This window comes from Phaseolus vulgaris, chromosome 4 (assembly GCF_051622355.1).
Source record: "Phaseolus vulgaris cultivar YP4 chromosome 4, ASM5162235v1, whole genome shotgun sequence".
NCBI classification, from domain to species: domain Eukaryota; kingdom Viridiplantae; phylum Streptophyta; class Magnoliopsida; order Fabales; family Fabaceae; genus Phaseolus; species Phaseolus vulgaris.
In genome coordinates, this window is record NC_143501.1 from 41,809,094 (window position 1) to 41,881,182 (window position 72,089).

At 30.2% G+C, this 72,089-nt stretch overlaps 1 protein-coding gene and 1 pseudogene across 1 annotated transcript; one reads left to right on the top strand and one right to left on the bottom strand.

The window, feature by feature from the left end:
• The first annotated feature begins 23,109 nt into the window (after positions 1 to 23,109).
• LOC150028080 (uncharacterized) lies at positions 23,110 to 24,192 on the top strand (annotated as a pseudogene).
• A 5,101-nt stretch (positions 24,193 to 29,293) lies between these two features.
• LOC137836506 (cytokinin hydroxylase) lies at positions 29,294 to 33,703 on the bottom strand. The gene is made up of 4 exons (XM_068645183.2): positions 33,168 to 33,703; positions 32,676 to 32,905; positions 31,349 to 31,960; positions 29,294 to 30,172 (listed from the first exon to the last, which is right to left on the bottom strand). The coding sequence occupies exons 1-4, from the start codon at positions 33,445 to 33,447 to the stop codon at positions 29,744 to 29,746; spliced, it is 1,551 nt and encodes a 516-aa protein (XP_068501284.2). The 5' UTR covers positions 33,448 to 33,703; the 3' UTR covers positions 29,294 to 29,743.
• Between the last annotated feature and the right edge of the window lie 38,386 nt (positions 33,704 to 72,089).

Sequence of the window (72,089 nt, forward strand, 5' to 3'; positions counted from 1 at the left end):
ATTAATTTTTAAGATTATAAGGTTTAAAAAAATTTATTCTTTATATTTATATTACTATTAGTTATGCATATGTGTATCTAGTTCTTTTGCTAATAAAAATTAAAATTACAATTAAAAAGATATAAAAATGATTATTATAATTAAAAATTATTATAGAGAAAATAGTTACAAAATAATTATTTTTTATTTTGTGTATAGTTATAATTACAAAATATCTCAAAATAATTATTATTTATTGTAGGTAGTCTTTTCTTGTAAACATCAAAATTAATAAAGGTAGGATAAATAGTTGGTATGACAAGTATTAAGAAAAAATATCACATACAAAAACTTTAATTTGGTAATTTCTTTTTAACTTGAATAGTGATGGGGTAATTAAACATGTGTTTGATATTTAATAATCGTGATATATGTTTAACGTTAGTATGCATAACCTTGAAAGGAATTTTTTGTTCTTTATTTTTTCTTTGTAAATTTAAAATATTTAATGGTTCTTTTAATATTTATTGCATATTAAGGTAAATTTTTCCTTTAATAAATACATGTAGTAAAGAGCAAACATAATTAATAGAGCTAAATTTTTTTATTATATTAAAATAAAATATATCAATATTTATTATTTACTCAATAAGTTATATTGATAAGAGAGAAAAAATGGAAAAAATTGACGTACTAAAAAGACGGTTAAGAGAGCCATTACTGAAATCTCTTTAATAATGATAGATTCTTAATATTGTTTTATTTATTTTCTTATTAATATTATTTATATTTATCTTTGTTATAGTTTTTTTATCCGTATAATAATAATAATAATAATAATAATAATAATAATAATAATATTATTATTATTATTATAATTATTATTATCTACTATTTCAATAAAGAAAACGGAGGAGGAGATTGGAATTTTCGTAATTCATTATGTTATGATTATATTATTTACTAATAAGTTAACTTTAAATTTTATTTTCTTTACAACTGAAGTTTTTATTTTTATTTTTTATAAAAATTAAAATTATTTAGATATATAATCTCAAATCCATTATATATTTATGTTTCATGTTACAATAAACTAAAGAATTATTTAATATATAATTATAATTTTCAATGTAACACGTCAAAAAATTAATAGAAAATATAATAAATATCATTTTAATTTTTAAACAATGCAAAGTATAATTTGAATTTATTTATAAAATTAATATAAAAGTTATTCTATACTTGCATAAAAATTTATATTTTTTGTTATCAGCACTCACATTTGTGGTCTATGTTCAGAGTTGACTATGACTAATCAGAAACTGGTCTATGGCTTCACTGGTTATAATTGAGTATGCATATTAAAATGGTGAGTGGGGTCTAAAAACAATAGGCTTCACGTTATGCAAGCTTTGTAGATAGAACTCACCGAAATGATAATTTTTTTTTTTTTAATGTAATAGACACTGATATAACGCGGATACAAATACATAGATACGTAAATTTTTTTAAAATGTAGGACATGAGACACGGATATATATTATATAATTATGAATTATATAAATTGACAATAAAGATATATATGCACAAGTATGCTCCAGATTATTTTTTAGAGCAGAAAGATGTTTTTCATGATTGGTTCACAAGAATTTGTTTCTTATTTCTATAATCATAATAACAATTTATATAATAAAGTTTAAATTTTGAAAAAATTAATGTACTTTTTCTTTTTAAAATTGTGTTAGAATCGTAATAGAATTGTCAGAAATCTAACAAATACTTTTTGAATTAGACACTTCATGGAATACACATCTTACATGTGTCATATGAGTGTCAGTGTCCGATACGAGTATCGGATACCAACACGTCATTTAAGAGGAGTGTCCAAACTTCATATCCCATTAAACTAACATATTGTTGTAGAATGGTCCTACAAATTCACTATAAGACTCCAAATTAAAGGGTGGAAGATTGATAAAGTAAGAATAAGAAGGAATAATACTCAAAATAATATGGTTAAACTGAAGTTAAATCTAGATGCAAAATAATAGTTTAATTGAAGTCAATAAACTTCAATTTATAAATAAACTTCCATTTATATATATAGCTATGAGAAAATTTATCATGTATAATGTAATTTAAAATTTATATCATATGTCTAAATATATAAAAAAAATATTTGAATAACTCGTTATTAAACTGAAACGTGATGAAAGTGACTATTCCAAACAACACTAGTTTTAATACTAACCTACAATGAACTCTCACTCAACTCATTTTTAAATCGTGAAAAAAGTGATCTACAACTAAGTTAATTTAACTATCGTTACAAGTTCTTATATATAATACACATAAACAATGTCTCTTGTTATTGATGTAAAATATCATTAAGGTGACTACTTTATAACACACTAGTTTCACTAGATACTAAGAGATACTAGAAGACACATATCTTCTATTGATCAATCAAGTGAAGTTAAACACTTTAGGAACCTAGACAAAGTTTTTGAACCAATATATATATATATATATATATATATATATATAAATTATAATAGAATTAATGTGATATAAGTTAAAAGAGGACTTACAAAATTAATAGTAATTAAAGAAGTTTAAGTTCACCTCCAAAAAACTTGGAGTTATATTACTCATATACCACTAATTAAAATATTATTCATAACTCAATCACAATTCATATGACTATAATCAAAACACATTCCACCATCTAATATATTATTTCATCTATAAATCAATACATATGGATCTAAGTATGAAATGAATATAAAATAGGGAACTCAACTAACACATTCTAAAAGACTTGTATTAAATATGTTCTATCATAGATTAACATTTGATTTATTCTAAGCAATTCAAGTATGCAAACCTCAACTTTCTAAGTTTGGGTAAGTTTGAAGTATCAAATATACACATGCATGTGTTCCATATATGTATTAGTTTCTCACTACCTAAGTTATTTAAATATTGAGTAAGTTAGGATATCTCTATTAAACATAAGTGTTCATACTTAATACATACATTCAAACAATGATTCACCTACCATTCCTTAGTCTCTAACTCAATTAAATTCATATCATATATGTATATCATTTATAAGCATTCCCATAATAATCTCAACTAATACAATGTCACTATAAACCATAACATCTCATTATAACGTTGAATATAAGGAAAATAGGTCATGGGAGCCTCATCACTCATGTTATGTAATGTAACATACTAGAAATTATAAAATAATATATTTTTTTTTCAATACAATGTTTAATGTTAGTATTAAATAATCTGGATGATTTCCTATATAAAATTTAAATTTAAATCAATAATATAGATGAAATGATTTTGTCTGGAAAGTTACATTTGATTCGCTAGTTAATGAACTATAAATAAATATTATGGTTAAATGGACATTTGCGTTCTTGAAAGAGAAGAAAAGCAAGTCCAAACAAAGAAGAAAATGTTGTAGTAAGAAAGATGAAACTCTAATATTCAAATATCTATATAAGAAAAATAGATATTTATCTTTATATATATATATATATATTTCAAGCTAATCTTTTCTTTATTAATGAAGTGTCTCCAATATAATATTTTTTTTTATCAGCAATAAAAAATAAATAAATGGGAATCACTTCAGGGGTGGTCCAACCCTTATACATAAATAGCTAGCACCTTACCAACCTCCAACCAAGGAACACCTTCCTACTTAAATAAGGAACAACCAAAGCTACTCAAGAAAGCATTAAACAACCAGCTTCATACAATCCACTGGGTTCAAAACCCAGTTGGGGTACGTAAAGGAATTACAACAGGACTTTGCAAAAATCCAAGACCAAACATTTACCTGTACCAGTGCAAATACCTCGATCGCATCTACCACGCCCCTGTCGAAGGTCACCGAGTTCCTATGTCTCCAAATTCCACTCACAACACCAACCCAAATCGCCCCCCCAAACGTCATTAACCACATCAGAAGCCGAACACAACCTGAATTGTTGGAAGTTTACACCAAATGATCCTTATGAATAACAAACGACACTCCAAACCACTCAAAACAAAGACACCACACCCGTCAGGTAAACTCGCAGACGGAAAACAGATGACAGGACGACTCTTCCACCTTCTCACACAAACCACACACCAGATTCTCTACCACCACCCCTCGCTTTTCCAAATTTACCCTAGTAGCAATTTTATTCTCCATAAGCGGAAGGCAAAGCTTTGCACCTCCACAACTTACTATATGTATCACGTAAATTATTTATATGTTATTTGTTCTTGCCTCCTTTCATTTTTCTTGTCCTTATTTCTCTTAATAAAAATGATAGAAACCTACTTGAATATTACTATACAACATTTCCATAAGTTGGATCGTTTTCACTGTAATGAAGGCTACTTTCTCAGGACTTCAGTGAAATATATGTAACACCCCAAGATTTATAATACATTATATTTCAAATACAATGTATTAAATTATATAATTTTTGAATAATTAAAATATTTTGTTATTTTTAAGAAGCAAGATAGAAACAAAATTAAAAAGAATGAGAGGAAGTATAAGAGAGTGAGAAACAAAAAAAATAGAGGTAAATAGATTATAGAAAATTAAAAAGAAAACATTAATTATTAGCAAAATTCTAGTGCCTGACCTACGGTCACTAAGGTGAGAAATGTGATATCTATCATCTTAATTATATATTTTATAATTATCTTTACTCATGTCATATTTCTAACTCATTATATTTATTTATTTTGTGATTATTTTTTTTTACGAGATGTTTCTAATATCATTTTATTTATTTATTTATTTATTAATCTTAGAAATATTAGTGAACTATAAGCTCACCTTATTTATTTATCTAATTACTTATATTCATATTTTTCGAGTGAATTGTCTCTAATATCATTTTATTTAATAATTATCATTGTTTAGTTGGGTGTTTCAAACCCATCTTATTTAATCATAGAAAAATAAGTATAGAAAAATAAGCTAAACTTTTTGAAACGTTAATAATATTATTAACAAAATAAAGATTTGATGACTATTATGAGTGAACTTTAAGCCTAACTCAACCCCATGAAACCGGTTCATAAGGTTGAGGTTTGTACCCATTTATATATTATGATAAAACCGGCTCATAAGGTTGAGGTTTGCACCTATTTATAAATTATGAAATGTCCTTATCTCTAGGATAGGCTCGAAATGGCTCTGATACCATATTACAAAGTGAACTTTAAGCCTAACTCAACCCCATAAAACCAGCTCAATAAGGTGAGGTCTGCACCCATTTATATATTATGAAATGTCCTTATCTCTAGTCGATGTGAGATCTCCAACAATGACATTGTAGTGTGAAATTTCACATCGGATATTCAAATGAGTAAATATTACCTAAGATGAAATAATCTTGTTTTATTTTGTTAATCATGATAAAAACTCATTTATCCTAACTAGCCTCAATACAATTTATTAAAATTTTTAATATAAAAATAAAATATATTGATGAAATTGCAAAGGTGATATGTACATTTATTGTTTTGTTTTTAATATTAGATTAATGGAACTATTAATTTAAATAGATGGAAGTATCAAACTTTCCAAATCCACAATTATTTCAATAGTTTATTTGGATACTAGTTGAAATACGGAATGACCAATATTGATCACTTTTTATCTATTACTCACTGTCAATGTCAATCCTTTAGTCGATATGTTTCCGTTAGCAATATAAATATATTAGCAATAATAATGAGAAAATATGTATGTGTACATGAAAATATATATATAAGTGGGTGCAAACCTCATCCCATGACTTAGGCTTAAAGTCCACTTCGTAAAGTGACTAAAAATCTTCACTGTTATAACTTTTTTTAGAAGAATCTCCATTGTGTTCTTACACAGGTTGGTTCAAAGTGAAGGATAATAACCTAAAATACATAGAATCTATGTAGTTTTCTTTATATTAATAATAGAAAGTAGTTTAAATACCAATATTATTTTTATTTATAAAATAGTATATAATTTAATTAATATAGTAATTAATTATTTTTTATCTTTAAAAATAATTTGTATTTAATATGATTTTTTAGTAGTATTATAATATATGTGTGGAACACTTTATTTATGTGGTTTTTTGACATTTGCTTTCCCTGAACTCTTTGTTCACATTCATTCCATCACAATGTAATAAGAAATAATGGTAAAAACATAGCTGGGTCAAAGCCAGAAGTTTGGCTTAATCACGAAGAGAAAAACTTGACCTACTAAAGAAAATTAAAATCTCACATATTTATAACATGCACAAAATTTTATTTACAATTAATATTTTTATGAATAAAATGTATAATTATATGTAGTGTAAAAGTGAGTTGAGAAACAAATTAAATGTATAATTATATATATATATATATTTATTTTATTTTTTTTCGGCAATATAATTATATATAATGTGGATGCTTACATTGTAGAGTTTGAATAGTGATGAGAGATTTAGCAAGAAAGTGGCTGGTTTTCTGTTTCCAGTGTGCCAATGGTAGCTTTCTTTCTTCAACATCACAATTTTTTGGAACACTTTAACTGTTTAGATTACAACTGTGATTGCTCTATAATTATAAAAATCTAACATACCCTAAACAATACATATTTAATATATGTTTTATGAACTCACTCTTTATTAGTATATCATATATATAGTACTATGCTATAACCTCTAATAAAAAATAGTGATCAGTGTGAAATTTTTCATATTATAAAGTGTACAGAAAGTCATAGTAATATAATATTTGTAAAAAAGAGTACTGTAGATTCCATTACTCAATATTAATGGTCGTTGAAGTAGATGTAAAAAATATGGTAAAATAATAGGGGTGTGTATAAATATGTATATTTAAGTACTGATATCATTAAAATAATATTTGAAATAATTTATATGTCTATATTAAAAGAAATTATTAAATAACAACTATTTTTGTTTGTTAATGTATATCAATTGAAACTACATCTGGTAAGGTAAAATACAAGGTAGGATCTTAATAGTTATATGAGTAAAACTGTTTTTATGTGTATTATGGAATTTGGATTTCTTTTTCTTTTTTGTATTTAGTTTAGCTCTTAACTCTATGAATGTTAAGATTTATGTATATAGTGTTTTTATGGGATATACTCTAACATTTTTTAGTATATATGGAGTGTTGAGAAATTGAAATGTTTGGATCTCCTAAAATATTCCATTTAATTTATTTATTTTTGATAAAAAAATAGAAATTAATTTTAAAAAAAGTAATTAATTATTATATTAACTAAATTATTAAATATCAATTTAAAAATTATTTATTAATAATAAAATTATTTTAAATTTTAATATTTTTTAGTTTCTAAAATAATATTTAATTAAATTAATAAATTAATTAATTATTTTTTATCTTTAAAATTATTTTATATATATATATATATATATATATATATCATACATACTAGGGTTCTTTAATAGGGTATGAGACTGAACCTGTATATACATATGTTCCCGTTTTCATATTCACTTCTGCTTTAGTTTATTAAAATATTTTTAATTTAGTTAGTACTTGATTTTAAAATTTGTAATTAAAATTATTTATTTATTTTTTACATTAAATTCTTATTAATATTATATTCATATAAATTTCATAGCTATTGAATATTGAAAATGAACATATATTTTTTCTTTAAAGATGAACATTCAAACTTATAAGGTCGGTTATTATTCTAATAAGGACAATAAGATGATTATGACATAATTTGATGAAAAAGAGAGGTAGTGAAGATGCGTATATTCCCTTTAATATGAATAAATTGGTGGAAAATTATTTATTTCGGTGGGTTTACTTCTCTATATAACGATTTCCTTGCTTGATTTTTATGAATTTTAATAAATTTAAACTGATAATTTTTTTTTTTGAAAAATAATATTAGAAAAAGGTATTATTAGGATTTATTTTGTGCATGCATAGCTAAAAACATTGATTTTCACTTAGAATTATTTTATAGATTATGATAAAGAATATACATTAATTCTCTCGAATGGGAACATGCAAGAGGTGACAGAAAATGATCTGATAAAAAGAAATATAGTTTTAAAAAATAATAATTTATGTTTGATGATGATGATGTGGGAAAACAGTTTAATTCTGCTATAATTCAAAAATCGAATTTGTTTTACACGCAGGTTGACTTTTTCGTGATATTTTTTTAGCCACTAAAAAAATAAAAAGGTTTAATAGGGATACACGAAAATAAAATAAACACGGAAATAAACCTTCCTTTTTTTATATTTTACACTTATCTTAAAGTCATGTTTTTCTGTAACCATTTTTCTATTATATACATCATTTTATTTTTGCTATGATATTCTAAAATTAGTCAATCTATCTTTTTATAATTTATAATATAATATTTATCTTCTAAACTTGAAGTTGTATGGTTTACTTTTTCTTATATATTTATGTTGCTATCATAAACTTATTTTGAATATTAGTTTAATATTTTAAAAATTGAATTAGTATTTCACTATATAAAAAATTAATTTTAGTTAAACATGTCAAAGTATATTATATATAATATATTTTTAACTTTTGAATATAGATTAGGTCAAGGATCCATCATAACCCAAGTATTGCACCATTAACATAGTATCCCAATTAAATTAATGTATAAATCAGTTTTCAAAATTATATCCATTTAGAGATTTAAACATCAAATTTTGAAAATATTTGTAAGTACAAAACTTGTCTTTTTTTTTTCTACGTTTCTCATGAAGTTTCTGAGGACGGCACCTAAACTTTTCACGTGTATTCTGAAAATGTTGAAACCAAGTTTGCACGATAATCACAATTATGATTTAGTTTCAATAATTTTGCCTCTGAAAGAACCCTAGCAAGTCAGATGCCGCAAACAATGAACATATGTATGAGATTCAGCTAAACTTTTTGGTCCAATTTTTATGTTTTTTTTTCTTAATTTTATAATTAAGAAGAGACAGAAACATAGTTGACAGAAGATAGTTAAAACAATATTTTTTGTTGAAAAACAAAGTTGACAAAACAGTATGAAAATGTCAGTATGCAGAAAATGTTTATTATTTTTAAAAATTCAAATAAAATATTTGCATATTCTAACTTAAGATTGTTTTGAGATTCCCAGACAAAATAAGTCTTTAGGAAAACTGGAGGTAAAGACAGTCTGACTTTTTTAAAGAAAAAAAGAGATTGAAACCTATTATTTGTAACAAGTGTTCTGAGGTCTAATTCATATTGTTTTACTTCACTTTTAAGTTTATTTTATATTAAAAATTTAAACCTATGATAATATTTTTAATATCAATTAATAAATAATTTTTTTTATTTGATGTATGAAAATTTTTATTATTTATTTTAATAGTTGTTTAAAACAAAATTAAATACTTATAATACATTTTTTGTCAATATATTTAAATTTAAAAGGTGAAATTATTTTGTCCAAACGTTTGAACCTAAGTACTTTTGTAAACCAATTTCACATTATAATACACAACGAAGAATATATTTAATTTTAAAAATAATTACCTATAAATGTTATAAGAAATCATTAATTTATTAATAAATTTGAGTTCGTCGGTAATTTTTAAATTATCTAACAGAATTTACCGACAGATATAAAAAATAAAAAATGTTATAATATTTGTCTCTATCGGTTGATAAAATTAGTCAATAATTAAGTATGAATTAATATTCATTTATAATATTCGTCGCTAGCTAAACGTAAATACTATTCTTAAACAAATTTTATAATACTAATATAATTATAATAATAATAATATTAATTAAATTAATAATAATAATAATCAAAATAATTATGAAAATAGAAATAATATTAAAAATAAATATGATCAGTATTTTAATAACAATATTAATATTTTTCTTAATATTATAATAATAATTTTTTATAAAAGTTATAATAAATTTATTTTTTATTAATATATATTTAAATAAAAATATGAAATTAATAATAATATTAATAGTAATAATAATTGTAATTATTGTAATATTAATAATAAAATGAATATTAATAATGTTAGTAATAATAATATTATTATTAATAATTATTATAATATAATAAGAATAATAATTATTATTATTATTATAATATAATAAGAAAACTAATTATTATTATTATAATATAATAAAAATAATAATAATAATAATAATAATCACTAAATTGTTCTTTAATACAGATTTTTCATGTATAATGATATTTCATATTTGATTTGAATTAAAAAAATAAAAATAAAATAAAATATAAATATGTAATGTTTTAATTTTAGGATATGATTATTTTTTAGAACTTTTTTTTTATTTAATAAAAGGTGTTTTGTAAAACTGAGTTTTGAAAACTGTTTTCGAAAACTAATACTTTCTGTTTTCATCTATAAGAAAAACAAAATACATTTTATTATCAAATGTCAATAAATTTCAGTTATTGGTACTCCATTTAATGATTTGTTCAACTAAAATGCTCCATTTTAAATTAATATAGTACATTATCATTTACACTCTTTTTTTATGAGATTAATAATAAGAGTATTTTAGAAATAATATTAGAAGATTAGTAAAATACAAGGAAGGGTATTAGAAAAAAATATCTCTTCTTTTGAATTTTTAAAAATAAAAAACTAAAATATTTCAATGTTGGTTTGATATTCTACCTTCAATTTCTATTATTCATGTTATCCCTTTAACTTTTATTTCTCCTCCCCTGCTTCTACACACTAAAAATCAGTTTTTGAACCACAATCGGGCACATTATTATTAATATTTTATCCAAGCATATTAAAAAGGAAATTTTTTTAGAAAAATAAAGAAAATAATAACCTTTTGAACAAATTAAAATTTGAAATATTTTTTTTGATAAAATATATTTATATAGAGAAATATTCAATTTCCAATTTAATTTTTGTAACAGCGTAATATAAAAAGGGTTGAGAAGCTCCCACCGCGATTTTTTTCCTTTTTCTTCTTTCTCTCTTAATCTCTCTTTTCTCTTTTCATTTTTCACTTTATACCTCATCTATTTTAAAATATGATCATACCACGTTGTAGTTGAGAAATTAAGGAACATTTCTATCTGATCAGATTTTCAAATAGAGTAAGTTCATTTTTGCTTTAAAGATCCTTTATTCTCTTTTTTTCTTAGGATTTAGTCATCAATCTTAGTTAGGTTAGTTGAGAAGAGTAATCCTCTCAACTTATTCGACTATATACTGAATTTTTTGTTATCTTTGGATAACTTTTCTTAGGCCCTTAAATCTTGAAGCTTATCCAAATTGGAGGATAAAATTCTAGAGGTTGCTTGGAAAACAAACAATTAAGGTACGAGAAGCTAACTTTAATTTTTAATAGCACCCTAGGTTAGAAGATCTGGATGTGGAGGGGACGTGGTCACAATATTCACTTTCTCTTCCAGGGATGTTGTGTGTTTATATATTGTGTTGTTTGTTTATATATTATTTAAACTTGTAGAAATATTAGATTTTGCTGGTTTAGTATTTAACTGTTTTTTTTTATGTGTTAAATAGACTTTTGAATATTGTGGATCGCGTTTTGAATGATACTGTATGATGAAAATGGTATGAAATTGAATCGTACATTTGGGATAATGTATGAACTGATATTTGTTTGTGTATTACGTATTGATGCCTATGTGGTAACAGAGATCTCCGAGCTTCACTGATGATCTAAGTCACATAGACTAAGATACCAGATGGTGAGAAGTTGTTATGGAACTTCATGCACCCCGTGACATATGAGATGCACAACTTCAGTTGTATTGAAGTTACCCTGATCATGTCTCTGGTAGGACTTACTTAATATGGGTCTTCCGGAAGACGTTATTTGTTATTATGTTGTTGAATATCTTGAATGTGTAGATCCATGTGAGATTTGTGTGATTGTTTTAAGTTGGGATTTGAAGAAGATTGAATAATTGAGAAATTAATCATGTAATTTGGCTTTCTCTTTGTGTATATTATGAAATTTTATTTTCACTAGCATATCCTTGCTTTTCTTACTGTGTTGTGAACTGCGATCACTGTACTATGTACACGAGCAAATTATCATACAGGTGTTGGAGGTTCCAAAGAGCTTTAGGATGTTCTTTTGAACCGTATATTGTAAATATTTGTATCTCTATAAGTCCTAATTATGTATTAGAATGTTTTGAAAACCTATTTGTTGTTTTCCTCCTCCACTACAGAGGTGCTTCTCCTCTTCCTCCACCACGGAGCTACTTCAGTTGCTCTGCTACGGACCTGCTTATAAATGTAATGTCTTGTTCATTACGTTCCCGCTTTCTCTTCCACAAAACATACTTTTGGTTTTCTTCCTCCACCACAGAGGTGCTTCTGCTGCTCCGCCACAAACTGTTTCTGTTGTTCCACCACAAACTGTTTCTGCTGCTCCGCCAAGAACCTACTTATAATTGAAAAAAATTTAATGTTTTTTTCTTTGTCTTGTTCGTTACTTTCCCGCTTTCTCTTCCACAAAATCTACTATTTTTTCACCTCCTCAACCACAAAGCTGCTTCTCCTCCTCTGCCACGAGGCTGCTTTTGCTGCTTCGCGCAAACTACATTTGCTGCTACGCAACAGACTGCTTTTGTTGCTCTGTTGATTGCTTTTGATCCTCTACAGCGACCTGCTTTTTCTCCTCTGCAACAACCTGCTTCTGCTCCTCCACCACGGAATGCTTCTGCTCCACCGCTGCAGAATGCTTCTCCTGCTTCAACGCAAACTTGCTTCTGTTTTCGCCACGAACCTGGTTTTGCTGCTCTGTTACGAATCTGCTTATAATTGTAAGTCTTTTTTTTATGTTTTTTCTTTGTCTTGTTCGTTACTTTTCCGCTTTCCCTTTCACTAACACTTTTCTTTTTGTTTTCAACCTCGACCACAGAGGTGCTTCTCCTCCTCACCCCAGAGCTACTTCTGTTGCTCCGTCACAGACTGCTTTTGCTGCTCCGCTAGGACCTGCTTATATTTGTAAGTCTTCTAATGATTTTCTGTTTCATTCGTTTCTTTCCCCTTTTCTCTTCCAAAAACTTATTTATGGTTTTCCTCCTCCATCACAGAACTGCTTCCGCTGCTCCGTCGTGGACTGCTTTTGCTGCTCTATTGTGGACTACTTCTGGTGCTCCGTCGCATACTGCTTTTGCTTCTCTGTCACAAACTTCCTATGTTGCTTCGTTGCGTACTGCTTATGTTGCTCTGCCACGTACTGCTTAAGCTGCCCCGCCGCAGACTGCTTTTGCTGCTCCGCCGCATACTGCTTCTGCTGCTCCGCCATAAACCTGCTACTGTGTATCCGCCACGGACTTGCTTATAATTGTAAGTCTTTTATTTTTTTTTCTTAGTCTTGTTCGTTATTTTACACTATCTCTTTCACAAAATAATTTTGATTTTCCTCCTCCATCACAGAGGTGCTTCTCCTCCTCCACTACAATGTTACTTCTGTTGCTCCGCCATGGACTTGCTTTTGTTTGTTCGCCATGGACTTGCTTCTGTTTCTCCGCCATGAACTGTTTCTGCTACTCTACCACAAATTTTTTCTGTTGCTCTGCCACTGACTGTTTCTGCTGTTCTGCCACTGACTGTTTCTGCTGTTTTGCCACAGACTTCTTTTGCTGCTTTGCCACGACAAATCTGTTTCTGCTACTCCGCCACGAACGACTTCTGTTGTTCTGCCACGGACGTGTTTCTGCAATTTTGCCAAAAACCTGTTTCTGTTGTTCCACCACGAACCTACTTTGGTGTTCTGTCACAAACCTTTTTCTGCTACTCTGCCCTGGACCTGCTTCTGCTGCTCTGCCACGGACTTGCTTATAATTGAAAGTCTTTTAATGTTTTTTTGTCTTGTTCGTTACTTTATCGCTTTCTCTTCCACAAAACCTATTTCTTGTTTTCCTCCTCCACCATAGAGCTACTTCTCCTACTCCACCATGGAACTACTTCTGCTGCTTCACCACGGGGTTGCTTTTGATGCTTCACTTGCTTTTGCTGATTCATCACAGATTGCTTCTGCTGCTCCGCCACGAACTCCTTTTTCTGCTCCGCGGACTGCTTCTGCTGCTCTACACGGATTGCTTCTGTTGCTCTGCACGGATTGCTTCTGTTGCTCTCTTACAGACCTGTTTATGTGTCTCTGTCATGGACCTGCTTATTTTCATTATGAATTCACTATCATAAAACTATTTTATTTTAACTTTTCCAAATATTTATTTTAAAATATCTAGGAAATACTCCACACTTTTTCAAACTTGAGTGATTTAAAAACATAATTATAAGTCTTTTAAAGTTTTTTTCTTTATCTTTTCGTTACTCTCCTGCTTTCTCTTCCACAAAACCTATTTCTGATTTTCCTCCTCCACCACAGAGGTGTTTCTCCTCCTCCGCCACGGAGCTGCTTCTGCTTCGTTGAACGGACTCCTTCTGCTGCTCCGCCATGAACTTCTTTTGCTGTTCTGCCACAGACTTCTTCTGTTGTTCCTCCACGTACTGCCTCTACTAATCTGCCATGTACTGCGTCTACTGCTCCTCCAAAAACTGCTCTGCTGCTCCGCTGCTTCTAATTGTAAGTCTTTTAATATTTTTTTTGTCTTGTCCGTTAGTTTCCGCTTTCTCTTCCACAAAACCTATTTCTGAATTTCCTCCTCCATCACGGAGCTGCTTCTGCTGCTCCGTCGCGACTTGCTTCTATTGCTCTGATGCAAACTATTTCTGCTACTTTGTCGCGGACGGCTTTTGCTTCTCCGCCACGAACTGCTTCTACTACTCCGCCACGGACCTACTTATGTTGCTCCACCGTGGAATCACTTTTCTACAAAGGTAATTGGTTTGTTTTTTCTCTTCTCAGTAAATTTTATTATTATTCAGTGAGAGAAACACACTCGTTGACGTTTTCTCTCTCACACGCTCCAATATATGGTCCACCACCATTGTTCTCTTCGACGAACGCAACACCACTGTCATCACCATTGATTTTGCTCTTTTTTTCATTATCCTTTCTCCGTTTCCTTTTTCGATTTCTACTGTAGGCGTTGAATTTTCTGAGATGCTTGTGTCGTGTTCAGATTTGAACAATTGCTATTGCTATTTGACCATGTACATGTTGCTGTTTTCTGTACCTATTTTTTTTCAAGTCCAGATTATTAATAGTGTATTGTCTTATCTCCTAATTATGAGAGCTCATTTTCTCATATTCATGTATTAACGAGAAACAATTCATTTTAAAACTATGAAGAGTTGTTTGGTTCTAGCACAATTTTAAAACTGTAATGGTTGTCGTTGGGCTGACAACTTATAGGGTATATTTTGCAAGGAAGAACGTGTCTGGTTGAAAGACAGGTTTTGTGAGTGGATACCTTTATGCGAACAATCTTTTCTAAGATTTTTCATTGTGGGTCCAAAAGTATAACAATGATAATATCATGTTGACACATTGCATAAACGACACCTTTAATTTGTGATTAAAGTTTATCTAAATTAAGAATTGATGTGTTTGTTTGATCAGCTTATTTAGCCTCATGGTTATATTTAAATTGTTGTTGTTGTTGCTTATATGTTATGGTTGTTAATTCCGTTGTTTTAGTGTCATACAATTCCTTGCTGAATAAGTGCTTTAGTGAGGTAGCATCATGTTCATTGTGTTTTTTTTCTCATCTATTTGAAATCCATGATTGTCCTATTTAGCTTCTGTTATAGCACAAACTAATCATGATTTTGAATTTACTTTGAATCTTTCTGACAACAAATTTATTAGGAAGTAGTTGTCAAAGAATTTGGTATACCCATCTAGTATCAACGTTTTTGGTTATGGGCAAAGCGCCAAAACAACACATACAGGCCAAATAGAGCACTACCACCTCAGGAAAAAGCACAATCAATAAGTAGAAAGGACTTCTAGTGTTATTTTTGTCAATAGTCGGTTGGCTACCATGTTTTTATTAGTTTAATGTTAAGTATATTAACTTCATTTATAGGCTTAGTAGATTGTGAATTTGAAGACTGATCTCTTTGTTTTCTTCAATGCTTGTTTAGGATACTCCAAATGTGCATCAACGTGTCTAATGTTTGCAAACATGAAATGTAGATATATTTTGGAGGTCTGATAATATATAATAAGAAAGACTTTTAGTTATTAATTAATAGTGTGCAATAGGTGTGGAGTGACCTTACAGTGCTATAGGACTTTTGTGGTGTACTATTTTTAAGCTTTGTTGGTAGCAGCTGCTTTCTTGGCAAGTTGTCAATAAAGTAGCTCTTACCTTGGTAGGGAATCTTTCCCCTTTACTGACTTGTTTTCTGAGTTATAGAATTAATTTGTTTGTTGTTCAGTTTTTAATACTTTTGTAATTTGGGTTGCTTTTGTTTTCCCAAACAATTACGGGTTTATGGTAGGATCCAAAAAACACCATGTGACTTCTATTCTATTTCCAACTACTGCCTTAGCTCCCTGCATCGTTGTTCAAACAACCATGACATTTTACTTTCTCTACCTCTCTAGCATAGATCTCTGTTCTTTACCCCACAGCACACTTCAATTAGTATCTCATCTCTTTGCATCCATTGCTTGTTGGACGTTGTTTTATTTAACTTTATGCTACCTTTCTCATTTCACTATTAATGAAATATGTGTATTTTCAGTGCTGTTTTCAATAATAGCTGGTTGGCTACCATGTTTTTATTAGCTTAATGTTAAGTATATTAACTTCATTTATAAGCTTAGTAATTAATGAATTTGAAGACTAATCTGTTTGTTTTCTTCAATACTATGGATGCTTGTTTAGGATACTCCAAATGTGTATCAACATGTCTAATGTTTGCAAACATGAAATGTAGATATATTTCGGAGGTATGATAATATATAATAAGAAAGACTTTTAATTATTAATAAATAGTGTGCAGTAGGTGTGGAGTGACCTTACAGCGCTACGAAACTTTTGTGGTGTATTGTTTTAGAGCTCTGTTGGTAGCAGCTACTTTCTTGGCAAGTTGTCAATATAACCGCTCTTACCTTGGTGGGAAAACTTTTCTCTTTATTCACTTGTTTTCTAAGTTATAGAATTCATTTGTTTTTTGTTTAGTTTTAATACTTTTTGTAATTTGGGATGATTTTGTACTCCTAAACAATTAGGGGTTTATGGTAGAATCCAAAAAACACCATGTGACATCTATTTTGTTGTCAGGTACTAACCTAGCTCCTTGCATCGTTGATGAAACAGCTCTGGCATATTTTGTTCTCTACCTCTCTAGCATAAATCTATGTTCTTTACCCCACTGCACAATTCTATTAGTCTCTCAGTTGTTTTCATTGATGCTTGTCGGTCTTTGTTTTATTTAATTTTATGTTACGTTTCTCATTTCACTGTTAATGAAATTTGTGTATTTCTAGTGTTGTTTTAAAAAATAGTTGGATCGCTACCATGTTTTTATTAACTTAATGTTAAGTATATTAACTTCATTTATAAACTTAGTAATTTGTTAATTTGAAGATTGGTATCTTTGTTTTCTTCAATACTATGGATGCTTGTTTAGGATACTCCAAATGTGTATCAACATGTCTAATGTTTGCAAACATGAAATGTAGATATATTTCGGAGGTATGATAATATATAATAAGAAAGACTTTTAATTATTAATAAATAGTGTGCAGTAGGTGTGGAGTGACCTTACAGCGCTACGACACTTTTGTGGTGTATTGTTTTAGAGCTCTGTTGGTAGCAGCTGCTTTCTTGGCAAGGTTTCAATATAACAGCTCTTACCTGGGTGGAAAAAATTTCCTCTTTACTCATTTTCTGAGTTATAGAATTTATTGGTTTGTTGTTCAGTTTTAATACTTTTGTAGATTTGGTTGGTTTTCTTTTCCCAAACAATTAAGGGTTTATGGTACGATCCAAAAATCACCATGTGACTTCTATTCTTTTTCAAGTACTAACCTAGCCTTTTGTGTTCTCTATCGCTCTAGCATACATATATGTTCTTTATCCCCACAACACACTTCTATTAGTCTCTCATTTGTTTGCATCCATTGCTTGTTGGACTTTGTTTTATTTAATTTTATGCTACCTTTCTCATTTCACTGTTAATGAAATTTGTGTATTTCCAGTGATGTTTTCATTAATTGCTTGTTGGCTCCCATGTTTTTATTAACTTAATGTTAAGTATATTAACTTCATTTATAAGCTTAGTAATTTGTGAATTTGAAGACTGATCTCTTTGTTTTCTTCAATACTATGGATGCTTGTTTAGGATACTCCAATTGTATATCAACATGTCTAATGTTTGCAAACATGAAATGTAGATATATTTCTTAGGTCTGATATTATATAATAAGAAAGACTCTTAGTTATTAATAAATAGTGTGTAGTAGGTGTGGAGTGACCTTACAGTGCTACGGGACTTATGTGGTGTATTGTTTTTAAGCTCTATTGGTAGAAGTTGCTTTCTTGGTGGGAAAAATTTCCTCTTTACTCACTTGTTTTCTAAGTTATACAATTCATTTGTATTTTGTTCAGTTTTTAATACTTTTGTAATTTGGGTAGATTTTGTTTTCTCAAACAATTAAGGGTTTATAGTAGGATCCAAAAAACACCATGTGACTTCTATTTTGTTTTCAGGTACTGAGCTAGCTTCATGCATAGTTGGTGAAACAACCCTGGCTTTTTGTGCTCTCTGCCTATGTAGCATAGATACCTATTCTTTACCCCCACAAACAAACTTCAATAAGTCTCTCATATGTTTGTATTCATTGCTTGTTGGAGTTTCTTTTTTATTTAATTTTATGCTACCTTTCTCATTTCACTGTTAATGATATTTGTGTATTTCCAGTGTTGTGTTCCTAAAATGATGGTTGGCTGCCATGTTTTTATTAACTTAATGTGAAGTATATTAAATTCATTTATAAGCTTAGTAATTTGTGAATTTGAAGACTAATCTCTTTGTTTTCTTCAATACTATGGATTCTTGTTTAGGATAACCCAAATGTGTATCAACATGTCTAATGTTTGCAAACATGAAATGTAGATATATTTATGAGGTCTCATAATATATAATAAGAAAGACTCTTAGTTATAAATAAAGAGTGGGTATTAGGTGTGGAGGTACCTTACAGTTCTACGGGACTTATGTGGTGTATTGTTTTTAAGCTCTGTTGGTAGCTGTTGCTTTCTTGGCAAGTTGTCAATATAGCAGTTCTTACATTGTTGGGAAAAATGTCCTCTTTACTCACTTGATTTTTGAGTTATAAAACTTATTTGTTTTTTGGTTCAGTTTTTAATACTTTTTTAATTTCGGTTGGTTTTGTTTTCCCAAACGGTTTACGGTAGGCTCCAAAAAACAGCATGTGACTTCTATTTTGTTTTTAGGTACTAATCTAGCTCCATGCATCGTTCTTGAAACAACTCTGGCATTTTGTGTTCTCTGCCTCTCTAGCATAGATCTTTGTTCTTTACCCCACAACACACTTCTATTAGTCTCTCAACTGTTTTCATCCATTGCTTGTTGGTCTTTGTTTTATTTAATTTTATGCTACCCATCTCATTTCACTGTTAATGAAATTTGTGTATTTCCAGTGTTGGTTTAAAAAATAGTTGGATGGCTGACATGTTTTTATTAACTTAATGTTAAGTATATTAACTTCATTTATGAGCTTAGTAATTTGTGAATTTGAAGACTGGTATCTTTGTTTTCTTCAATACTATGGATGCTTGTTTAGGATACTCCAAATGTGTATCAACATGTCTAATGTTTGCAAACATGAAATATAGATATATTTCTGAGTTATGATAATATATAATAAGAAAGACTCTTAGTTATTAATAAAGAGTGTGCAGTAGGTGTGGAGTTACCTTACAATGCTACTATGGTGTATTGTTTTTAAGCTATGTTGGTAGCAACTGCTTTCTTGGCAAGTTGTCAATATAGTAGCTGTTACCTTGGCGGAAAAAATTTCCTCTTTACTCACTTGTTTTCTGAGTTATAGAATTCATTTGTTTGTTGTTCAGTTTTTAATACTCTTGAAATTTGAGTTGGTTTTGTTTTCCCAAACTATTAGGGTTTTATGGTAGGATCCAAAAAACACCATGTGACTTCTATTTGTTTTCAGGTACTAACCTAGCTCCCTGCATCGTTGTGGAAACAATTTTGGCATTTTGTGTTCTCTGCCTCTCTAGCATAGATCTTTGTTCTTTACCCCACAACACACTTCTATTAGTCTCTCATTTGTTTGCATCCATTGCTTGTTGGTCTTTGTTTTATTTAATTTTATGTTACTTTTCTCATTTCACTGTTAATGAAATTTGTGTATTTCTAGTGCTGTTTTCATGAATAGGTGGTTGGCTGCCATGTTTTTATTAGCTAAATGTTAAGTATATTAAAATCATTTATAAGCTTAGTAATTTGTAATTTTGAAGACTGATCGCTTTGTTTTCTTCAATATTATGAATGCTTGTTTAGGATACTCCAAATGTGTATTGACATGTCTAATGTTTGCATACATGAAATGTAGATATATTTCTGAGTTGTGCCAATATATAATAATAAAGATTCTTAGTTATTAATAAAGAGTGTGCAGTAGGTGTGAAGTGTTCTTACAGTGCTACGAGACTTATGTGCTGTATTGTTTTTAAGCTTTGTTGGTAGCAACTGCTTTCTTGGCAAGTTGTCAATATAACATCTCTTACCTTGGTGGAAAATATCTTCTTTACTCACTTGTTTTATGAGTTATAGAATTCATTTGTTTATTGTTCGGTTTTTATTACTTTTGTAATTTGGGTTGGTTTTGTTTTGCTAAACAATTAGGGGTTTATGGTAGGATCAAAAACACCATGTGACTTCTATTTTGTTTTCAGGTACTAACCTAGTTCCCTGCATTGTTGTTGAAACAACTCTTGCATTTTGTGTTCTCTACCTCTCTAGCATATATCTCTATTCTTTACCCCAAAATATTTTTATTAGTCTCTCATCTGTTTGCATCTATTGCTTGTTGGTCTTTGTTTTATTTAATTTTATGTTACCTTTCTCATTTCACTGTTAATGAACTTTGTGTATTTCAAGTGTTGTTTCCATAAATAGGTGGCTGGCTACCATCTTTTTATTAGCTTAATGTTAAGTATATTAACTTCATTTATAAGCTTAATAGTTTTTGAATTTGAGGACTGATCTTTTTATTTTATTTTTCAATACTATGGATGCTTGTTTAGGATACTCCAATTGTGTATCAACATGTCTAATGTTTGCAAACATGAAATGTAGATATATTTCTGAGTTCTGCAAATATATAATAAGAAAGACTCTTAGTTATTAATAAATAGTGTGCAGTAGGTGTGGAGTGACCTTACAGTGCTACAGACTTATGTAGTGTATTGTTTTTAAGCTTTGTTGGTAGCAGTTGCTTTCTTGGCAAGTTGTCAATCTAACAGCTCTTACCTTGGTGGGAAAAATTTTCTCTTTACTCACTTGTTTTATGAGTTATAGAATTCATTTGTTTGTTGTTCAGTTTTTAATACTTTTGTAATTTGGGTTGGTTTTGTTTTCCCAAACAATTACGGGTTTATGGTAGGATCCAAAAAACACCATGTGACTTCTATTCTATTTCCAGCTACTGCCCTAGCTCCCTGCATCGTTGTTCAAACAACCCTGACATTTTGGTTTCTCTGCCTCTCTAGTATAGATCTCTGTTCTTTTCCCCACAACACACTTCAATTAGTATCTTATCTCTTTGCTTCCATTGCTTGTTGGACTTTGTTTTATTTAATTTTATGCTAGCTTTTTGTTTCACTGTTAATGAAATTTGTGTGTTTTCTTAAATTTACCGCTCTCTGTTTGGGTCTTTCTGAAGCGTTATGTTAAGGTATGTCACGTGGTCTACTCGCCCAAAAAATCTAATGTATTATGTTTTTATATATTAATTTTATTTATTCTATTTCATTCCTGTGTTCTTATACTATTAATTATGGATATGCCCTTTATTTTTTACCATTTATCTATTAATCCCATTTTTTCAATATCATTCATGTTTATCTCATATCTATAATCGGGGTGGTGCAAAAACTATTTAGTGTTATCTTATTTTAACTTTATTTTTTTAAATGATGGAGCTTTTAGCTGTAATTATAGAGATATAGTATTATAAATATACCCTATTTATCTTATATGAAAGACATTTTTCTATTTAATGCAAGTTCCAACAAATAGTATTTTTCTATTCTATTTTAATTTGGCATTCTCTTTAAAAATATCTTATTTCTCATGTGAATTCTCATCCTATAGAGAATAATAATAAGAAGCCTCATCCCTCATGTGCACCTCATAGGTTAATTCTACTACTAAGATCAATTATGTACCTGAATTTCAATTTGATAATACAAATGAATTGTCCATGATCTATATCTGAACCTACTCCAAAGTTACAATTTGATGAAAAAGGGGAAGAAAATGTGGATATTGAGATGCAAACTGAATAATCAAAGCATGTATCACGTAAAAGATCACAACTTGTTGATGTCATTGGTAAGCTTGAATCAATAACATTGCAAACTCACATTGTATTTGTTTTTTATGTTCGTCCTCTTAAGCTAACAATAATTTTGACCGATAGTGAAGGAAAAAAAGTTAGAAAACAATTAACAACGAATTATGTGTAGTTTTTATCTGTTGATGAGAGGATTCTTGTGAATTGGAATAACGAGAACCAACCAGTTGATGATAGTGGAGCATTGTTGAATAGGTTTTTAGGTCATGTTGCAAGAAATGTTAACGCATTTCCTATTAGCTAACAAAGTTGGAGGAAGATTACCAAAGATTACAAAGAATATATACTTAAGAAAACCATTCAAGTAATTTATTTTTGGATTTTCCTATGTTTTAATTGATATTATATTGCAATTATCATTAAATTTACTTGTGTAATAATTTTAAGGCTAAGTTTGAAGTTGAATCTGATGCTCATGTAAGATATTTCTTCAAATCACTTAACACAAAATGGACTAAGTATAGGCAACAACTATGGCAACAAAGAGATGATGAAACACACAATAGAGATGAAATTATTGCAATGTGTCCAGAAGTAATGAACAAAAACCATTGAGCTTCTTTGGTTGACTATTGTTTAAATTCAAGTACTAAAGACTACTTTATTCTTTAAAGTGTTGATTTATTTATATTTACTTATTTTACTATATGTATGCTTAGGAAATTGCCAAAAAAACAAGGATAATAGAAAGAAGCAAACAGTTCCTCATACCGGTGGATCCAAGAGCAGTGCATGGAAGAAAGATGAGATGGTAACTTGATTCTCCAATAATTTTGTTATATCATATATCATGATTCATATACTTTTGTTACATTTTATAAAGAACTTGGTCGCAAAGTTAGTAGGGGAGAAGTATGGGTAACAACACATAGACATGCTAACTGAGAATTTGTGAATGATGGGGCAAGAGAGATTGGGGTAAGCATAATAATTGTAAAGATGAAAACTCAACCCAATTGGATGTGAGCTTCATTTATAACTTTTTTCATTATTTGTAGGAAAAAATTCAAGCATATGAGTCAAATACATCTTCTCTATCACAAGATACATCAATTGAAGATTCACTAGCTCATGCCTTTGGAAGTCAAGAACATTGTGGTTGTGTTCGAGGGATGGGATTGGGACCTTGCCCTTCTCATGTGTTTGGATATATTAAGAATTCTCGCACTGGGATATCTTCAACTACTTCTTCTTATAGAGAATTGCAAAATCATGTTATTGAACATGCATTTTCTTATGTAGCAATTTGGTGTTGTTTACTTTAGATTATCATGCCAAGATTGGAAATGTTATGTTGAATATTATTGGCACAACATTAAAATTTATAGCAAATGTAGTATAGCTTTTGTTGATAGATTGGTTATTTTTTAATGTGTATCGTTTTCTCACTTTTTTCATGATAAATTGTTTTCTAATATAGGTTATTGCATTAAAGTCACAATTGGATGAAAAAAAAAAAATAAAAGATATGAAGAACGTGAAAAAAGATATGAAGAATATGAAAAAAGATTTGGGACAATGATGAATTTTTTCTTTCAAAATTATCAAGGTCAATTGCCTCCTGAGTTGACTACGTTCAATCCTTCATCGATTATGTTTAAATAATTTAAATAACTTGTTTTATTTTTAAGATTTACATTTCTAATTGTGATACACGTTTATGTTTATATTGTAGGTTTCTGATAAAGGAAGTGTGCCAACCAATTCTAAACATCAAGAGGGGCATAGGTGATTGTTGAAGAATTTAGTATAATATGAAAATGATTATTTTATCTATTTTGTGCTTTGTAAGCAATATGTTATGTTTTCATTTGTAGTACTTCGAAGTACTATTCGTCTTATATTGCTTCCTTGTAATTTTTTAACTCATATTTTGTGTTTAATTTGAATCTCAATGTGTTTACTTTATATATTTTGAGATATATTTATAAATATTTTGATATATCTTGTCAATTGATGAATGTTATATCCATTTATTTGTTTTATTTATTAAAAAAGTACTTTAACAAACATAGATAAATAAATACAATATATGTAAATAATTGTGGTTTAAAAAACACATGAATGCTTAAATGATAAATGAATAAAAAAAAACCCAATTTCATAGTTTTTAAACCTACGGTATTTTTTACAGAGGTTCTGGAACCTATGGTATTTTACAAAGGTTCTGAAACATTTTACGGAGGTTTTGAAACCTATGATATTTTATGGAGGGTTTGAAACCTATGATATTTTATGGAGGTTTTGAAACCCATGGTATTTTACGGAGGTTTTGAAACCAAGATATTTTACGAAGATTCTGAAACCCATGATATTTTATGGAGGTTCTAAAACCTATGATACTTTACAGAGGTTTGAAACCCATGATATTTTATGAAGGTTCGGAAACCCATGATATTTTATGGAGGTTTTGAAATCCATAGTATTTTACGGAGGTTTTGAAACTCATGGTATTTTACAGAGGTTTTTAAACTTATGGTATTTAACAAATGTTCTAAAAGGCTTTTCCCAAAATTTAAAAAAACATCGGGAAAACACGTTCCCCAAAGATGGTTTAGTAAGAGAAACTACAACCCTAGATAAATAACTTAATAAATGTTTTAATCCTAAATAATGTAAAAATAAATCTCCGTTAAAAACATTTTTTTCTTATAGTGTATTACCTTCGTTCAAAGCGGGTTGTTATTCTAATTCAGATTGTCTCTAACTTTTCTATACAAGTTGAAGTTTTCTTTAAATGCTTCAATTTATTTTATTCTTTATTTTACCAATAAAAAAAATATTTCACTTAATCCTTTTATGATATTACAAGTCTTTTTGAAATATATAATATTCATATAACAACGACTTTAAGTATAAATTTTAAAAGTAAAAACTTATTCACAGTTATTCTTATAAATATTTACATATTTAATAATGCGTTGAGATGCAAAACTTGTACTTGTATAAATTATTTTATGAACACGTTAACGTGAGCGAATTTCCCACTGGAGCCTTTGAATTTTAACAAAAACAAGAATAAATATTTTAGGCACTGTGTGTACACTGCACAAACGGTACTGTAAAATCCAATTCAATAACCATAGTTGAAATAACTTTTTCAACGGTCCAATCAACGTGCAGCACAATTTCTTTTTCACAAGTGCCATACAGTAATACTGATAATAACTGTACAGGGATAAGGGTGTACGACTTTCACACCACATATTCTCATAACAAATGCAAAGTTTAATATTTTTTTAAAGATCATATAAAAATAAAAATAAATCCCTAATAAAATATTAAAATTAATCATTCTTACAAATGATAATTGCATATAAAAATTTTGCATGTACCTTTTTATAGTGACACTTCTATTAATTGTTCTCTAGTTTTTTTAATGGATAAAATTTTGAGAGATTAAATTACTTTGGAAAATCATTCTTTTAACAATATTTTTATACGTAAGAAATAAATTTTGAACTTATATTATATTATTATTAGAGTAAACACCGGCGCAGGATGTAGGATGTGCTTGTGTATTGTTGCTTTTTTTTTTATCACTTTTTATTACGATAGAAATTTAATATATATTGAAATAATTTTAGATGAGTTAAAATTAAAAAAAAAAATATATATATATATATAAAATAAAAATATAAATTGAGTTTTTCTTATTTTTCACATAATTTATTTTCTTTCATTGATATTTTTAAGATTGGAAAATGTAATGATTTTACATTAAGGTTAAGGTTATGATTCAACTTGAAGTAAATACAAATTGTGAAGTTAGAAGAAAAGTTCTACTAAGCTACCTATAGATGTTTAATTATAATTGCAAAACAACTGTCATTTTATTTTATTTTGTCAAAAATTATAATTTAAAACCTAAATTATTTTATAAAAAATAACTTATTTTTTTATTTCTTCTTATGTTTCAAGTGGAAAATTATGAAACCGTGCCCACGCGTTTAGTTTTGTTTTTGATTTTATCTAGCAATTAACTTTTTTTCCCTATCTAGCACTCTTTTGTTTTTATTTTCCTATCTAGCACTCTTTTATTTTTTATTTCCCTATCTAACACCATTTCAAAAATAAATAAAATAATAATAAATTATTTTTTTTTATAATTTTAATTTTGAATATATTGAAAAATAAGTATTTTTAATGTTTAAAATAGTTAGAAATATAATTAATGAATAAAGAAATGAGTTTTTTACAAAATAAAAATAAAAAAGTAATAAATTAAAAATGTTTAGTTTAAATTTTTTTTAAGAATGAAGAAAATAAAAAATTAAACTCTACAACAACATCTATAAACATAAATTAGTATTTATTTTTATTATTATTGATGATGTAATCATGTTAATTTTAAGTAAAAAATACACGATATAATTATAAGAAAATCAAAGTCAATTAGTTTTAATTAATATTGAACGCACAAATAATATTGAAGTGTTTATCTATCCTAAATGCAAAATCTTAAAAAAAAAACTAATGCAATTGCTACACTTAATGCTTAAAAATGAGAAGAAGAAAAATGTAAAAATAAATAAATATAGAAAATAAAAACAACAACATTGCATCGGATCTTTCAGGTTACGAAAGACTATTTGATGGAACTCAGAAATGAAGAGTATTGGTTTGCATACACTGGTCAAATACTATGTCTAAGTCCCGACATGAAAATAACCTCAAAGGAAAGACCTAAGTCAAGTCGAATAAGGATTGATATGGACATAAGATAATAACATAATTGAACAAAAAAATGTTCATATTGTCAAACACTAGGACACACAAAAAGAACATGTCCCAACATTATTGAATTGTACATTTCTCGTCATTAATTATGTTTCATTTTGCACAAACTATTTAATGTACTATTGAAAAAAATATCAAATGAATGATCATCTTTCATTTATTTTTCTTTTTATGATCAACATTTACTTATTTAGTATCGTCTTATATCTCTTATCTTTATCTTGTTTGGATTTTCTTTTATATCTTGTATATTTATCTTATTTTGTTTTTTTTCTTTATTTTATACTTATATGTTTTTAGTTATTATTTTTTTCTGTCATTGTTTATTCATTTTTGTTTTTATTTTATTATTGTTGTTTTTATTTTCTATACTTATTTATTTTTGCATTTTTTTCTTCTCATTTTTAAGCATTAAGTGTAGCATTTGCATTAGTTTTTTTTTAGGATTTTGCATTTAGGGTAGACGCTTCAATATTATTTGTGCGACCACTATTAATTAATACTAATTGACTTTGGTTTTTTTATAATTATGTCCTGTATTTTTTACTTGAAATTAACATGATTACATCATCAATAATAATAAAAATAAATACTAATTTATGTTTATAGATTCAACTTTTATGTTGTTGTAGGGTTTAATTTCTTATTTTCTTCATTCTTAAAAAAATAATTTTAAACTAAACATTTTTAATTTATTACTTTTTAATTTTTATTTTGTAAAAACTCATTTCTTTATTTATTAATTATATTTCTAACTATTTTAAACATTAAAAATACTTATTTTTTAATGCATTCAAAATTAAAATTATAAAAAAAAATTAATTTATTATTTATTTATTTTTGAAATTGTGCTAGATAGGGAAATAAAAAAATAAAAGGGTGCTAGATAGGGAAATAAAAACAAAAGGGTGCTATATAGGGAAATAAAAGCAAAATGGTGCTAGTTAGGGAAATAAAAGTGTAAATGGTGCTAAATAGGGAATTGAGCCGTTAGTTTGCATATAAAAACCCATTAATATTAATTTAAAAAATTAAAAAATAATTTTATTTTTAAGTAGTTTAAATAAAATGAAAAAATATTTCATTGTACTAATAAAATGAAATATATTAAATAAGATAAAATCAGAAAAAAAAATTGTATACACTAACTAAAAAACAGTTATTTAAAGAAATCTTTTATATATATATATATATATATATATATAATATCTGAAATTCTAAAATTTAAATTAGGACGAAAATGAACGTATTTTAACCCTTTATTTATTTATCAATTCTTTATCAAGTCACGTACTAGATTAAAACTTATATTTAGCTGTATAACATGCAAAACGTGAAATCAGATATCAATTTTTGTTTGTCTAAAAGAGGAATTAATTAATATAATATATATCCAAATTATTTTCTTTAGGTTCCATAAATCCTGCCCAAATTAAAGATCAGTTAACTTGATCTTAATTATATAGATGCCTTCGTGTACTTTTCTGGATCTACTATTAATGGTTACAATAATTAAGGTTATTTTATTAACTTTTGATTCAAACCCCTCATAAACAATATAAAGTTGCAATTTTTGTCTTCGTAATTATAAAGACATTGAAAGTGAATTGATCTAACTCTAGGGGTGCCACTAACAGCAATAGCCATTTTGATAATGGTGTCGAAGATGGTGCAACAATGTCAATATCACACATTCTTGGTGACCAAATTATCCATCATGTGAATTGAAGACTAACAATAGTGAATTTTTACACATTCCATTGCAAAGACAAAGACAAAGTTATTTGTACTGAATTATTTGTTTTCAAGTTAGATAATGGGACAAAGACAACCGTAGAAAGCTGTTTATTGGGCTTCAAATTTCACACATTGCTAGCTAGCTTACTCGTTTTGGTCATGCAGATCGTCAAATTCAAAATCCAGCGTTAGAAAGTTGCAGAATTTTGATTATATCAGACAACCCATGTGGGAAATCGAGAAAAGTTCAGAAGATCATAGCCAATTATATTCTCACATTGTAATCGTACATCAATTTTCAAAGATCTTAAATACAAAAATACTTACTATTGGGTGAATTCTACATATCTCATAGTGGAGAAGCAAAGACAAATCTCTCGAGATATTAAGGTTTATGTAAGTAAGATCTTCATCTCCTACACCAGACGAACTTGAAGATTGAAATCCTAACTACAAGTTCAAAATATTATTTCCTATAAAAACTGTAAACTGCTTACACTAATAAGAGTTTGTATGGATAATTTTTTTTCCTTGGAAATACTTCTAAGAAAAGAAAATGAGATATTTTTTTCATATTATTATGTATAAGTGGTTTCTCTTTTAACTTATGCATAAATTATGAAAAAAAATATCTATTTTCTCTCTTATTTTCTTTTCCTTATTATAAAGAGATGAAGGTTTAATAAAGGGGTTGAACTAAGAGATGAAGTCCATGAGTTGGCCTAAGGGAGAGCATGATAGAGGGTGAATGGTTATAACTTGGGGAAACTTTAAAGCTAAATCTAGAGAGAAGTAGGGTGAGCACTATCTTATACTCCATGAAGCTCAAGTTTCTTCCAACACATGTCCTCCCTCCAAATCCAAAAGGCAAGTACCCCATTTTGTGGTTACATCCACCATTGACATCATTCATGAACCTCTCTGGTCTAAACTCATTCACATCTTTTCCCCACAATGCTTGATCATGGTGCATTGCCACAACATCAATCCACATGTTGGTGCCATTAGGCACCTTTAAATTATCAACTTGAATGTCTTCTCTTGCTTGCCTTTGCACATTTGGTGCTGTTGGGTAGAGCCTTAGAACTTCATTCATCACCCACTTCATCTACATGCCACACAAGCTCATGTTAGTTTTTTTTTATACAAGTAATTAAAAATTTATTTAGCACAAACAAATCTTAAAAAATTGTCTTTTGGTTGCTCTTCAAGTTACAATACAAGAAAACAAAAGAAATGGAGAAGATTCAAAGTCAACACATTGACCAAGTGCCATGTGTAAAGTGATATTTTGTTTCATGCTACATATTTTATAGGAGAATGATATATGGACAACTCCAATATTTATACAACCATATTACAACTTCCAATATTATTATTTTAATAATTTTTTATATTATTTAATTACAAATTTACCCTTTATTATATATATTTATTTCTAAACCTATCATATCAAAAGTGATATACAACTCCAACAGTTTTCAATATATCATTTTCCTACTTTATATGAAGTGGCGAGGGTTTAGTCTCCTGGCACAACACAAAAAGACACGGATTGTGCAACTTCACACAAGCTTTATAAATAATTTTTTATTGTGGGGTCATAGAATTTTTTAATTCAATATATCTGAATTATTTTTTCGTTACATCGTGCCACATCAACATACCCCATCATCTCAGATCAGATATGAACATTGACCAAGTTATATTAGTGTTGTTCAACCCACGACCCAAACACGTATTAAATGTAAATCGTACAACACATTCAAATTCTACCGCTATTATTTTGGTTGTAAATTTCCCCGAGTAATTTTGAAAACATGTTATTTATTTCTTTTTTACTATTGCTTGAATTTATTTTCATATTTAATAAACCAATTATCCTCTAATTAATACAAGACTTTGGCAGTTTATGAATATTTTTTTGTTGCTGATTAAAAAAAAACATGTCTCTCCGACAGACATATATGTGGTCAATGATCAAAGTGAGAATCCATATCAAGTCAATTAGACCCCTTCTCGTTCTTTGCATGTATTGGTCATCTAACCTAAGAACATAATTCATCATGCATAAACCAATGGCATAGTAGTATAATTTTGGTGGTCAAAGATGATAATATACATGTGGTAGAAAGTTTTTGGCATTGTATTTTAAAGTGCAAAAGAAAACTAGCGAAACAAAAGAGCATAAACTTCCCCAATTATCAAAATAACGTGTCTATGATCTGTAAAAAGTGAGTGAGTGAATGAATGAATGAGATTAGGTTTAAGTTTTGTTAGTTACCTTTTTCAAGCCGGCAAGCACGTTGATATCAAGTTCTTTATCACCGACCACTTCTCTGATCTCATCTCTTAACTGGATTTGCCAATCTTGATGCATAGCAAGAAGCAACAAGGTCCACGAGATAGCCAATGCTGTTGTCTCATGGCCAGCAAAGAAGAAAGTCTTGCACTCATCCAACAAATCTCTAGTGGTGAATGTCTTCCCTAACTTCCCATCACCTTGATGGTTTCCTTGCAACAGCAACCCCAATAGGTCTTCTTGAGTTTGTCTTTTCACTGATTTCATGCGAGATGTTATGACAGATAGCAAAAGTTTATCAATCTCTTTCCCAAGTTTCCTGGCCTTTAAGGTTTTCTTGACGTTCAAACACTTCTCAAATGGGACCCCTACATATCTTGTTGTACTGAAAAGTTCCATTTGTAGGGCACGCAGCTTTTCAGACACTTCCTTTGCATTTTTTCCCTTCATGCCAAAGCTTGTTTTTGCAATGATTTCTCCTGCAGTTTCTACAACCTCCTTTTCCACATCGATTTCTGGATTACCTGAGTTTATTTGTGCAATCCACCTTTCTATCATTTGATTTGTAGACTCACTCATCATGCTTGCCATTGCCTATCATATTACACAGTAAATCAGTACATGTTAGAATTTTTTTTTTGATTAACTTTCATTTTTTTCTTGTCCATATTGCTAAAGAAATTATTAGATTAGGTTATCCCGAATCATCTTTTTTTCTTTTAGGATTTCTCGAAGATTACACAGATTCATAACTTGGTAGATGTAATATGATTAAAACATTTTGATGATAAAAAAAGTAATCCCCTACTTATCTATTACCGATCAATATAAATAATTTTTTTTGAGCAAAATATTATTAATTATTTTATCTTATATTTAGAAACTAAAATGCATGTAAATTAAAATGGATCACCACCATGAAATAGATTGTTACAAGATTGTTGTTAATTAAATTAAAGAAGGAAGCTGAAATGGATTTTTTTTTTCAAAGGTGTGATCTAGTCGTAGGTAGCTTCTTTATTTAGCTTTGTGGTAAAGCAGTCTTAAAGTTAAACAACGAAATTAGGTAGCATTTCTATATTTGGCATGCAAATGATGAAGATCGTATCAAGGAGAAACACTAATTAAAAACGTATACAAACATTTCAAACTTCATTATTCCGTGTAGACAACTTTCCCTAGCATTCCAGAAGGGTCTAAATTGATTGTTGAAATTAAAGTCATGCAACGATTGAAAAGTTTAAATTAGGACTTCATATGCTCTCTAGGTTAGTATTATATATATGAAGCTACAGAGAGAGAGATAAACCTTGAGGTTAAGAGGAGAAAATGCTGGTGCTATAACATGTCGGTGACGAACCCATTCATTCCCTTCAACCATAATCAAACCATTTCCAAACAAAGGGTCTCTATCATGTCTAAACACTCTAGGTTTTCCCCATTTCTTGGCCAAAACCTCAGTGGACATTTTTTTCAGAAATTCTGGATCAGCAATGTACAAAAACGGTTCTGTGCCCAACCAGTAGATAAACACCTTCCCTGTACAAAGAAAAGAGAGTCATAGATGCACACACATACACATTTTTTTTCTTATCAGAAACACAGACATACTCATATTTTTACATAAAATAAACGTTTGTTAGTTCTAGTTCTAGCTAGCTCAAGTGTAGGCAATGATTAACTAGAACTCTTGTAGTTTTTCTTGGTTGAGGTGGGAAATTTTATAAGAAAATGATTGGTTTATTTGACATGTTAGAACCTAATTAAAGTTATGTGTTAATGCTATGGAAAGCATGCATACCGTGAGAGTTTTGCCAGCGAGAAAAGTAGGGGAAGACAGTGGAGTGAATATCGTGGGTGAGGTTAGAGGAAAGTGGTGAAGAGCTAACACTATTGTTGTTTTTCATCTCTCGAATGTTCCCAAGAGGAAAAGTTGGGGGTGGCCCTCCAAATCCAGATCTTTTGAGCTTAAGATGAGTTTGGATGGGAGAAATCCACCAAGAAAACGTTAGTTTGAAGAGCAGAAGAAGAGGTAATATAGCAAAGCAAGCAAGTGTTCCAGGTAAAAGCAAGATCTCCATCTTTTGGTTTGTCTTAAGGTTTTGGAAGTGAAGCTATGAATGAATGGTAATAGCTGCGATGGATATGCAGAAAGCAAAGTGAAAATGAGGGTATTTATAGGTGAGAAGTTGGCAGAAGCAAAAAAATGCGTGGCTTTTGAGTTTTGACCAGTGAAGAAGACCAAAGCTAAGTTTGAACATTTTTCCGAGGATGCTCAGCTAGACCTTTTAGACTGATATTGTGTTTCTCACTCTTGGTCCTTTTCTCGACGCATCTAACTTGGTCGGAGTACAAAATATTTTATAATAACATACTATTCCATTTACATATTTCTGCTTATATTAAGATTTAAATAACTTTTAGTGATTAATTAAAATGAAAGGAAGGTTCTTTTCATTTTATTTTTCCCAATTATTCCTTTTTATTTCCCATGATTTTTGTTTTATTTCACTTTTCAATAAACTGTATAAATCTGATACATTATATATATATATATATATATATATATATCAAAGTTAATACAACTATTTATAAAAAAATCAATAAATAAAAACTAATTTTAAATACAATTTAAAAATAATTTTAAATATCAATAATTTTTTTAAACTTTAAAATAATATTCAATTTAATTAATACAATGATTAATTAATTTTAATTTTAAAATAATTTTTATTCAATAATTTTCTTGTCTTGTCTTACTAGACTACTACTATGTAAGGTTTAGTTCTACCGATAAAACTATAACTAATAATTACATTATAATTATTCAAAATCAAATATAAAGTAATTAATGAAAAATAATTATTCTAATATAATTAATGTTTTTATATCTTCTTTTTTGTTTTCAGTTCAACAGAATGTTTTCATATTTCCCAATTTCTATATCATATTCCTTTTCTATAATGTTTTACTGAGTATAAATTTTACAGAATGTATTGTTATGAAGTTTTACTGAGTATAAGTTATTAATTTATTATTTCAAATTATATATTAATATTAAAATATTTATTTTTTAAATAAATATTATTTTTTTAGAAAATAATATTGTATTTATTAACTTGGATTTTATAGAATATTTCTATTTCTTATTATTATTAAGATAATTACATTAACGTAAATATTCTATTTACTTTTTCTAATTTTTATTACAAAAATAATTGTACCCACTTATCTTTTCAAAGAAAATATTTTACTAGCACTTTTTTTTAATTATCTTTCTATCATTTGTTAATTTATGAGCTATAGAAATTTTCATTTAAAAGATTTTATTTTCTTTTAATTAAAACTATAGGTGCGTATTTTAAAAATCTGTTTCCATATCAGTTTATTTTTTACAGCTGTTTTTAAACAAACTTTAAACAAAAAATTTACAAAAAATATTTTTTAAAAAAATAGAATAACTATATTTTTCTATTAAAAATATTTTTCTAAGAAAAATCTTACCCAATATTTGAGTGACTAAAAGTATAATCACCGATAATAAAATGAAATAGTATGAATATGAATTTATTTTGTGATAAGAGAGAAAATGTTATTTTCATAAATATGAGAGATTAATAAATCTAGTTCTATGATTTATAAAAATAGATTTTATTATGTTATTAATTCATTTTATTTTCACATAAATTCTCTTATTTTGGACCTATTATATATGAATGATCAAAATCAAAAGGTTTTCAGAGTTACATAATGACTTAAAAAATAGGCAAGAAATGATGGATGGAGGAAAACGAATATCAAAGTGTATAATTGAAATGAATGATCAAGTCCTACAAGAAAATGATATATAAAATCTAATTTTAGACAAAAAAAAAGTTAATTATTATATTATCAAAATTAAAAATTATTTTAACTACAAATTTATTAGTATATAAACTAATTTATAAATTTTAAAAACTATTTTAGATATAATAATTTTGGAAATTAATTATTTTTTTTCTTGAAAAATAGTTTATATTTAATAATTTTATAATAATAAAGGTAAAAACTAATTAAACAATGGATGATTAAAGAAAATTTAACCACTACCCCAAACAAATTCCTTAGTATTATTATGATTTTTATTATACATATTATTATTAATAATATTAAAAATATTAATAATATTAACAATATTAAAAATATGAATATAATATTAATAATATGAATATAATATTAATAATATGAATATAATTTATATTATTAATAATAATAATATTAATAATAATATTAATAATAATATTAACAATATTAACAATAATATTAATAATATGAATATAATTTATATTATTATTATTAATAATATAATTATTATTAATAATAATAAAAATAGGCATAAATAATAATAAAAAAGATAAAAATAATTAAAAATAATTAAAAATAATTTTTTTTCATTACATACGGTGAATCCGTATGTAACACTTACCTACGACAGTTTTACATACGGATTTATGTCCGTATGTAAACCTGTTTTACATACGGATATTGGATTTTATATACGAATTTTGACAGTATGTAATTCCAATTTTTCTTGTAGTGTATTACTTGTCTAAGATTTTCTGGCTTACATTTTTAAGATACATAAGCAGTAACATTTGCTCAACATTTTGCATAGACTAAGACTGTATTCTTAATTAAAAGTGGCTACATTTATCTGTTCTTTAAGAGAATAGAGAGAATTAATCTTAAAGTACTTTCTTTATTATATCAATACATGAAAATCATGAAATAGAAACTAATTTTAAAAATAAAAAATATTAGTTGTTATAGTGACTAAATTATGGACTATTTTAAAAATAAATAAAAAATGGTTTCTAAATTAATTTTTACTATTATTAAATGGTTTCTAAATTGGTATCTAATTAACTACCAAAGTTTTTGCTACCAAATTTAGAATCTAAATAGTTGGTAGTTAAAACTTTACTAGCTAATTAGATACAAATTTAGAAACTATTTAGCAATAATAGAAATTAATTTAAAAACTAAAAAAATATTAATCTTCAAAATGGTATTTAATTTAGTCACTTTAGCAATTAATTATTTTTTGTCTCTAAAATTAATTTTTATTTCATTATTCTTTTGTAGTGTATATAGCTAAATGAGAAAAGAGTTAGTCTCTTCTTTAGTTTTCGGCAGCAACCAAAAATAGTGTAACACGTGGATTGGTATTAGTGGAGTCCCGATCCTAATCAACCAATGCACCAATTTGAATAATTTGAATTTTTCAGAATTCAGTAGTAAGGAAAACATGTGGTGAAGATGTAAGTGGGTGGCTGTAGTGTGGAATATATGAAATCAAAGGAATAAATATTTATTGAAAATTGAGAGAGAAGACGCAGACAAAGTCTTTTGCAGAAGTATGCTGAGGTAGAGGTAATGCAGTAGAATGGAACAAGGGCCTGCAACTCTGTGAGAGATGAAGCATGGAGAGTAGATGATGAAGAAGGTAACCAAGACCTCCTTACATGGTGAAATAAGAATCTGAAATCCTAAGATGAGATTACAGGGCTCTGTTATTGGAATGCAATGGTTTGCTAGAAGTGCCAAAGATTCAGCCATTTCGGATATTATCAGGTTGATTACAGTACTCCAAAACTTGAAAATGGATTACATAAAACATTGTTGGTAGTGATGGATTACATAAACTTAGGGATGAAACAATGTGGGAGAATGAATCCATGTTTTCCCATAATACTACAGATCTGTAGTATTTTTTTTTATCTAGAATTAATTATCTTTAGAGTGAGTCATAGAATCTTATGCAGATAACATAAATGATCATAGAATCTTATGCAGATAACATAAATGATTGTTGTATGAGGAAGGGTGTTAGAGACAATTAAGATTTAAACTATTAAAACTAGTCATAGATTTTGGGTTATAAATTTAATCTTTGTCATTATATTTATCTAAATGTTAGATATAATATAAATTTATTTGTTGCGGATAAAAAACAAGAGAAAGAAACATGCACATAGAGAGAGGAAGAGAGAATATACCCTTCCTTTCTCATTAATTTAAGCTAAACATAAATGACAAGATTAAATGGCAATGGTCTCACATGACCATTTAGAAAAATCATGTTATTTTCTTTTTTAATTTTAACTATTTAAATATATTCCAATAGTCTGTATAATTATGTTTTTCATTTTTTTGTATTTAAAAGAATATTCGTAAGTGGAAGGATTAATTAATAATTATTAGATTGTATAATAAATTATCAATATACACAAGTCTCGTAAGTTTTCATGAAATATATGGAACATTAATTAATGTGTGTTTTGTACATATTTTTTATTTTTTTTTATCAACAACGAAAAATATGAATAAATGAGAATATTAGGGATACACCAAATGAAATATATGATCAGCATACTGGTGCATCATAGAGCTGGAGATTCAGATAGAAACCACTCAGACAAACCTTCCAAGGTGATACACAAATGTGATTAATCCTGGAGGTTTGGTGGGGTTGTATAAGGGTTGGAACACTCCTAAAGTGTTCTCTTTAATTTTATTTATTCTTTGATAATCTAAAAAAAAGGTGATAGACAAAAAAGCACAGCTTGTCTTAGACTGCATGAAGAGAAACACGACATAAACTGGAGGTAAACACAACCTGATTCATCACCCCATAGTCCTACTGATGCAACCATACACCAGAAGAGGAATGCATCCTAAAAAAAATAGAAATTGTACTCTTATTCGAATGTCATCATCTCAAAGAATATTTTAAGTAAATAATAGGATTAAGGCACCAATTAAAATAAGAAAAAAAAAGTTGTATATTTATACCCATGTTTTCATTTGTGCTAAGGTAAACACTTCCTTCGCATCAACTTCTCTTCTTACCCTGAAAACACAATCTTACTTTTTTAGTTTCAAATTTCCCATACTATGACCAACCAAACACATTCCAAATCTTGTTGGTTGCATAATAAGTGCCTAATTTCAGTAATATTTCATTTTAAAATATAGGCACTTATGAGTATTAATTGCTAAAATAAATATAAAATAATCTATAATTTATGAATTTATACCTTTTTACATATTTTATGATCTTTATTTGAATAAAAACATTTTATTCTCAAATTTGGTGTTAATTTCAGGTTTTTAGGGAAGAATGGAGATGACTGGGCTAAAGAAGAATAATATAAGCTAAGAGGAGAAAGTTGGAAGGTTCGTAACGCACAAGTGCACAAAAAGCCCAAATGCGCTATGCAAGAAGTCACTTAACCCTAGCAAATTAGGTTAAATAGGGAGCTTGGGGCACAATCCTAGTGTGCAAGATTGAGAGGAAAACACAATTGAGTGACTTGTAACCCAATTGGGAGAATAGAAGGTGCTAGAAGATGTGTGGCTAATTCTACCCTTTGGGATGGGATTGAGAGTAATATATTCGAACTCTTATATATTGAGGTGATACTTAAATATGATATAATATTTTGTTCTTAATTGATTATTGGTATTGTTATATTATCTCTAACTCTTGATCTAGAATCTTAAATCTGACTGAAAAGTATATTTAAGGTTCTGACCTAAACAACAATACTTAACTTATTTGAGTGTTAGAAATAAACTTGAAATGTTAATTATTAACGTCTGACCATGATTCTAAGTTGTTTTTATAAATATGCGAGAAATCAATATCTAGGAAACATTCTTAATAATTTTATATCTGAGAAATCGATATGAATGAATTTTATACGGGCATCAATTTCAATCAAAGGACTTAATGTTAACATGCTAACCAAAATACATGAGAGTGAGAAAGATGAAAACTAATCCCTATTTTTTCAACTTGAAGCAACTAATTATTTGCCTATTTTCTTATTAATCATCGCCAACATAATCACTTTCAACACACTTTTTATTGTTTTGTTTTATATTTAGGGAATATTGTACTTAATAATTCAATTATTCTTTATGGGATTGATATCTGCATTAGGAACAAATTATTACTTCTAACAATGTGGTGCACTTGTTGTTGCACTAGTGATTTCTACAATTTCAAATCGAGTAAAGTGGATGCCAAATAATATAATTAATTTTATATGATATAATAATATAAAATAAATAAATCTAAACCATATAATATAATTAATTTTTTTACCATTCTTTGACATACATGAGAAATGAGTGAAATTATTTTTTTTATCAGTAATAAATTAATGAAATAAAAATAGAACACTTCAGGAGTGTCCCAACCCGTATAAAAACACTTATAGCTAACGCAAACAAATATGGAGGAAAAACTGCTATTAACACTGAACTTAAACTATAAGTGTCGCCTGCCTCACAACAAACATGACCTGCAAAGGAAAGACCATTGAGCGATGGCATCAGAGGTATAAAGGCTTCCTTTCTTCCATCCACTTCATAGCACGTGGCTCCCACCGAGAGGTATAGGCATAGTCAGCTTCTCAGAGGCAAGGTGTATATGCATGAACCCCTTCACTACATACCAATGAGTGAAATTAATATTAATGCAAAAGATTGATTCTTCTAAAGCGAAAAGAAATTACTTTAAAGAATAAAATGCAATAATGATCATTATGAATAATATAATTAACTTTTATATTTGTTAAATATGTATTCCATTTTATCCCGATTTTAAATAATTGATTTTATAATCAAATTTATGAAATCAACTTTAATTTTTAAAAGGTATTTGTTCACTTTAAAGGAGAAATGTGTCCACAAATTAGTCGAATTTTTAAAAGTGTGAGATGTGAGGCACATGAATATGCAACAAAGCACCTTTATATCCACAATTTTGAGGTGGATCATCCATATGCTTTATTGGTCTCAACTTAGAGTTGTCCAAGCCACCTAATAAACTACTTAAAAATTTATATCAAATGGGTCTGATTTATTTTTTATGCAATAATTTTTTTGGTTTAATATGATTTTATGTTAGACCAACATGTTATTTTACTTTGGTTTAAATTATATTATTGGTTTTACATTGATTTTATTATTTAAATATTTCAAAAATAATAATAATTTTATAGAATGGGTCAATTCATAAATTTATAGATAAAAGCTAAGTCTATTTAGATTAGTAGCTAAAAATGACTTAATCTAATTTAGATTATAATGTTTTTAATTGTGTTCTAGTATTCATAGAATTTTTTGGAGTTTGTGCATTTTGAAGAGTTGAACACCATGTGTACACTAGTAACTGGATTTTTGAGTGCACAAACAAAGGGTCTGCACCTAAAAAGGTAAGACAGATAATCAAATACTTGCCTTCTTACCTTGCCTTGACTGAATAACATTAATATCACATTTTTCTATAAGCATATAATTCTCCACCACGTTGTGTTCAATTGGAAAGAAATTTTAAACATGTGAATTTCCAATAATTTACTTTTTATAAAATATTTACTTTCAGGAATTACTTTCTTTATCTACCAAAGGAAGTATTAAGGAACTAGACACTTAATTTTTTTAATTATTATTATTATTATTATTATTATTATTATTATTATTATTCTAAAAAAGTTTTACTAATTTGAATATAAGATAATGTTGTATAGATAAATCTTGATTTGGTAGATTGAATTCGATTTTAAGAAGTCCAATAACTCATAAAAGTGACTTTGTCCAAAAATATTTACCACCCTATTATAAGAATATGGTTTTTAATTAAAATATTGGTATAATTATTTATTATCATAACTCGTTACTAATATCATTATCAAAATTGTTTTATATAACTTATTTCATACTCATACTTAAATTAATACCGCAACCTTAATCAAATACATGGAATTCTAACATTTTTTTAAAATATTAACTTTTTTTATCAACAAAATATAATATATAAATATCAAAATATTCCAATTCTTATATAAGAAAACAAATTATATATAAAGTTTATCCATAGGGACCTTCTTGCTGAGTCTCTCTATCCAGAATTTCCTCCCTCGAGATTCAAAAATTTGATTTGGCATAATTTAAGAGAGTTCAAATTCAACAATTATATAAAATAAAAAAATACATCAATTTATCAAATCAACAAATATTACAAAATATCAATTTGAACAGGTTGTGATCACATTTTGGCTGCAGAAGTGCTAGATCAATGGTCAACAATTGAGCGAAGTGCTAGATCAACGGTCAACATGAACATAGTTCCATCTCTCCCAAACTAAATTTTAGATTTGTCAGCACTATAAATAAATCACTAAATAAAAATTAAATTTAAAAATTAAAAATAATTAATCATTATATTAATAAATTTAAATATTTTAAAAAATTATTGATATCTAAAATAATTTATATTATTAATAAAAATTTATAAAGTAATTTTTAAATTAATATCAAACGATTAATTACATGAAAATATATAAGCAATTTTTTTTATTTTTATTTAAATAACTTAATTTAATTGAAGAAGGGAAAAGAACAAAATAATAATAGTAGTTATATTGATTCTATAATATATTTTTTCTCAATATAGTCGTGGACCATTGTCATTCCATTTCATACAAGAGGAATTTAAGACATATAGGTAGGTGATAAACATAAGAGAATATATAGAGAGAGGAAGAGAAATCAGGGTGTACAAATCTTTTACAAAAGAAACCAAAATAAATAATCAATAACTATGTTATATTGTTTTATGAGCCAATCAAACCAACCCCATTGATATAGTGTATTGGGTTAGATTCGAATAACAGATATCTAAATGATAAAAAATGTTTTATAATTCAAAAATATTAATATGTATATTATATGTATTTGAATTAAATAATGCATTCGAAAAATACCAAAACTTACATTAAAAAATAGATGTGAACGTGAAAAGAGGTAAATATATTTTTATTGGACATTCAAAACTTTAATTCGTAAATTATGAACTTGATTTAGGATTTAAATAATGAATTTCATTTCTATTGTGGTTATAATTTAATGCTTTGCAAAAAGTCAAATAAGTTGTTATAAACAAATAAAATTCATTAAAAGACAAATAGCTTGAATCTAATTTAACAAAATAATATTACGTATTTCCTTTCTCTATTTTTCTCTCCTCTTTTTCAATGACAAAACGTATTTTTTAGTAAGGTTCGCATACCACATCAATTATCAAGTAACAACATAACTTTCTTCTTCTCTAACTTTTCAAATAGCTTTGGACAATATGATATGATCAAGATCATTTCCCGTAGGCTAAATACATGGGGGAGAAGATTTGGGTTTGTGAGATTTTTTGAGGTGACAAATGTGGACCGACTGGAGAAGGAATTAGATCAAATTCATATTGGCAACATGAAGTTGAATGTTAATCTTCCAAGATATAGAAGAGCAGAATTTGGTTCAAACATGGAAGAAAGAAAAAAACATGGAAAAGGAAAAGGGATAAAGGAGAAAAAATATAAGGAGGTTTGTAAGGAGAAGAAAAAGAAAGGGAAACATTCCTTTGCTGACGTTGTAATAGGTTCCTCACAAGATTAATGGAAAGGCCCTATCATTGAAACTCATAAACAAGTTTTACCTTGGATGGAGAACAACATGATTGGCCAAATGACAAGAGATATGGATTACAACCAGGTGTGTGAGGAATTTATTAACGGGGGATGAATATGATCAAAGTTAGGTATATGGGAGACAACTTGGTTCTTTTAACCTCAAGAGAAGGTGAACAAATGGAGGATTTGGTTCAACTCAATAAAGAATGGTTTGAAAGTGTGTTTGGTGTTATTGATCCATGGTCAGAATCATATCTAGCAAGACACAAAATCGTTTGGGTTAGATGCTACGATCTCCCTCTGTCTCGGTGGAATAAGGACTGCTTTTCAAAAGTGGTAGGAAAAGTGGCATCACTAGTCACCATTGACAAATCCATGGAGTGGGAAGTTTTGGAGTATGCAAGGTTGGCTAAGGGCATGAGGATCAATGGCCAGATTCACAGCATTAGCATTGAAGAGGAAGATCCTAGAGGTAATGGAGGTCAATTTAATTTCCCATATAATCATTATGTAACATCTGATAGTGTCTCCTCTTCAGATTCATTCGTTAAGGAAACACTGTTTTCTGAGGAATGTTTAAATCTCGAAGACTTATAAGAGGCTAGGGAAGAAATTGGTTCAGAAGGTGTTGGTTCTGACGACGGGAAAAGGCACCTTGACAAGGCGTCGAAGGAAGGCAGTGCCCAATCCAAGTCATCTTGGACTCCGTTTTTGGAGTCTGCAACGAAAGGAACGAGTAGGCAGGAGAACGTTGCTAATTCTATCACGAATATGGCAATGAGTGGGAAGAGGTTGCAACCTGCAGACATAACAACTAGTTCTGCCTACTCTGATGCAAAAGCAACCCAAGTGCTGGCTAACCTAGTTTAGGCAGTGGAGGCAGTAAAAATTTTGCAACTCTGGCCCATTAAGGATGCGACCCAAGTAAAATATGTTGTAGACTAACCTAGTGTAGATGGCTTTAGGGCTCAAAAGATAGGGAAAAACATGCCAGAAACTATGAATAGGGAAAGTCAAGGCAAAAATGTTTCGCAGGTGAATAATGTGTCGGGAGTTGGGGAAGCAATGGTGAAGGGCCTGACCAAATCTCGCTGAATTCCTTGAGAAAGCCAAAACCGTCTGCCGCCGTTCAGGTCTCTATCAACAAAAGTGTGTCAATCGTTTTTTAAGAAAGAGGTCCAAACACTACCATGCTTCTATCATCGTTTTATGAAGACCATGGAATCGAGAAGGGAAATCTTTTCTTAACTCCTCTAAGAGGGCAGCGACGAAACGGGTTTTGGGAAAGGGGGGAATCAAGCGTGCAACCCCCTCGGTGGGAGAAATCCCCAGGGATGACAGATTCCCTACAAGCTAGCATTGCTCCCAAGTTAGCTTTAAATTCAATAAGCCTTTCAATTTCTGATGGTGATATTGTCAATTGCAATAGAAGATTTTGGAATTTTGTAAACATAGTGGAACCTATTAAATTATGGGAGTTAGGCAAGCAGATTGGAATAACATGTTGTGGGGACGAGGAACAGGTAATTAAAGAGTTAGAGCGAATGGAAGAGAAAAATTTAGTGATTATGGTAAGGACTGAGGAGGTCAAAAAAACTAATTTTATATGATAATTATACGTATGAACATCATAGGGTTAGGAGGAGGCACTAAAACGAGATATTTGAGACAAATTATTTCTAAAGAGGGAGTAGGAATTATTTGCATACAAGAAACAAAAACAATAGCAATGGCGGATGCACGATTCTTCTCTATGTGGGGGGACAGTAATATAGGATGGTTGCATAATGATGGAGTAAATGGGGCTGGGAGTCTGTTAACTATGTGGCATAAAGATGTCTTCAGTTGCTCTAATCATGTAGGAAATGTTTCATTGTGACTCTTGGGCAGCATCTAAAAACTCAAATGGATATTGTAGTGGTTAATGTGTATGCGACATGCAATAATTCTGATAGGAATGCATTGTGGGAGGAACTAACAAATGTTCAACTGGTACATCAGAATTTCCTATGGTGCTTCATTGGGGACTTTAATGTTGTTAGGAGAGTAAATGAAAGGAAGGGAACTGGTATAAGGGGTAGACAAACGATAGAAATTCAACGGTTTAATAGCTTCATTGAAAATAACCTTTTGATGGATACACCTATTGTTGGAGCAAATATACATGGTATAAATCAAATGGTTCAACAAAGAGTATATTAGGTAGAGTATTAGTATCCGAAGAATGGTTCCAGAAATGGCCAATGTCTAAACAATACATCCAACCTATGGAGGTTTCAGACCATTGTGTCGTTGTGATAAAATCGGTGGTAGGGACTGGGGACCAAGACCCTTTAGGTCTATTGATGTGTGGCATTTGGAGAGTGGTTTTAAGGAGCTAGTGGAATACTTACATAGTGCGAGGAGATGGAATAACAACATTCAAAGATAAATTAAAAATTTGAAGGTTGATCTTAAAGTTTGGAATCGTGAAGTGTTTGGGAATTTGGAAGTTTCTAAGAGGAAAATAATAAAGGAAATAGAGGTTCTTGATAACCAAGGTGATAATAGTGAGCTAGAGGCGAGCTCTAAACTAAAGAGGATGGAACTTGTTAGTCTTCTAAAGGTAATAAATAATAAGATCGTCTCTCTTTTATGTTAAAAGGCGAGGTCAAATTGGTTAAAGCACGCAGACTCCAACTTAAAGTTTTATTAGTCTACAATTAAATGGAGAAAACTTAGGAATGAAGTCAAAGGTGTTGAAGTAGGGGGACAATGAATTAAGGACCCTGAGTGGGTCAGAAGAGAGGCATAAAAACTATTTGAAGATAGATTTACTGCCACAAAGGACTTTGGGGTAAGACTTGGAGTAGTAGAGTTTAAAGCTATATCCTAGGAGGATAGATTAAGCCTTATATCTAATTTCTCAGAGAAAGAAGTAAGGAAAGCGGTCAGGTAATGTGATGACTCAAAAACTCAGGGCCAGATGGGTTTAATTTTTGTTTCATTAAGAATAAATGGGAAGTCCTCAAAGAAGATATCTTATTGGCAGTTAGACATTTTTAGGACTTGGGAAGTATCCCGAAAGGGTGTAACACTTCTTTCATTTCTCTTGTACCAAAAGTCTATGACCCCATGAAGCTCGATTAATATAGGCATATATCTATAGTTGGGGCTTGTTATAAGATAATAGCGAAGGTGTTATCCAATAGAATCAAGAAGGTTCTACCCTCGGTTATTGTTGAATGTTTGTAAGCATTATTGAAGGACAGAGGATTGTTAGATAGCATTCTTATGGCCAACGATATCGTTGAAGAAATAAGGAGAAACGGGAAGAGAGGGATTTTTATGAAGGTGGACTATGAAACAATCTTTGACTCGGTTAGATGTGACTTTTTATTTGATATTTTACATAGGCTAGGTTTTCATCACAAATGGATCGATTGGATTAGAGGATGCTTGAGTCAGCATCGGTATCGGTCTTGGTAAATGGAAGTCCTACAAAGGAATTTAAGCCAACGAGAGGGCGAAGGCAGGGAGATCCTTTAACACCCTTTCTCTTTATTATTATAGCGGAGGGCCTTGCGAGGTTAGTAAGACAAGTTGTCAAGTGCAACCTGTTTAAAGGTGTGAAAGTGGGTAGGCTTGAGGTAGACTCTTGTATGTTGCAATTTGCAGATGATATCCTTTTTATGTGCGAAGCTAGTTATTAATCCATGTTTACTGTTAAAGCTATTCTGAGGTGTTATGAACTTCTAGGTTGAAAATCAACTTTCATAAATCTAAGCTTGCGACCTTTAATGTTGATAGAAACACATGTGATTGCTATGCAAAGACTCTAAATTGTGCACAAATGATGATACCTTTCAAATACCTGGGGTTGATCATGGGTGGCAACCCAAGGAAGAGGCAATTCTGGGAGTTAGTTATGTATAAAATAAGAGCTGGATTAAATGTATGGAAAGGGAGATTTTTGTCTTTAGCAGACAAAATGTCTACTGAAATCAGTGTTTATAACTTTACCATTGTTCTATATGTCTTTCTATAAAGCTCCTGAATCGGTCTATAAGAGAATTACTAGCATCTAAAGGAGATTCCTCTGAGGTTGGGGAAAGGAGAACAGGTCAATATCGTGAGTTAGTTGGGAGAACTTGTGTAAACCAAATAAGAAAGGAGGTTTATGGCTTAAAGATGTCTGTAGGTTCAATATAACCATCTTGGCTAAATGGAAGTGGCGTCTTGAAAGTGTTAAAAGTGGGAAATGGAAGAATATTCTATTGTCAAAGTATGGAACAAAATTGGGACATACACAAAATCAAAGAAAATATCAATCTTGGTGGTGGAAAGACCTTTTTAAAGTTTGTGGTGAAGGTCAAGAAGGGGGGTTGGTTCCAAAAAGCAACTTCATGGAGAATTGGAGAAGGGGATAATATTAGATTTGGGGAGGATGCTTGGGTAAACAAAAGTAATCTCAAATCTGTTTTTCTCAGGTTATATTCGATTTCCATGGATCAGGGGCTTAAGGTCAGAGAGGTAGGTGTTTGGGAAGATGCAGAGTGGCAATGAAGGTTAAGTTGGAGACGAGACAGATTCGTATGGGAACGTACACAAGAAGAAGAATTGTTTAGGTCCCTTATAAATGTAAAGTTGAACGGGGAGGAGCAAGACAAAAAGGTAGGGGGAGATGACTCAGGTTGTTTTTCAGTCAAAACAACTTATGTATGTTTTTTCAATCATGTCACAAGTACTAACTACGACATGGAGGGTTTTTCTAGAAAGATTACCAACAAGAGTGAATTTCACTAGGAGACGTGTCATGGTTAGTACTCTCATATGTGCTCTTTGCCATATATGGTTAGAATCAATCCAGCACCTTTGGAGTGTAAAATAGCATATCGAGTATGAAACTGTTGCTTCAGGTGGATTGACATATTGTTCGTCCAACACAAATAATATATATAGGGTAAACTATTGAAATAAATTTCTAACATAAGAAAATGTATGTAAAAGGAAACAATTTTATTAACAATCCATAAATAATCAAATTTCAATCACACCAACATACAAAAACTACACATCAAATAATATTCAACAAATGAAATATTGATTGACACATTCTGAAAGACTCGTATTAAGTATGTCCTACCAAAGATTAACATCTGGTTTAAATTAATACGGGATTTACAAGCAACCTAAGAATACTGGATCAAAGTAAGTTCATTACAACTCAAAGTTGCACATCAACACATGTCATGATCACCCTCCATCCTTAGCTTTTCACCACCTAATATCTTACTATATCTGACTTAGATCATTAGTCAAACAAGATTATCTATGATACAACATAAGTGTTAATACGAAAATTAAACAAATGTTCACATATCATCACAAATTTGTGACCTAAATTCATACAAATGAATTAAATATACAAATTAAAGTTCATTTCACATTTAAAATAATCATTTATATACAATCTATTGAAGACACCAAAATGAAAAGAGTTTTTTTAGCTTTAACGATAATTGGCTAGCTTGCGCGAAATATTTTAGCTTGAGGGAAAATCTGATCAAGAGGGCTCAGTTGCAATGTTATTTTTGCTTAAGCGAAAATTGGCCCGCTTAAGCAAAAATAGGCTCGCTTAAGAAAAAATAGTTTAGCTTCAGCGAGATTTGCTTAGCTTAGACAAAAATCTAGCCAAATAAGAGGTTGAATTATAGTGTTATTTTCTCTTAAGCAGTTGCTTGAGCAAAAATTGGATCACTTAAGTGAAAATATTAAAAAATTAGCCTCTCCAGCGAAACAAATATATTTTCAAAGTTTTACCGAAAACCAATTTAACAAATACAACTCTTAAATATAGTAATCTAACGAAAAATTGATTACACACAACAAATTTTATTCATTCAAACTATATAAATCTTATCTCAAACTTAAAGATTAAAACAAATGTTCAACAACACACAACCCTGCATAAAGCTCAATATATTGTGACACATCATCTATCTTAAGATTCTATCAAAATAGAAATAGTTTTTTTAAGTGCAATTATGCAAGTAACAAAACTATTCAAAATCTAGGAACCTAGTGCAAAATATCCAAACATAACAAAATTTTAATATATGCTTAAATAAGTTGAGAATGACATTTTTCTAAATTAACTCTGTCAAGATTGATGACAAAATCATAATGTAACTTGACATCTCAGTTAGGCTGATACCTCAAGTAACAATAATCATCTGTCATCACATGGAAAAAGTATTATTAAAAAATAAAAAATATATAAAAAAATATGGGAGGTCTATACCAAAACTAATATGTTAACAAAATCGATATATAGGTAGACTATACATATTCATGAAAAATTCTAAGAACAGACTAGATGGAAGCCTATTATACCAATGAAATTATTCTCTATGAATAAATCCTAAATTAGCCAACTCATCACCACACGCATTCCCATCACGAAAAATATGAGTAACCCTAAACCTAATTTTCCCACAATAATTAAGACAAATATTTCATCAATTACAAAGCATCCACAAAACCTTAGTCCTAGCAATAAATGCAGCACAAACCAAGGCAGAATCACATTCAAGTCATACATTAGTAAGCCCATCTTTTGAGTTTGCTCCATAACATGTATAACACCATAAAACTCAACAATCTTAGTAGTTTGAACTTCAAGAAACACATAAAAGCACCAATAAACTCCCACATACTCCCACGAAAAATACTTCCACAAGTAGCAAGACCAGGATATCCCCTAGCAGCCCTATCAGTGTTAATTTTAACCCAGCTTGGTGAAGGAAACTCCCATCTACCAGGAAAAGGATGAAGAACTTTACGAGGACAAAAATTAATACCAAAACTCTTAATCACGTTGAAATCAAACATATCATATGTGATAATAATTTATTCCTTGTTTTATTATATATATATTTTTTAAATTCATTTTATTTGTGTGTAACATTTTAGTTCTGTAAAGTACTATCTTTTTAATAAAGTGTTTGATATCATTATTGGATGATTTGAATTATTATTATTATTATATATATATATATATATTATGAGTAAATTAATATACTGTAATAGTTTGAAATGATATATCCGACTTAGTGGTTAAGAGATTGAAGGTTACAACTTCATCTGACGTACTCAATCCAATAATTTATATGAAACAAAGTAAATTCAGAATTTCGCGTGACTTATTTTGGAGAATTTTGAAGTAAGACGAACTAGATTTAAGAGAATGACACTTGCATGGAGGATTTGTAACATGGTTAGACGACTTACGTTGATGAAATGAAATTTGCATGAAATGCACGTTAAAATAATCATCTGAGTAAAGTAAGTTGATTTTAAAAGAATGTAGAGTTTACTGAAGTTTTTTTCAAAGATACTCCTAGTTTACTACCTAACAGAAAGATTAATATTTTAATAGATTTGATATCTGCAAACCAATTTCAAAATTACCATAGTATGTCACATAGAACTAACAGAACTAAAGAAACAATTAAAGGAGTTGTTTGAGGAACCATTCATATGTCCTAGTGTATCCTCTTCAAGAACTCCTGTTTTATTTGTAAACTAATTGAATGATATATGACATTGTTCTATACATATATGTGATATAAGTTAAGTTTATTCACTATGTACATTTTACCTTTTTAAAACAAAAGTGCGACACTACCTTATTTAGTAAGATTCATTTTTTATATTTAATTTGTATATATATTGTAATTAACATTTTTTTTTATATTTTACAAAATTTTGGTACCATTTTACATTTGTCATCCGATAACACAAACCAAAAGTGGTATGCACATCAACACAATTGAAGATCAACACAATGAATAAAAATTCATAAAATTTATAAAATACCGATTAAAATATATGTACAATGAACTATGAAAAAGTTATTGATTTTCCCAAATAGTCCAACCGAATAGTTCAAAATTCTCTAAAATATTTGTGACTATTTCAATCCTCTTATTTTTATATAAAACAAATCATGTGGATCATTCAAATTAAAGGTGCAGTACTCAAATATTTGTATTAAATTTAAAACAGTAAAGTATATAACATTCACTCAAAGCTAGATATATGTCATAAATGTTTAGAAATTTTGACAATATTATACTTTAAATATGGGTTTCACAAAAATAAACAAATACAATTTGTTGAGGTCAAATACAGACACAATGCTAGCACGTTTAACACATCCCATACCTTAATAAGAGTAAAAATTAAGTTCAAACAACATCAATAAGAACATATTTCAACGTTTATAACTAAACAAAATACAGTTCTAATTCATTTTTTTCTAAATTTAATTCAAATTTTAATTATAACTCTTCTAAATCTAATTGTTGTAGCATGATTAATTAATCATGGAAAGTATTATTTATTATTGTGTTATTTTATAATGAGCATTATAAAACCGTCATCACATACTCCTCAACACAATTTAAAATAATTTCATTTGCTCCACCACTTTTTAGACGATATATAATTAGCTTAAAATTGTTGTTGATTCTTATTTTTGACAATGTGTATCCTCAACAATAATTAATATAAATGTTGAAGACACACATTAATTAATTATATTTACACTAATGTCTTATATCATTCTAAGAAGAAAATTTAAAATTATACCAACTAAATAGTAGATAATTACAAATTAATAAAATAATTTCACATAATTTAAAAAAAAATTATTTTATTTAGAATATTTTATAAAAATATTTAGAACAAATATTTATTCGTTAATGAAGCTAGCTAGTTCATGGACGTCTCTTTAGACGGTGGTTAACCTTGAATATGAATAAGTTTAACCTTTAAAATGCACTAAACTGGAGGTTGCAATTTTTTGTTTTTCTTCCTATGAAAGCTTTTGAAAATCAAAATAAAACCATCTTGAAAGTCTTAATAAGATCGATAGTCAAAAAAATTCTGTAACTTTTTCAACTAATTCGTTTCATAAACAGAGAACTTTAAACATTCTCTCAATTGTTTAATTAAACTTTAAAGTTAGTGTGAAATAACTTTATTATGTGTGCAATGACCGCATAAAGTTTTACAGGAAAATCTAGTTAAAGAACCATTACACTGTTCTGTGTCAGAAGCCAATTTAAGGTTTTCTTTCTTACTTTAATTTACTGATATCACTGTGTCTTCAATTTTTTTTTGTAAATTAATTAACATCATCTTCTTTGCATATGTGAATCGAGAGTATATAGTAAGGTTTGAATATGTTCAATTGGGGCAAAGTGCTTGAACTGCACTTTTTCCTTCAATAGGTAAGGGCGCGTTAGCGCCCCTGTTTGACAAACAAAATTAATAACAAAAATTAATGGGGTATATGTCTGAACTCTCATATGTAAAATTTATTCGACACTAATAATAATATGCAAAAAAATTAAAATAGAAAGACTTTCGACTTATGTTCAAAGTTCATATGATCAAGTTCTTTGTGGAACTTAAAATTTATATCTGAAATTAGTGATAATTTAGCTCTTTTAAAGTGGGTTTACATTAGAATTGAGAAACTAAAATTATATTTACTATTATTTTAAACGTAAAACTAGTCCACTTTAAATCAATGGTAAAACCACTCTTAATTACTTTCTACACATTTTTTTCACCTTAAATAAACTAAAGGCAAATTAATAAGTAATTATAAGAGGTTGTCTTTATTAATTTTTATTTTTAAGGTTATATATATATATATTTATGTTAATGTACTTCAACGTCAAATTGATTTTTATTTTTTAATTTAAATTTTATACCTTCTGAGTTTCTATAATAAGAAAATTATAGAGTTTTCTTTTATATGACAAATAGAGAGATTTTCCGTATGAATTAAAATTTTAAAATATTTTAATAATTTATTACTACAAGTATTCAAAATGTCTAGTTAGAAAAAAAAATCAATTTTTATGAAAATACAAAGATGAAAAACTTATTTAACCCTATATTTATAATTATAATTTTTTTTATTAAAATAGTATCACCATGATAGATGCTCTAAACTATTTTATTATGTTAAAATTAAAATTTATATATATAATTTATTTATTAATGTGTTATAACTCATAAAATATTAAGATCAACTTGTTAATTATTGAAGAATAATTTCTTTAAAGATGTAAACTTTTTGAAAGAATATTTTATTTCTTAACAAAGGATTTTTTTAAACCTCAAATCGTTTAACCCCGCTTCCTTTACTTTTATGTCACAGCCTTTTCTAAAGAAAAATAGTCAATTCAAGGTTTTTTCCTGGCTCATATGTAACAACACAACAACCTTTTCATTGTGTGTTTGGATGAAATAAATAAAAAACAATTTATTTTTATAAAGAATTTGAAATATTTTTATGATAAATTATATTTTTTGAATAAGAAAAAGAAATTAAAATTATAAAAATAACACGTGATTTAAAACCAGTTAATGTCGAAATAGAATTCTGATAAACGTACACCTAATTAAGATAGTGCCATACACTTTCATTGCGTTTCCCAAAATAAAATCTCTGCCTAAGCACTGGTTCTTCCCATTGTAGAAGCAAATATAAGCAATTTGATTTGAACATTCAAGTGAAAACTGAAGAAGAGAAATTGAATATAAAATAAAAAGAAAGAAAAATAATAATGTAAATTCTATTAAGAATTTATATACCTCTATAATTTTCTTTGTAAATTTTGAAGAAATAATTTATTTTTAATCTTATTCATTTATTTCATTCATCCAGTTTTAAGCCCTAGTAATTTAATTTTATAAAAAAAATAAAAGTGTATTATATCGCTTGGTTTATTTCTTTCTTCTTTCTCTTTCGTTTAATTTTTAAAAATTATTTTTTTCATTAGTTTTTTCTCTTTTTTTTCTAATCTAAAGACAGAAAAAGAAGTAAAGAAAATAAGTTGACTCTTTTAGTTTTCTTATGTATCAGTTATGGTAGCAATACTAGTAACATCCTCTTCTGAGAATAGGTTACAGTTTTGGGCAGAAGATTAAATATATTAGATTTTCACACGACACTATCCTAAAAATTACACAATGTAGTTTCATAGTATCTTCGTAGCTCACTACCTTAATATGTACAAATATGCTAAATTTCCACGCTAGTAGCTATGGTGTTTAAATACGGAACTTCCATTTTTTTATGATGTATTTAGAAAATATTAAAACACAAAACTCATTACTAATGTTTTGTTAAAAAAGGATTAGTCTCTAACTTATAAGTTACCCTTAGAGTGCGTGTATATATAAAAATGAAGAAAATCTAACTAGGGAGACATTTCAATCCCAAACGATTGATTGACAATTAAGTGGTGAAAACAAAATATTGCATAAAAAAGTTAAAATACTATTATATATATAATCAAATTTGATCTTTAAAATTATTTTGTATAGTAATTTAGAGTCAATTATCTAGTTTCTTCTAACTTCTGTACATCAAATAACAGGTGTTGAACTTTGGTATTTTATTTATGAAAAAATGTTATTTTCATGCATATTTTTATAAGTTTATAATTGTGATTTCGTTAATATAATTTTAAAATTATTTTATTTTAATAAAAAAATAATTTTTTTTATTTATAGTACGCTGTAAAGTTGTCAACATATCAATATTTTTATTTTTTTTATTTGTTATTAATTTATAGATTTTTTCTCTCTTCCAAAAATATTGATGCTTCAAAACTGTCTTAATAGAAACTTTTTAAAAAAAATAATAATTTAGTGTTATTGTGTACCTTCTCATATTCATATTATTATAATTGTTTTCTTTTGGTGCCATTCAAACCTTACAACATTTCTTGACTTTCACGTTGTATCTTTTTTTCCTAGTTTTCTTCTTTTTTCTTCATTCTCTTTGCCAAAAGTCAGTACTAACATTGTCATCTATGTTTTTTGTCTATGATAAATGAAAAAAAACAAGTTATAATCGACTTCATATTCAAAGAAAAACATTTATAAGAAGAACGACGTACTAGAACAAGGTATTGAAAGAAGAAAGTCCTTTTTTCTTTTTTGAATTTATAGACTGTATGAAGATGAGTTCTAACTGGATCCAGAATGAAAACAAATTCACTTAGAGTCAATAAGAATTTTAAATAATACTAAATAAATAAATAAATGAATAATTGAGTGAATGTTTCTTTAATTAAAATAATACTAAATAAATAAATGAATAATTGAGTGAGTATTTTCTAAGTATCTCAAAAGTGAGTACGTACAGAAATTTTAAGCTCGGAATTTGTGTATAAGCTCAGAATTCGTATAATTGTTTATTTAAATAAGCAAATAGACAATTAGGCTTTGTTTGGATTAGAGAATGTGAGAGAGTGGAAAGTTGAGGGTGTGGGGAAGTGTAAGTGTGAAGAAAGTTGAGGTTGTTTGGATTGAGGTATGTTAGAGTGGATGTGTGAGGAAAATTTATTGAAATTGGTGAATGATGTGATAGTTGTATGAATATTATAAATTATTTTGAATAATAAAAGTTGTAAGATTACAAATTTACCCTTATATATAAAAGAAGAATAATTAATGATTAATTATTATTTTTTGCATATTTTAGTTAATTAAAATAATTTAAAGTATCATTTATAAATAAAAATATATATAAAATTGAAAGAAATAATGAATTATAATTTAAAATTTAAGTATAATTTTATTATTTAACATTTTATTGATTTAATTTTTTTTTACTTAATTTATTTACATACTTTTAATATTGTTTATGCTTCTTTAAATTATGTTATGCTATACAAATATAAATATATAAAATTATTTTTAATAATGATTTCCATTATTATTAATAAAAAATGAATATATTTTAAAAAGAAAATAGATATATAGAACATAACATAAATATTAACTAGTTGTCAAAATATATAATATAAAGTTATTACATTTGATTCGGAAAAAGATAAAGACATGTTAATTTGTTTGTAATTTTGAAATTATGTAAAAATGAAGAACATAATAATTTTAATTAGAAAAATAAAAAATATCTCCACTAATAACATTTTAATCCTTGTTAGAATTTAAATATTTAAATAAATTTTGTATTTTCATTAATAAATCAAAATCTAGATTATTATAAATATATAAATATATTTTCAGGTATATAAGTATTTTTATGTTATTAAAAATATATTTAATATCTTTTATTATTATGAATATATTAAATATTTCTTGAATATTTACAGTTTATTTAGAATAAAATTAAGTGATTTTAATTTATATTTATTATCGTTATGTAAATATATTTGAAATAAAATATATTTAATATTTTATTATATGTGCAGTTCTATTTAAAAAAAATAGAATGTGAATAATTTATAGTAAATATTGTGATAGAATAAGGGTATATAAGTATTTTACATATTTATGAAGCACTTTCTCTCTTCTCCTCTTCTCCGCTACTTTGTGAAGATGCATTTGAGCTCCTCTCCCACTCTTCCGCGCCCTCTCACTTTCTCTCATATGCAGATCCAAACAAAGGAACCTACTCACTTTCTGTCATCGCCAACAGTACATCTATGGAAACAAACACACCCTTAGTTCTTAGGGATGACAACATACCTACTATCCTCACATTTAAAGAAATTTGTCTCATTTTTCTATATCTGCAGATATTTTTATTTTGTTAATTTTAAATGATCTTTTTAAAAAAGTCTTTAAAATATAATTTAAATTACTGTTCACTAAAATAATAATGTAAATAAATGTGTTCTATTCATAAAATAAATATAAATGAGTTAAAAAAAAATTATAAGTCTTACATATTAATCTTTTCAAAAACTTCATTATTAAAGGTTTTAATAAAATATATAAATATATAAAAATAAAAGTTAAATAATTCTTCAATGACTAATATTTTTCTCACGGATAACTTTATTTTGATTGTTTATTTTTTTAAAATATAATCAGATAAAATTCACTAGCAATGGTTAGCAAGTAGTGATTATCTCCAAGTTGAATACCATGATACTCGTACTCACTCATCAACAAGCGAATTAAAATACATGTTCCCATTACTGCGAGTATCCACTAAGGGTATTTCGTATTCGTTTAGTATTCGTTAAAGATTTTACTCATGGAGATCCATGTGTATATTTTTTTTTTGTCATCCCAACTCTTACGCTTCCTTTAATATCTCACTCAAGCTTTCCTAAGTTTTCACTTGTGCTTTTTATGAAAATATCAATTGCAGTAAAAGAAAAAGTGCGAAAATAAGAATCGTGAGCACAGAAAAGTTCAGAGAAAAAAATAAGGAGAAGCTTCGAAAGAGAGAAAAGATGAGTGAAAAGGGTTTCATTGCTCAGTCGGTAAATGTACCGTGTGAAGTGCTTACAAATAGTAAAAAATAATATCGGCACTAGTAAGAGCCTAAAGACCCACAAAGGGTCCAAAAACAAAAAACAAAAAAAGTATTTAGAATAACAACAATAACTAAAATACAACAGTAACAGAATGATATTTTAACATCTCCCCTCTGGGAATATGTATTTTTCATTCCCAGCTTGGAATTTAAGGTCTTGAACATCTTATGCAGAAGGGGTTTCGTGAAAAAATAAGCAGTTTGCATGGAAAAGGAGATAGGGAGTAACTTGATCAGTCCTTGATTGAGTTTTTCACGAACTACATGACAGTCAATTTCTATATGTTTTGTTCGTTCGTGAAAAACTTGATTGTGAGCAATTTGGATTGCTGACTGACTATCACAATATAAAAGAGCAGATTGAATGAATGGAATCTGAAGATCTTGTACTGAATTTCGAATGTGGTGGCAGCTAATGCTCCGTATTCAACTTCAGAGGAGCTTCTTGAAATCATTTGTTGTTTCTTTGATTTCCAGGAGATCAAAGTTTCACCCAAATATATACAGAAGCTCGTGATGGATTTTCTGGTCTTGGGGCAAGTGGCCCAATTCGAATCGTTGTACGCTTTGATCTGTATATGAGTATTGTTATGGAGAAAAAGACCAGCACCAGGAGAGGCCTTTAGATATTTGAGAACATGGAGAGCTGCCTGAGAATGAATGTTGGTAGGTGCATATACAAAATGACTGAGGTGGTTGACAGCATAGGCAATATCTGGGCGTGTATTGGTAAGGTAAATGAGGCGTCCTACCAGTCTTCTATAGGAGGTAGCTTCTTCTTCATTGAGCCTTTCTCCTTTATCAGCAGTAAGACGAAGAGTATGTGCCATGGGTGTGAGAGAGGGAGCACAAACAAGCATACCAGTTTCTGTAAGGAGATCTAAGGTGTATTTTCGCTGGCTAAGGTGGATACCAATGTTGTTCCTTGCAATTTCTAGGCCAAGAAAGTATGTAAGATCCCCTAAATTCTTGATGCAGAAATGCTAATGAAGCAAGGTTGTTCCCAGTTAAGACTATGTCATCCACATAGACAAGGAGTGCAGTTATTTTTTCTCCATCATGTTTCAAGAAAAGAGAGTGGTCAACAGTAGAGATATTATAGTTATGAGATTTGAGGAAATAAGAAAGTTTGGCATACCATTGGCGTCCGGCTTGCTTGAGGCCATAAAGAGACTTTTGAAGTTTGCACACTTTATTTCTATTTGCTGCTTGGAAACCAGGGGGAAGCTTCATGTAAACTTTTTCATTTAAGTCACCATGAAGGAAGGCATTGTTCACATCCAATTTCTTAAGATCCCAATTTTTTGTTGCAGTAAGAGCTAGGAGAAGCCTTAAAGTGGTTAACTTTGCTACTGGTGCAAACGTATCCAAGAAGTCTATGCCCTCCATTTGGTTGTAGCCTTTCGCTACTAGCCTGGCTTTATATCGTTCTATGGTACCATTTGAGTGATATTTGATCTTGTAAACCCATCTACAACCAATGGCAGATTTTCTAGGGGGAAGATCTGTAATACTCCAGGTCTGATTAGTTACAAGGGCTGCTAATTCATTCTGCATTGCCTAGACCCAAAGAGGATTCTGAATGGCAGCCTCATAGCTTTAAGGATCATCATGAGAAGAAATAGACATTATGGTATGTCTAAAATTAGAGGATAAGGAATTAAAATTAATGAAAGTTTGTATGGGATACTTGGTACTAACCTGATTACTGCTAGTCTGGAAGTCTTGCAAATAGATTGGCATCCTCCTGTTACGGTCAGATCTTATAAGGGTAGCAGCAGGAACGTCATTGTTATCAACACAAAGATCATCATCATTTTTATCAGGAGAACCATGGTCATTATGCATATTTATGTCATCATAAGTTTGAGCATAGTGTTGTGGTATGGGAAGCGAAAGGATGTTGGGATCTTTTTCATTTTTCAAAAGATATGGAAAACAATTTTCATAAAAAATAACATTCCTGGAAATTTCAATTTTGTGACTTTTTAAGTTTAGAAAAATAAAACCTTTGGTGTGTGGTTTAAAACCAAGAAAGACACCAGGAATAGCACAGCTGTCCAGCTTCTTTCTATGAGCAACAAGAGTAGAAGAATAGCACAAACAACCAAAGATACGCAAGTCAGAAATGTCACACAACTTTCTATGCAATTTTTCATATGGTGTTGCATTATTGAGCAAAGGAGTAGGAATACAATTAATTAAGAAAACAACATGTTGGACAACAAAATTCCAGAAATTAGCAGGGAGTTTATATTGAAAAAGGAGAGATCTTGTAACGTTTAAAATACGTTGATGCTATCGTTCAACAATACCATTTTGCTCGGGTGTTTCTATGCATGAAGTTTGATGTAAAATGCCTTTTGAAGCAAAAAAATCTTTCATCACAAATTCAACACCATAATCAGTGCAAATAGATTTGATTTTTGTTTGAACGTAAGAGATAAAACTCACAACATTAGCTCTAACTTTAGACTTATTTTGCATAGAAAAAATCCAAGTAAAGCGGGAAAAATCATCAAATATAGTGAGAAAATAGTTATGACCGTGCATAGAGATAACAGAACAAGGACCACATATATCCATATGAATTAAATCAAATATATGTGCAGAATGAGTAGTGCTAAGAGAAAAAGGTAGTTGATGACAAGCATCACAAAAATAAGACTTTGCAACAAATATATCAGGATAATAGGTTTGTAAAATATTTAGTCTTTCATCAGAAGGATGACCTAATCTTTGATGCCAAAGACCAACAGTTTTAGTTACACAATTCAAGAAAGGAGAAACATGTTGTGTAATGGATCTATCTAAACAATATAAGCCACCAATCAAATCAGCTGAACCAATCATGTCTTTGGTTCTGCTGTCCTGTATGATACACTTGTTAGAACAGAACGTTAAATCACATTGAAGGAAACTAAGTTTGGATATAGAGACAAGATTGAAAGAAAAAGCTGGAACATATAGAACATTTGTAAGACTAATTTTGTAATTGAGATTAACAGTTCTAGAGTAATTTGATGTAACATAGTGGCCATTGGGTAGTTTTATGAAAATAGGATTGATACCATGATAAGTGGAAAAATAAGATAAAGTAAAATATACATGATCTGTTGCTCCAAAGTCTAAAATCCAAGTATATTTATTTAGTAAAGTATTCTTTAAGGTATGTGTGTTACCTGCAGAGGTAGAGTTCCGGTCTTGTTGACTTGTATCAGCAACAAAAGATCCAACCTGATTCATTTGAACTTGTCCAGCAGAAGTGTTTGCTTGCTTGAGAAGGTTGGTTAAGATTTGGTATTACAGATGAGTAAAATGAGTATCACCATTCTCATTGTTGTTGGAATCATACTCCTCTTGAGTGGCAATGTTGTTGACAGAATAAGTCTTACCATTTTGGAATTTGTAACCGGGTGGGTAACCATGCTTCTTATAGCATGTATCAACAGTGTGGCTAGTTCTATTGTAGTGTGTGCAAACCTTTCTATTACTATTATGAATGACCTTTTTTCCGTCCTGATTGGGAAAACCATGTTTCTTAAAGCACACACTATCATTATGACCATTCTTGCCACAAAAAGAACAAACAACAGAAGACAACACATTACTCTTGTTTTCCATGGGCTGAACATTCTTTATATTAGCAATAAAAGCATTGCTACTCAATTGTCGTTCTTATTGGGCTACTAAAGAAAAGATTTTTGATATAGGTCGGACAGGTTCCATTAAAAGGACATGGGATTTAACATTGCTATACTGATCGTTTAGACCTCTCAAAAATTGCATGCCTTGGTCTTCCCTTTTTTCGTTGAGAAACAATAGAGGAGATATTGCAAGTACAATTCTTACAGATGCAAACAGATTCGGGTCTGAAATTTTCCAACTCATCCCAAATCACCCTTAATTTTGTAAAATAGTCAATGATTAAGAGCTCACCTTGGCTTAACGAGGATGCCTCTGTTTGGAGGTCAGAAATGCGTGAGAGGTCATTCCAAATTTCTACAGCTTTGTCCATCCAGACAATGCTTTGACGGATAGGGACGGAAACAGAGTGGACCAGCCACGAGATCACCATGTTATTGCACCGATTCCATGTTGAGAAGGTGGAATCTGTCTTTGTTGGTTGTGTAGCGATTCCATCTACGAACTCGAGTTTATCCTTAGCGCTTAATGTCGTGAGCATCGACCGGCTCCATGAATGATAATTGCTAGAGTCCAACACCGGCGAGACAAGAGGAGTAGCTGGATTCTCGCTTGGATGGAGATACAGATAACTTGGGGCTGATTCCTCCTCCTCCTTCTTCATGTCAAAAGGAAAATCTGTCCAAAAGAAACCAAAGAAGGAGTAAAATAGAAAAACCAGAACAAGAAAACGAGAAATCAAAGAAAAACAGAGGAGGAGCGGAAGAGTGAAAGAAAGAGAAAGATCGATGAGACAGGATCAATAAGAGATCAGAGATGAAGCACAATAGAGCTCTACCAAGAAGAGCTCTGATACCATCATGAAAATGGTCAATTGCACTAAACGAAAAAGTGCCAAAACAAGAACCATGAGCACATAGAAGTCCAGAGAAAGAATAAGGAGAAGCTTCGAGAGAGAGAAAAGATGAGTGGAAAAAGGGTTTCATTGATAAGCCAGTGAATGTACAGTGTGAAGTGCTTACAAATAGTAAAAAAATAATATAGGCATTAGTAAAAGCCCAAAGACCCACAAAGGGCCCAAAATAAAAAAACAGAATAAGTATTTAGAATAACAACAGTAACTAAAATACAACAGTAACAGAATGATATTTTAACAGCTTTTTTAGTAAGCTTTTCCTTTTTTTTATTTGTCATCTTCTCACCACTAGTACACCACCTTACTTTTCTCCATGTCTTCTAGTTCTTCATTTTTTTTATTCTTCTTGTGTAATAGCCCTAAATAGAGCAAAATTTCAATACCTTATAATCTTGATTAAGTGTTGAAAACAATTGTATATAGACATTGTCATCTATTGAATAAAGAGCTAGAGATATTTCTTTTCAATAAATCCTTGAGTCATGCGTCCTAAACTTTGGAAAATTATCTACTTCGTATGACACTACACTTTAGACAAGTTCAAGGAAAAGCACAATACCAAATAAGAGTTAAGTACAACCAGCTATTGGAATGTTATCTAAAGAAGAAAAATTCATTTATTGATTCATGGAGTGCATTTAATGCATAATTCAATATCAAGCTCATAAAAGGAGTTGGAGTTATTTATAATATCTCAAAATTTATAATATAGTATTTTTCAAATACAACATATTAAATTATATTATTTCTAAATTATTTAAAAATGTTTTTTTTTCTTAAAATAATATAAGACATAAAAGAAAGTTAAAAAGGGATAAAACCACCTTATCTCTTCATAGATAAGGGAGAGATTAACAAATCTCTCACTGTCATCATCAAAACTTTAAAAATAAATGAAAAATAATTATTTTTTGCCATGTATACAAGCCAATGGGATGAAAAAAATTTAACAGAAAAAGGGCGACACAAAGAGAGGAAGATAAAGTGAGGAAAAAGAAAAGAAGAGAGAAAGAGTCGGAGAGAGATGGGGAAGAGAAAGGAAACGAGAGAAAAAGAAGAAAAATAGTCAATAAATATCCTTAGTCACATTTTAGCATGTCAATTGCACTACAACTACTAAGAAACTAAGAAGTAAATGACCATTTAATTTATCTCCATATTGGTCTATTTTATTTATTTATATTTATATTATTTAATTTATCTCCAATTATATATTAATCCTCTTTATTTATTCATATTTATATAGTTAATGTACCTATATTTCTTGATTTTATTATTCGACAAATGAATATGATAAAAATAAAAAAAAATTAGCAAGAATAATAAAGTCATTAATAAATAAAGATTTGAAATCTTTGTAGTTGGAGGTTTGACCTCAAGGGTTTAAATGAATAAATATTGTTCAACATGAGACCATCTTGTATTATTCTGTCAACCATGGTAAACTTATTTATCCCAACTGGCTACTATAAAACTAATTCAAATATTTCTAATATAAAATAAAATGGAATATATTGATGAAATTGTAAAGGTGATTTGTATCTTGTTGGAATAATTTGTTGATTCAAAATCTCTTATAACTTAATTTGTTGATTCAAAATCCCTGTGTGCTTGTATGCATGTGTGTTGTTTGTGTAAGTTTATGCATTTTTCGTTTGTGTGTGTAACATTCCTATTTTTACCCATAATTTATAATATATTTATTTTGCATGCAATATCTAATTAGCATATAAACATATACTATTATCTAATATTGTATCTTAAAATATATCCCTCTTCTTAGGGATTTTAATATATACACAAAACTTTACAAACAAAACATTCAAAATAAAAACATCGGATCCTCTAACTGCTTACTGAGGAGCTTTATCACCTGCAACTTCATTTGTTTCCGTGTAAATTAACACGATCATCACAAATTAAAGAAAAAAAAAACAAAACACAAGGTAAACTAGCTATTTTTAAGAATTCTAATATAAATTTGACTTTTAAGAACTGACATAATCCATCAAATTCTCATAATCTGCACAAATTCATAAAGTGCCTATCACATTCATCATTCACATTACTCTTGTCAGATTTCTACTGACTCACATACTCAGACACTTGACTCTACTTCCAGAAGACTCGTGTATTGAAATTAACATCCAAAGACTTGCACTTGTCATACTACTCACACTACAAGAAAATCATTAAATAGAAACCAATTTTAGAGACCAAAATAATTAGTTGTTATATTGACTAAATTAGAAACCATTTTAGAGACTAAAAGAACTTTTTGTTTCTAAATTAGTTTCTATTATTGTTAAATAGTTTCTAAATTGATATCTAATTAGCTACTAAGATTTTTGCTATCAAATTTAGAATCTAAATAATTGGTAGTTAAAACCTGGGTAGCTAATTAGATACCAATTTAGAAACTATTTAACAATAAAAGAAACTAATTTAGAAACACAAAATTATTTTAGTCTCTAAAATGGTCTCTAATTTAACCAATATAACAACTAATTATTTTTTGTCTCTAAAATTGGTTTTTATTTAATGATTTTCATGTAGTGTCACTGTGAATCTACACAGTCATGTGCATAATCATCTCAATATCTCATCATCTCATATGACAGGGTAAATTCATTTTATCTGCTATGATAATTTATTTCAAACTTCAGACCCAACCAAATGAACCTCCTTCGACTTTGATGTGAGTTGATTTTAAGATTGCACATTTTATGGGGTAGATGTGTTAGAATATGTGGCCTTAAATGAAAGGGGGGTGAATTGTTTAATAGGGGTTTTTGAAAACTTTTCCAGCTAGAACAAAATCCTTTGTATGAAACTAAATCAGAAATTTAGTTAGCCAAGAAATTAAGCACAAAATAGCAAAGCACCAGAAAAACAATCGGTTGTTTATACCAGTAAAGTAATAACAACTGAATTTAAAGGAGTTTAAGGGAAGAAAGAGATACACAAACATTTTATACTGGTTCACTCTTAAACCAAGAGCTACATCCAGTCCCCAGAAGCCACAAGACAATCCACTAAGCAATCAAAACAGATTACACACAAACCACCAAAGTAGTGACCTTGAACCCTTCAAGAAACACACTCACTTTGGCACAACACACACCAAGAATGTTGATCTTGACCACCTCAAGAGCACACAACACTCCTTGGCAACAACACCAGAATTTACAGAATATTCAGAACGAATTACACTTGTTTACCGAACAATCTGAAATCAATACAAATGTAATCCTATTCCACTCTCTCTTAAGAAAACCCAAAGCTTGATGTGAATGTTCAAAACTTGAAAGCAATCTTTCACAACTGAAAAACTCAAATCTCTTTTTCTTGTTTGTTATAAAACATAAATAAACTATTTATATCTTTCAAAGATTGGTCAAAGCATTTAATAAAGGAGCGTATTCAGTTGGAAATCATTTAAAACACACTCAACTAACAAAACAGAATTCTGTTAGGATTTTCAAAGAAACAATCGATTGAAACCACGAAACAATCGATTATTTTGGTTTGACAGCAAGTCAACCAACCAAAACAGTTTTCAACCTTTTCAAAAACACCTAAGAGTAAAACAATCGGTTGTTTCGACAAAACAACAAGTTTTTTTCACTTAGTTTGAAAAACACTTTAAACTTAAAAAGGTTTTAAAACACATTAGCTTTAGATTCAACAAAGAGTGAATTACACATTTAAACTACCCAGATCCTATCCTAAACACAACAGCAGCAACTCCATCCTTGCATCAAACATTTGGATTTGGATTCTTCAAAGCCTTTGATCACTCTTGATCAACAAGATGAAAGTGTTTTTTTTTTTTTTAATTTCTCAAAATAGACAAAAATATTTTTTTTTTTTGGAAATGGATAAATCGCCAACATGGAATATGCTTTTTACATACTGAAATCACCAATCATATTTACTATTTAAAAAAAAAAATCGTATATGCGATAGAAATCTATACATTTTCTAATTTTATAATATATAATAATATACAAAATTAAAAAAAATAAAACATATAATTTGTATATTTCATATAGGATTTCTAGTTAAAATCGTATATATGAAATATATGTTTATAATATTTTAATATATATAAGTTTAATTTACTATTTATAACTTTATATATATATATATATATAATTAAAGAAAAATATTTTTTTACAAAATATTTTTTAACCAGATAAATTTTATAAAATATTTTTTTATTATATATAATTAAATAATGACTGAATTTTTAGTGAAGAGTTTCAAGTGAACTCGCCAATGTGGATTACGAGTTTCAATTGAACTCGTCAATGTGGAGGATGATATTCCTTTTTCCAATTTTGGCTTTTTCTTCATGGTGCTTTCTTTTACGGTATAGAATCTCCAAGGTTGGTTCACATGGGAATCTTCAAAGCTGAATTCGCAAGGAATCTCTCCATGTCATAAGTGAATTCGACACTCCATCATGCTTCATTTGAAAATTTGGTGCTTTAGCAGAGATTCTCGAAAATATTTCTTATTCACTCGTGAAAGTATGACATTGTTAATTTGTTGCTTCAATGTGTTAAATTGCATTTAAATGCATATAAATTGGTGTGTTACTTAACAAAAGCGTACCACCATTTCCTTCATTGTTGCCTCCTTCTTGTGATTTGGAGATCAAGTTTAGCATGTCCCTTATACTACTGTCTAAGCGTTCATATCATCAAGTAAGTCTTAAATTTATTTTTTCAACTTAGAAGTCCCAGTATTTAAGAAATTTAGAACTTTCATATTTTTTATTCTTTCAGATGTCAATGGCAGCCAATGCACGACTACAATCTGATATGTCCCTTTTGTGGCTGCAACATAAACACGTGACGAAAGCTTTATGGAAGGGGAATGAAATACTGAGAAGGCCTAAACGAAATTCCATCTGGGTTCTCAAACATTCTGAAAGACTTCATCGAGTCCAAAATTTAGTTGAACATGATGGCTTCAAACATATATTAACTTTGAACAACATAGACATAAATCATCATATACTTACGACTTTAGTCGAAAGGTGGAGAATTGAAAGCACATCTTTCATCTGCCACTCGGAGAGACGATAATCATTTTAAAAGATATCGTAGTTTAAATGATATGATTCCAAATAAAACTAACAGTGAATTGGGAATTTAGGGTTATGGAATGGAATCAATTAAAAATAGTAACAATGAAAACCTGAATTGAGGAAGATGCCACAAACAAAGTTTGATAATTCTAAGGATGATCGCCACAAGAATTGGTGGATTCTTTATAAGATCGCAAGATGCAGGGGAAAACCCTAGCAGAGAAATATTATCTCTTAAAATTGCCAAAATATTCATCCCTCATTTTGATTTCCAAAAGTGTATAAGTACAAATTTAATTATAGGTCTTGTCTCGTTTGTAAGTAAATAAAATAAAAATACAATCCCTATATTTCAAGAAGATCATTTGTCCCAGTGGTTAAATAGATGCTTTGTAACTGGTCTTGGATTCAAATCCTAACTCCAAGCAAAATAATAATATTATTTTATTCAAATACTCTAAGCATGTTTAGTCTTTTAAATTGTGGGTCATTCAACAATTGGGCCTCCAAAAGATTAGCCGCCCTTGGGCTTGGATGTCCATATCATTCCCTCCCTCTTGAGAAAGACCTTGGATGTCTGAATCATTCCCTCCCTCTTGAGAAAGACCTTGGATGTCTGCATCATTCCATTCTTCTTGAGAAGGACTTGAAGTTAAGTCCAAAGCTTCATCATCTGTAATAAAAGGAGACAAATTGTACTTACTTGGAAGATCAATCTTGTAGGCATTTTCATTAATCTTTTCTAACACTTGAAAAGGTCCATCCGCTCTAGGTTGGAGCTTGGATTTTCTTTGTTTAGGGAACCTTTCTTTCCTTATGTGTACCTAGACCCCATCTCCAGGATCAAAGATTACTTTCTTTCTTCCTTTGTTAGCTTGTTTAGAATAACCTTCAACTTTTTTTTTCAATTTGTGCTTTAACCTTTTTATATAGTTTTCTCACATAGTCAACCTTAGTCTGTACATTTTTATGCTTTAAAACATAAATGTTAGGCATACAATCTAATGGAGTTAAAAGATTTAAAACATACACAATTTCAAACGGAGACCAATTTGTTGTGCTATTGATCCTGCCGGTTGACCTAGCGCAAGAGTGATGCCTCGTCACGATCTTCCTCACCAGCTTTGACACCACGTGCCCTTCAAGTCCACCCCACAGATAGTCTCTCTGAGAACCTGAAAACACAAGTTGGCGCCTCTGCGGCCGGTGGCGCTCGGACGCTCAAGTGAGTAACAAGAACACCCAAAAACTGAGAGAAAACTATGCTCTGTAGAGCCGTACTAAAGTGCACTCAACCCAAAACAATGAGCCGTAATGAACGTACCTCTGCAAATTCTGTTAAGTTTACCTTTATACCTAGGTTTTTTCTCTCTCCAGGCAGTTACGCTTTGGACGCGTGGCTCGCATCCAACCCTGCACGTGTCATCATCTGGGCGGGGGTAACTTGAGCGTCACTTCTATGTAGCATCCAACCCTACACGTGTCATCATCTGGGTTGGAGTAATAGGTAGCATCCAACCCTACACGTGTCGTCATCTGGGTTGGGGTAACTTGAGCGTCTTTTCTGTGTAGTAACCATTCGCGCGACCAAGTCTCCTATTCAAGGAGTAATCTAGCACGTAATACGCTCTGGAACACCACCCGACAAGGCGAGTATCAGATGCAACAAAGTGCACCATCTCTGTGATATCGCTTGTCGCAAGTGCCACCCTCCTTATTGCTACGCCATGCATGTTCTAGCTGAGGAAACTTTGCCACCAAAGAATGTCCACTCTGGGAATCCTGTCGCTGATGAGCAAGTTGTTCCCTCCAACCCACTCGACCTTCACGCCCCATGCTGGTGTAACAATCATCTTACTGAACTTACACGCTTGAACTTACTCTTCTGAGCCTACAACAGCTTTAACTAAGTTTACTAGGAGATCCGGCGATGTCAGACCACCTGATCTTCCATTATCTAACACGTCAATGACACACAAACCCGACGACAACCGACTATGTACACTGCAAAACGCCACTTCCACGAACGGCGACTATGCTCACTTCTGAACCATTCGTCTTTCTCTTGTCCACGTGTTCTGCTGAGCACGTCCCACATAGTCACTTCCTAGACACGTCATCACACTTGATGACTTGGTCGGTACACAAGCCCCCCAGTCTTGAGCTGCGACTTGTTCAGCGAAAAGACTAAAGGGTTGAATTTCTGGCGACCTACGTGGCCTTGCGCGTTGGCGCTCATACTGTTTACTGATTTGACACTTCACCAACCCCTTCGATCATACGACACGTGGACTCATCAACGACTATTATTCATTGCCGTTTGCGCTTCTCGCAACGTTCGAAACTCTTCGAAACTCTTAAAAACTTCGCGCCACTTCACTGTTTCATTATCTTCTTCCTCACTCCAAACTCCCGAAACGCTTCAGCGAACGCTTCGTCTCCTTCGATCACCATCTTACTTAACGCTCTTCTGATCATCAAAACGTAACTTTTTTATCACTCCCACTGATATTTGCTGCATTTTAATCGGTTTGCATCATCATTAACTGTCTGGAGCATACGTTGTAGCCTTTTCTCTGCGAGCCCCCCTTGTCCTCTCTATCTTCTCCTTTTTTGTTGGGTCCCTCTGTTTTCAAACTCTCATCTCTTCCCTTTTCATTTTCTTTGCAGCTCTTCTGATGGCTCGCTCCAAAGTCACTCCAAACCCTCCTCCATCTCCTCAAAACCCTCCGACAAAAACTCGTAGGGCCAACCCTTCTTCCTCTCGCAATCCACCAAGGGATCCTAATGTCCCTTCGAGCCAGGTCGTGAGACCTGCGTCTTCTCGACCCAACCAACTGCAACCAAACCCACCTCACACCAGCACGGTTGTGAGACCCCTCCCAGACTATAAACAACTGTACCCCTGGGCCTCTTTAGCTTTGCTGGGTGAGACCTCCTCCATTAACACCGACCTCGACGTTCCGCCTTAAGAAAGGTGATCAAACTTACCTTTCTTTCAGCAAAGAACACGATGACAAGGTTCCTGTTCGTCCTTGCCCTCCCGGAGAACCCATTTGCACTGACAACCAGGGGAGCAACGGCAAACCCTTTTGCTTCGTCTATGCCACGATGTTCAAGAAAGTCAAGCTCCACTTCCCCTTCACTCGCTTCGAGAGGGAGCTTCTGACTGAGCTTGACATAGCCCCCGCCCAGCTTCATCCCAACAGGTGGGCGTTCGTCAGGGCATACCAAATCATTTGTGCGCACTTGGGACATCCAGCTTCGGTGGACGTGTTCCTTTATCTGTTCGAGGCCAAGAACCCAGGCTATCGTCTATGGGTCAGCCTCAATGGGGTTGCTGGGAGGTCCATCCTCTCCATCTTCTAGCAATCCTATAAAGACTAGAAAGGGAAATTCGTGTGCGTCTGCTGCAATGACCAAGACCCCACTCTCCTCGACGGATTTCCCTTGTATTGGGTGAACAAGGGAAAGAAGGAGGCTAGCTTCAGGAGGGCTAGGAGGCCAGAAAAGATGGGGGAGCTCGACAAAGACCTATGCAACTTCTGGAAAGGAGTTGCCTCCTCCAACGTGACTTTGGCCACCTCCTCCATCATCGCCTATGAATTCCACGAAGGTCAACTGGACATTCACATAGGTTTGTCTTTGCCTCCTCCCCGAGTTCCCTTTCCTTGAATTCGCGTCACCCTGCCTTTTACATTGATGTTGTCGTTCTGATTCGCGCATAGTCATAACTAGCTAGTCCATGCATTGATTCACACTGCTTATTTTCTTGTGCATCATCAACTGCTTGAGTTGGACTGGTTTGTGATTGTTGGCTTCTCTTGTGTAGATATGATGTTGGGGAAAGGAAGGATGGTTGAGCTGCGCTCCATAGCCAAACTTCACAATCTGGCGGCGAGCTCCCAAACCGTTCCAAACTCTGTTGCAGAAATCACCGCCTTCCAAGGCAAATCTCCGCCAGTTGGCCCGTCCACTGCCACTGCTCTTCCTGCCCCTGAGCAGAAGAAACTACTACCCCAAAGGGCTAAGAGGAAGGCCCCCAGCGTAGTATCGGACGACGAAGCAAACAAAAGCACCGAGGACGGACTGATCTGCAAGAGAAAAATGGTAGATGTAATCGAACCACCAGTAGCTGAAGGCGCCACCCCAGATTACGTCAAGAACCCCCCCAGCGCCTCCACGCCATTCGAGTCGATGTTCTTGCATCAAACGCCTCGGCTGTTGAAGTTGTACTTGAACAGCTTGCTGATACACAAGCTTCTTCTCAAGCTGCAACAGAACTCCCCACCTCACCACCACGCCTCGAGGCTCCCCTTGCCATCCAACCTTGCGAGGGTGGTGGTGAGAACCAACCTTCACCTCCTCCCTTAACTCCAGCCCTTCCAGCTCCTCTCCAAGAAGCCTTGAAGTCTTTCACCGTGCGCCTAAATGCCATGGTTGACGAGTGTCTTCCTCAAATCGTCGGTGAAGGTCTGGAAGACTCCTTGGACAAGTTCGAACTCGATAACCGCATCCATCAGGAGGTGGCGAGCACTGCGAGAGCCGAAGCGGACAAAGTCAAGTGTGACATGATGATGCAAGGGCTAGAGTTCTCGCGGGTGGAAAACGCTCCCAACGACGAGCTCTGAAGTTTGCGCAAAGACAAAACTGAACTGCGTTGGAAACTGCACGACAAACTTCAGGACGCCATCGAGTTAGAGAGCAAGTTCGTTCCTATGAGGGAAAGGATCACAGAGCTAGAGGAGGCCCGAAAAACCGACACGGAAAAGATGGCCAAACTGGAGAAGAGGTCGACCGAGAGGGAAACCCTTCTGGGGAAAGTTAAACAAGATCGGGACAAGGCCTTCAAAGAACTGAGCGAAACTACTGTCGAGCTTCCCCAAGTTCGCGAGGAGAACAGCGGGTTCAAGAAAAGGTCGACGAGCTTGAGCTTGAAATTGCCTAGGTTCGTGAAGAGAACAGTGGGTTCAAGACAAAGATCGACGAGCTTTAGTTTGAAGCGGCCCAAGTTCTTACCTCCGGCTTTGGAGCAGCTTTGGAGCAGTTCGCTTGCAAATTCCCCGATCTTGACCTCTCCGAGTTTTCGGTGTACAACGAGGTGGTGGATGGCAAGATCATGCCTCCAACTTAATTGCTGCTCCCATCTGCCACTTCAACTTTACCACCTTTGAAACTCTTGT

What these genes read in the sequence shown, in the direction of transcription:
- LOC137836506 (XM_068645183.2), bottom strand. Translation starts at nt 33,447, where the DNA reads ATGGAGATCTTGCTTTTACCTGGAACACTTGCTTGCTTTGCTATATTA. An exon ending in TTTCTCCTCTTAACCTCAAG is followed by an intron (nt 31,961 to 32,675) that starts GTTTATCTCTCT and finishes GTAATATGATAG; the next exon opens with GCAATGGCAAGCATGATGAG. An exon ending in TGCTTGCCGGCTTGAAAAAG is followed by an intron (nt 30,173 to 31,348) that starts GTAACTAACAAA and finishes TGTGGCATGTAG; the next exon opens with ATGAAGTGGGTGATGAATGA.